Source organism: Falco peregrinus, chromosome 4 (genome assembly GCF_023634155.1).
Source record: "Falco peregrinus isolate bFalPer1 chromosome 4, bFalPer1.pri, whole genome shotgun sequence".
In the NCBI taxonomy this organism is placed as follows: domain Eukaryota; kingdom Metazoa; phylum Chordata; class Aves; order Falconiformes; family Falconidae; genus Falco; species Falco peregrinus.
The window spans coordinates 27,889,689-27,956,899 of NC_073724.1; the positions used below are offsets into that span (position 1 = coordinate 27,889,689).

Here is a 67,211-nt window from a genome sequence, read left to right on the forward strand (position 1 = left end):
TCACAACCTGTAAGTAAAAATCAGTGCCTTTTCTCAGAAATAGATTAGAAGCTAGTACAGACTACATCTGCTGGTTTATGCTGCCATCCCAACCCTGAGTATCTAATCACCATTATCAGGCAGTACCACCCCAAGAGAGGAATCCAGCCTATGCGTAAACTATGTATCATCATAAAAAAAAAAGCTGTGCGTTTCCAAAGTTCTGGCTGTTTATTTGTTCGTTATTGTAGATTCTCCTTGGTCTGATGGTGCTGCCACATTTTCACATGTCAAATTCCAGACTGGTGCAAGCAGCAAACTGTTATGACTGAGTAATGGTCATGGTGGGACTTCTGCTGTTGGCCTTCCTGAAGAAACCTTCAGATGCTGTGATTGCTCCAGCAAATGATATCTTAAGGGTGTCTTCTTAACTCTCTGCCAACTTGTTACCACTTTGATTGCTGCATCATATTTACACCCAGAACAGCTGGTAGACTGGCAGTACATACTCTCTAAATATGAGTTTTCAAAACTGAGTTTGTACTGCATAATTCATCAGTGATTTAATTTTGTTTTTTGTTGAGGCTTGTTAGAAGAGACAAGGAGGACTGCGCGTTCTCATTCCCTGCACAAATCCTCCTCAGCCAGAAGTACAGGTTAATATAGTCCTTAAAAAGAAAGCAACAAAAAGAAAAAATTGTGAGAAACTAGGAAAACCGAAATTTTCTGATCAGTGACCTCTTCAGTGAATTAGTTGTTCAAGAAATTTAGTGTAACATTCCAACACGGACCTGAGTCACAAAATCATACTCAGCTATTTAGTTCCTGTCATAGAACAGGGCTCAGAGGTTGAAGTTTGTCAGGAATGCCCCCAAAACATAGGAACCAACCTATTCACTTCTAAATCAAGAGCTGCATCCTAGGCAAATAAAACACAGAGAGTTATGAAATAGAAAAAAATAATGCAATACATGCACAGCACAAAAGAGCACAGGTTTTGCTGTGAGATGGCTGGGATTTCTCCACTTTATATTTCCTGTCATTCTTTCTCACATGAGGCTCTTTTATCAATTAGCAGCACACCTGTGAAATAAATGTTCAATTAAATGAAAAGAATCAGTACAAATACGCACATTAAACCCCAGACAAACACCAGCATTTATTCAGTATTATAACACCTCCTGCAGAAACCAGTGAACACTCTGTGATGCAAAGCCATGCAGTTCTGTTTCTAGAGATTTTCTCCAGAGACCACTCTTGTTCAAGACAGGAGATCTAATTTAACTCTCTTAAACAGATTTCCAAGGAGAAGCAGGGTACTGCACATTGGTTTCTGATTCCAAGAGATGGAAGCACAAAGTTGCCTCTCTGCACATTATTAACTGCTCCGACTTACGTTGTAAACAGCATTAATTTCAAGAACAGAAAACCCTACCTCCTACATACAGGTCAGTGACAAAGCCCACTTCCAACAATGAACCAAAACATTTCTCACACTCAAGCTTTTACTTATTCCTTCCTTCTTCTGAGCAAGATGCCAGCCCTACCCTGGGTACTCAGAAATTCTGGATCACAACACAACTTTTTCCCTTTATTCCTCCTCTCCATGCATCCTCCTGGTTGCATAGTCCACAGAGTCTGCACAGCTTCCCTTGTCACCAGAGCCCACTATTACCCCACCAATGCACTGGATGCCTCCCGTAGGCCAGACTCTCCTTTTTAACAAACTGCATATCATGTGATTTATATTTAAATTGAACAAACATGCCTGTTTTACAGATCATGGTATTGGAAATGGAGGGGTGCTGCAAAATGTTAGACAGCTTCCTGCTGGCCTCAGAATCATATGGACACAGAAGGATTCGCTAGCTGCTAGTGCAGTTCCCAACCATGGAATTTTAGTTTCTGCTTCTTCTAGCAAGAAGATACCCAATTTCTTCAATGTGCTGATTGAAATTAATGATAAAGAAATTAAATCCCAAATTACTGAGAAAGCTAGATGATTGATACAGCTTTCTGGAAAGGAGCAGTTTTCCTTTTCTATCACCTATCAGAACATTTTTGTCAAGATATGATCAATGGACAACGAACCACCTCCCCTTTTTGGGATTTTTTCCAGAAAATGGTGATTATGTGAAAAAGTAAAATCCAGCAAGAAAAGACAGACAGAGCTGGCCTTGAAAAAGGCAAGTATCTTTCAAAAGGATAAGACTCAAACAGTAACTAGTTCTCCACCTGTGCTTTGCTACAGCACTGCTTCTTACTGTAGTGTCATTCCAAAAGCATGAAGAGCTAGCTCTAAAGACCTTGACGTGAATGAAGCCTTTGAAAAGATCTCTTGCATTTCTGCTTTAGAAAAACAAATAATGCTGTTCATACAGAAAACTAAAGTACTTTTCCTGTAGTGATCCAGTTTTGGTAATTAATGTACAACACCAAGCTGCTAACAGAAGGGGAGGGTGTGTGAATTAAGGGAACCACTGAAATTGCAGGTGTAATCTATGAAATTTGGATCAGGCTTTCATGCAGCAGTTTCCAGCTGGAGACTTGGGTAGTACTGGTGAGGTGCTAGTGAAGCACACTATAGATGGCACACAATAAGACGGTCAAACTAACAGGCTTTGCTCTCCTGTTTGGGTTCCTTAGTGCACCACAAGGTGCAGAAGACTCACTCCTCTCAGGTGGAGTTAAAGGTGTAGAAATGTTGGGAACCACTGTCATGAAGGACTGAATTACCTAGAAATGCCATATAAACATATTTCAGATTTCCCCTTCACATATTCACAGGACCTTAGTGGGAAAGGAGAATTCATGCTGTAAGAAGCACAGAGAAAGCAGAGGTCAATAAACATTGCCAATCCTCAGTTTCATCTTGAAAGCTTCTAAAATCTGTGCACTTCATCTGCTTAGAAACTGCATTATCAGCATGCAGGAGGTAGCATTAGAAAACTCTTGTTACAGTGAGACTCATCTTGCACTAGGATTTTAGCTGCATTGGATCCAAGATGTTTGTATGCATCTGTTCACTGCAGAACATCCCAGTGTCCAGTCCCACATGGTAGTCACTTCCAGGAGAACTGTGATTACACAGTACAGGGCAATATGACAGCCAAATGCAATTACAGAGTAGCGACAAAAAGTCTGCAAATTCCACCCAACCCGAAATGGATTTTTCTTTAACAGGGCAGGATTAGCCATTACTCATTCTTACAAACCATCTGAAGTTACTATGCATGGTCAAGAATGATGATATTCAAAACACATGGTGCCCAGTAACATCACAATGGGGCAACTGTAACTCCTGATATAAGGGCTATGATTCTGGTTTTGTCACTGGCACTGTTGATCTCTGCAGATTGCTTCATACAGATTGCTCCTATATCTGGCATTCATTCAGCCTGAATGTATACTTATCCACCTCCACCTGTCTGCTTAGACGAATCAGCAATGGAAAAAACAAACAAAAAAAAGCCAGACAGCAAGTAAATCCATCTGCACTGAATTACAAAAAAAATAATATTAAACACTGTGCAATGAAGAAGTACTTTGGATTTCAAAATGGAACAACTGCCATTTAGAGAAGCAGGGAATCCAGTCCACAGCAGGAAGATAAAAACTGAGCACTCTTACATGTTTAAGCATAGCAGATACTAGTGGGTTATAACACTAAAAAAAAAAACCCAGCAGGTATACAGCTGTCTACTCAATCCTACCATCACTTAGTATTGTCTCCAACTGTTAGTCTACAATGCTTATTTTCAAGTCTTTGTTATGAGGTCACTGCTTCCTCAAACACAATGGCATCAAAATACCACAGTTTATTGCAAGGGGATATAAATAAGGCCACAGAGGAAGGACCTAGTCAGTTGAAAAACTATTTTTTTTCACAGAATAAGAATTGTGAAGCAGGCCAGTGCTGAAAATGTAAAAAAATATAAATAAATTAAATCATTCTACTCAAGGGATAATGATATCATTCTTTCTCTCCTCAAAAGAAAGTTACTCCTCAGGCTGGAGGTTAAAAGCTTTCCCAGTCTTAGCATTATCACACATGACCTGGTAGTATTTGAATGGGACAGAGAGATGGCCTGTCCCTGTCAAATACTGCATTCACACTAGTACTCTTTTTTTTGTATGTGGCTGCTAGTAAGGACAGGTATGGGTTTGGGTTGTATTCTGCTTTCCTATAAGCTTTAGAGTATGCAGCTTCTGACTTGCGGTGTTTGCCATAATATCTTATCATAATGAACCACATACAGCTCTTGTCTTTCTGTGGTATGGGGAGAGCGCTAGTTTATTCACAGTGCCTAAGTCACACGGCGCTTATTACAAGTTTTTCCTAGAACTGTAACCAGGATGTAAAGACTTATAACAGAAGTATTGAGATTGGTAAGAATCAAATATGAATGGAAATGTGTGTGAGAGAAAGCACGTGAAGAAACAGCAGAACAAGGGTTAAAAAAATTATATAATGAAGAAGGTGCTTCCCAGTCAATCACACTGAGGAATGTGTCAACCCCAGACAACACGCAGTGTGATAAGACCATAGCAGAAATAACTCATTAATGGAAGATGCTCTGAGAACAGGAGAATGAATGTCAGCAAGGCTGAAGAATATCACATACACCATTCCCTCCTGTTATAACAACAGGAGGATAATAGCAAAACACTATTCCTAAATGCACATGAAATATTTGTCCAAAAACTAGTTCATTACTGCCAATCATGAAGAACCCCAGAGCAGTGACAAGGACTCAGTAGCCAGCGTCCCTGGTCCTTTGTGTCACACACAGTGCCAGACCAGTTTGACACACTTGGTCCTTGCAAGTAAGTGGAAGTAAGAGGGTAAATGAAGACAGTGAGAGAATGAGTGTAAGTAAAACCATCTTACTCGGAGCTTTTGCAAGTAACTTTCACCTTTCTCTTCCTTTTAGACCTGATCCGTTTTGCTACATCACTTATCATCAAGTTTCTCTGTATAACGTCTATGCTAACACTGTACAGTCCCTGTCCTATAGAGATTTAAAAGTGTTCAGAAGCCTTTATACCAGATAATAAAGTCATCTAGAAATTAATATTCATCACTACAATGTTATTAACTTCATTTTCCGTTAAGGACTTTCTCTTATAACATGCATTCCTCAGCATTTCTTGGACAATGGGAAAGAGCAGAGGTTTTCCATCTTTCTGAACCCAGACCACAAGTAACTGCAGGTGAAATGAAACACCTACCAAGCAGGCTGAAACACTGATTGCTTTCAAGCTTTCATCAGCTGGGTGGGTTATTTTAGAACCATGCTATGCATTCATGGGGACAAACTCCTTGTTGGTGGTATGTACAAGGAGGTTCTGAAATATTGCATAAGTTTTAAAACAACAGCTATTATTCAAATAGCAGTCATTTTCCAGTTACTGTGGTAAGCACATCACCCAGTGTGACTTGAAGACTGAAGAGTGTAAGAATGGGATATTTCAGGACATTGAGCTTCCACACAAGCAACCAAGCATCATGGAAGAGATGTCAAAAGCCTTCTTGAGAGTTTATGGTGAGAAAATAACAAAGCTCTTAAAGAAAAATGCTGGGAGATGTTCTTTCTCTGAAAGTTGCCATGCAAAGGTTAAACATGGAAACTTCTTAATGAGCACTGTGATTATTTTCTGTTCGACACAGAGTAATAGAAAGAAGATGTTTCTGAACAGGCATCTTCAAGGAAAGGAGAGCAGGGATGGATGAGGGAGAAAGGCAGTTGGACAGAAACACTATGGCTTCAGAGTACAAAAATTATTTACAACATGTACACAGCTGAGAATTTAAAAAAAAAAAAAAAAGCAGCAAAAATGTTTTCCAGGAGGGACCTAAGCCATACATTTAGCTTTACATTGTTCATATTATCAACAGATAGATGTTAAACAGATGTTTGTTGTAAAAATACTCATAATAATACACCTCCACATATAAACTTAAGAAATAGCTGGCTCACATGCAAAATTTAAAGAAGAATACATGCTGGAGGAAAAAGTTCCAAGATGGGGTGGTTAAGACCAAACAGATAGATGTGTACTCAGCAATGCAAATACAGCAATAAGATTAAGTGCCAGTCTGGAAGAGAGAGTGACAGGGTACAAAAGTGCTGAGTGGTGAAAGATGTATCTACTACCTAAGGAAATTAATAGTTTTGAACTCCAAGAGCCTGCAAAGATTTCTAGCCCTAGGAACAAGATAGCAGATCAACTTCAAGAGGACAGTCCTGATTCTGCATGAAACACAACTCAGAGATCTTCTACCTGGATCTCAGACTGGGACCAAAGCCAATGATAAGTTTCAAAAGCACTGATACAACGAAGAATGAACTGTGTGTACTTATAAATATGAAACTGTATCAACTGAATGATTATGTGAACAGTCATTACTGAAATACAAAGTTTTATAAAATTGCATATTTAGACAGGTTTTCATTTGGCTTAATTCTTCATTGCTTCTATTTCTATTGGATCTTCTCTGGATTCTGTTAAGATTTGTATGAGGGCATATGTGTGTCCGTCCCCCCCATTTATGAGAAAAGGAGGTAAAGGATACTGATCAAATGTTGAGGGAATTCAGAAAGTTCAGCTGAAGAGTAAGAACATCTCCCTCAAAACTCTCATTTGACGTTTCAGTATCTTACTCAACTGGACTCCAGACTCCTGAGTGATTCCTGCATGGCTGTTACGCAGTGAGTAGAGCATTAAAGCAATAAAATCTCTGTGAGGCTCTTGCTTTCCAAGTACAATTTTAATCAGAGAGTGTTTGCATGCCTTTTGTCTTTTTCTCTCTCATAATTTATAGATGGTGCATGAATGTTTGGTGAGTTTATAGCCAGCTTTATAAGTATCGGAAGATGCCACGAGAAGGATTATAAAGTATGTTGTACTAGAAAGTCATTGCATACTCGGGGGCTGAGACATATTTTTGCAGGAGTTCCTAGGAGCCCAGAAACTTAGGAGATACAATTTCTTTTGCCTTGTTTTGCCCCTCCCCCCCCCCACTCTTTTTTAATTTAAATTCTGAGCCAAACCAGAAGGAGAAAGCATGCAAAATATTAATCAATGGTTTCTGTTCTGCTCACAATACATATGAATAAAGAGTTGGGCACCTATCAGAGTAATGCTCCAGAACCATCTCACAGACAGACACTTCTTGTTCTGGCCTGATGTTTGAGATGACCCCAGTAATATCAGCAAAAAGTAAGGAACAAATTACAAGAGTCTGACTACAGAAGTGAAAGATTAATATCACAAGTGAAGTTTCTAGAGGTGTATCAGGGGGTCTGAAGAACAGAGAGACAGTGGGTGAAACTGGTGTAGGAGGGTGGCTTCAAAGAAACCAGAAATCCTGGAAGGAAAAAAAAAACCAGAATGAAACATCCTATTCTAGACAAGGCTATAGACATATAAAATGATCAGAAATATAAAGGATACACACTGATGGAGATGCCAGTTTCCACTAAGAACAGATTGATCACTAACAATAAAAGCCATATCAAGATTATTTCAGCCAACAAGAAAAGCAACCAAAGCAAGAACTCATTTGTCATACAGAGAAAGGCACTGTGTACATTCTGTTTTGTGGCAAAGAGTGAAAACAGACCAAAATGTTCACCTACAGAATATCGAGAAGTAAAAAAAACTTTCTACCCATGTATGTGACAAGATGGTTCTGTTAGGAGCAGAGATCAGGAAGGGGACTACTTTCAGAAAAATTATATAGCTGCATTTTAAAGCAACGAAAATTAAGGTCTAGTGAAGAGGAAAGAGCTTATGAAAGAAGTCACATAAAGATAAGAGTAGACAGCGAGATCAAAAAATTGAGGGTCTGAAGGAGTCCCTTTAGAAATTTTTTCAAAAAACCAAGTATTTCTTTATTATAGTACCAGTACGGTCCATAATGCAGACACAGATGGTGTGTCAACACCTGCATTTTAGTTCAAAGCAGAATTGCACTTTTAAAGTAAATCTTGTGATTGACTCTGTTTAACACACTTAGGTTCACACAGACCTTGTGAAATGGACTTCATGGATTTTAGCTGAAACCTTAAGATGCGCTCCAACAGCATACCTGGTGCAACTGAACCAGTAATGAACATTCATGCCACAGAACCAGCAAAGAAAACCTTAACTAGACATTTCCATGCATACTTTTATCCACAATCCCCTCATATTTTTCCTTAGTTCCATATTTTCTTTCATTTAATGACCTTTTTCTTAGCTGACAAACTAAACTTCATCAGCTTTCACTGAGTTCTTCTTTGTGTTCTCCTGAACAAGTCATCACATACGCATTTCTATCCTGCAGCTCAGTCACTGGTACTAAATAACTTTACAACCCAACCTGGAAATCCAGACTGTGGAATATAAACCTAACATGTAAATCATCTTACTTATATGTTTAGAAAAGAGAACTACTGCCGGATAGTATAATTTTAACAGGGTCTTGTTAATATTGTGGTAGGCCACCCACCATCTTGAATTCATTATTTTTAATTATTTAAATATAATAAAATACAAAGCAAAGCATTTCCTAAACCCTGAGCTTTTATGCTTGCCATTATTTTGGCCAGAAATAAGGATTCCCTCATAGAAACCAGAATTTGGTTAGATGTACTGATCCCTTCTTAGGAGTGTCTGGGATCCATGGTGATGATGTCAATGGATTCATACCCTCTGCTGCACAGAAGACAGCAGGCACTGCCCCATGGACTACAGGGGTGAGTTTAACTGTGGTAGCAATCTGAAAAATATTATCAAATATTGAAGGATACAAACAATGCACTTTGGAGGGTACTTCATAATTTCAGCTAGAAAAGAAGGCTGAGGTTCCAACTAAATTTTCCTAGTGGCAGAGATTTGTTAATACTGCTGCATTTACCTTTAGCAATCTAGTCTGCCAACTTTTCCTCATGTGCATAGTCTCAGTGAAGCAATATTAGCAGGTCTCATAAATCTCTGGATATTTGATAGTATTCCTAAAGCCTCAGATCATAGTTAAATAGCTGCAAGAATTTCAACTTGGAATTTAATTTTGTTTCTTAAGATAGCCTGAAGCAATACTAAATGAATGATTTCTGAGACTCAACCAGCCAAAACAAAAAATAAGCACAATTCTTTTTATAATCATGATTCTAACCCAGTTCAGAAGTTCCATTCATGAATTTTCAGTGTTTTGACGTCGTCTATTAAAGATGATAGGATGATTCATGGGAATAGGAAATGAATGGTTTGCTTTTATTCCTCTGTTTATTCTGCTGCAAGAAAACTCTATAACTTGACCTGAAACTATTTGGCAATACAAACGGAAACTTCAGTTACCTAAAAAAAGGGACATAGTCAGGATTGCTATTATAGCAATATTTCAGTCCTTAATGCTCTGAGCTGTTTTTCAATCTATCCAAAGCTTAATGTAAATGACTTAGCTAAAAGTATTTCTAATTTCAACTTCTTCAGTCCTTTGTGCCTCCTAATTAGAGATTAGATAATTGATGTTTCCAGCGTCAGAAACATCAGATTCTTAAACCGACACCTACTCCCAGTAATAAGACACAGAGAGAACCTGCAACTCAAATGATAATAGAAGTGTAGACTTGGCAGTCAGCATTGTAACTACAACAGTCTGTCAACTGAAAATACAGGACCAAATGCCTTTGTGATGTGAAACCATGAAGATCTTCAAAAACAACAATACACCTTTGCATGGGGAAATCAGTCTCTGGCCACTGTCAAACTGGACTTACCCTGCTATAGAGAAAGCTTTCTGTCCAAAGCTATTTAAATGGCCATACAAATAGCAGATGCCCTTCATGCATAACTTAATTATCTCAATGGACTAAAGAGATTTCACTGTTTTGACAGATATAAAACTTCATTCAGGCTACAAGTAACTTCAGCTGCAATATGAGAAAATATCTGTTCTAGGAACTGAGTACTTTAACATGCAGAGGGAGCCTGATGAATTCAGCAAAGCAGCTCTGCATCCTGGCTCACACAAATACAACTGCTCTCAAGATAAACACGGTCATTTAGAAAAACACAGGCAGAGAAGAGTCTTTAGACCCTTGGCTTCTTCTTTTAAATGCAGAGACCAGCTGCCCAATTCTTTTCACTCCTGTCATCCTGGGTGCCTCATGACCACTGACAGTTTCTCTAAAATGTCAGGTGATTATGAAAAGATGTAGCTGTAATTTTTAAAAGATTTTTCCGTACCTCTTATCTGAAGAGAAGATTTCATTCTAAAAACCCTAAGAGAAAAAGAAAAGATTCATTACTTATTTTAAGCCTGTCTTGTAGTTTAGATTTTTAAATTGGTATGATTAGGGTAAAGAGTACTTTCTATGGTAGAGTTTATAAAACATCTTACAGATGGCTGTGGGTTTTAAGCAGTACTGCAACGCATGTTAAATGATAACAACCATTAGAGTAACAGTAATAACAATCCTAACAGGGTTTATAAAACATCTTACAGATGGCTGTGGGTTTTAAGCAGTACTGCAACGCATGTTAAATGATAACAACCATTAGAGTAACAGTAATAACAATCCTAACAGGGTTGTGTCACTATAGTCTTTCAAGAATATCTCTACAACTGTTTAATTTAATTTGAAAGTGCTTGGAGTTTTTAAAAATCAGATAAAATGTCACACCTATGAATTTCAGATTGCTACAGTCTCCTTCCTCTATCAGTTCTAAAAAGTCACAACTATTAGATGGGGGAGGGTCTGTGCTGCCCCACTAAGCTAAGATTTTTGCATTGTTACTGAGCAGGCAGTACTGAGATGCTCAAGGGGAACAAACGAGGATGCATCCTGAGAATCCAAGGTAACAGAAATGTGCTTCCATTCTCTATACAGTAATCTCAAAAGGCAGCAGCAAATCAGCAAAAGCTGAAAAGCAGCAGCTATGGACCCATGGTAAGTTCTGTCTGGCCCTATTTGGTTTAATCCTGACTTTTTTTCCATTCTTTTGCCAGATGCTGAACTGTTACATTTTGGTGATGCAAATAAAAAGGACAAACTGTTAGTTTAAAGTTCCAGAGCACTGAGTTACAGTACAGTCAATTAACATTTAACTCCTATTAAATGACAAAATAAAGGTATACCTTACATGACCTTTTCAAATTTTTAATGTAGTATTACTGAGTAAACCTTAAAATCACTGGGGTTTTTCTGTCAGAAAAAAACTACTAAGACAGAGGTACTATGTTATTGGACTACCATATGGAAAGAGTTATGTGTAAGAGAATCAACAGTGACTGAATTGTTTTTGTTACCGGCTAATGTAGTCAAGCAGCAAAAGATTTGTGCTTTAGTATGTAAAGAAATAATACAAGAAAAAAAAAGTCTAAATCTTTTTGGAAGGAGACCTGAAACTAAAGCAAATCATGTCAAAACCCAGAAAGTTATAAAATTCCTTTGTAAAAATCAAATAGTGATCTCTTATTGAATTCACTCATAAAGCTGTTGGAAATGGCAATCCCTGATACATACATGGATTGTGTAGGTATCAATTAAAATAGGCCAGGTAGGAAACAAGGACTTACATGGGAGGCATTATGTATTAGAAACTTGGTGTTGGGTTCTTCACACAGGACTTGCAGCACTTTTCAGAATTCAACATTTAGTTTGAAACTAGAACTCCTTCCTTTCTGTTGGAAGGGATACTTGAAGCATGGGAAAGAAAGGAGCAAACCTAGCTCAGCTTTTCCATAGCCTCAGTAAGCCATCTTCCATCCCTTTGAGTATAAGCACTACTGCCTCAGAGGAAAAAGCATAGTAAATCACGGTATAGCCAGTCACACCAGTGCCTGTACTTCTTGTGCCTTCTGCATGCTGTGGAGACCTCATCTCCTCCCCTGCATGGGAGACGGGCCTACAGAGCAGTTCCGTGGTAACTTTCAGAGGGGAAGTAGCAAGTAGGAAAAGCAGGGAAAACCTAAGCAAATACAAATTTGGTGGATTTCCCAGCACTTTGCAAAATACACCATGAGGAGTCTTTAAGGTCTTAATTGCATGAATATGTCAAGCTGAAGAAATAACTTTTCCACCCACAATCTGGATTCAAAGATTATAGAGAAGGAATCAGTCATGTGAGAGACACAGGCTTTCTCATAATTACCATAACTACTTTATAGCATAGCTAACTTTTAAAACCTGGTGAAAAAAAAAAAAAGCAGGAATACTGACAATCATGAAAGGCTTTAAAAAATAATTTAACTTGTTAAAAACTAACAGCTTACATTTTAATTGTGTTTTCCCTTTTTATGTTTTCTTTCTGTTTGTTTGTTGTCATTACTGTTCACCTGGAGCCATGAAACACATTTAACATGAAATCCAAGAGGGCAAGATCTGCAAAAAAAGTGGTTCTTTGTCCACTAAAAACCTGACCAGTTTCGAGCAAGAGTGGTCAGTAAGGGCCTTTGCAAACCTCCACCAAAGCAACTGAGTTGCCACCGTAAGCAGGAAACAGACATTCCCCCCTAGATTTTAGTAAAAGGAAAGCATCTGTGTTTCACTTGTGCCTTTAAAAATCACTTAACGGGCATTTTCAAAAAGTATGGTTGAAATTTGTATCCTAGGAAATCTTGAGTTCTTGAATCCCAGGCATACCTTTCTGTAGATTCTGAAAATGCTTCTCTATACCAGCTCAGTCCCAGTTTAGCAGGGGTAGCCACTGATATTGATGATGATAGCTAATGATGATGAACTATAAAAGAACTATGACTTTCTCTAGTAGCTAATCTGATCTATACATCAGGGCTCAAACTTACTCAACCTTACTTGTAACAACTGTGTGAATGACCTAAAATTGAAGCTCATTGATTACTGAGAGCAACATCAGTAACACTTAAACTCACAGCCATAAACGTTGTGCCTATTTTACTGTATTATTTCAGATTAAGATAAAATGGCATCTTTAAGGTCCTTTCCAATCTAAACCATTCTATGATTCTATGATTATTTAGCTTAGCATTTTTACTGTAAATAATTGCCATCTTTTTGAACAGTAAACCAAATGAAAGCAAGTTTTTCCATTATGTTATTATTGACCAGGTAATTTTACTGACAGCATTTTGTGCGTATCATAGAATCATAGAATACCAGGTTGGAAGGGACTTTTCTTGGCAAAAGACCCAAGACCTGAGAATTTCTCACTTTGGGAATCTTACAGCAAAACTCCATGACAGGGGATCTCAGGAAAGGTTGGTATCTTGCAGGTTAGAAGGTCAAAGAATGCAAATATTAATATCCTAGCAAAAATAACCATGCTCTACGAAATCCATTGCTCTTGTTTCTCTACTTACTGTTCTAAATGAAGGGCAGAGTTTCAGGTAATCATTTTATTATCTATCTACAAGTCATTCTTCAGAAAAAAGAAAGATTCTTAAGGAAATAATTATAACGGATAACAGACTACATACACTACAGTTCAGAACCAAATTCTCTTCTCACCATTAAAACTTGTTTTGAACACTAATCAATATTTTAATGGCAAGTCCAGCATTAAATGATACATTCATATCTATTTGTTAGAATAAATGTCCATAATGAAAACCATGCATTTTTGAATACAGATTTAAGTAATTGGAATGCTTTCTACATGATGCTGGTTTAACTAAAATTGAAAGAGTACTCCTCCCGTACAGGAAGACAAGCCTAATGAAGAGAGCTGGAGAGTCTCGAGGTACTACTGCATTTCAGAAAGACAGCAGAACAGCTGCAAACCAAAAGCAATGATTTTTGTGTCCAGCAGTCAGGAAAAAACCACCCTCTCTTTACCGTCCTGTACAGCACATAATAAGCAAGTTTTCTGGTTTGGGGTTTGGTTGTTTTTTGTTTTTTTTTTAATTAGACAGCATTTGAATCCTCAGACTAAATTTGCTGCCTTTTGATAGCTCTGACTTCATACTGCTCCACTCTCCAAGGTGACTTAAGCCTATTTGGGGGGATATCTGTTTTTTCAGGAGCCTGAAGAAATCAGCAGCAGATGACAGCCTGGCACAGGCTCAAAACCAAGAGCAGACAGGCAACACAAGGAAAACATCTGATTGTTTTAGGACCATTGGAAAATTCACCTTATTCAAAATGTTTTGATACAAACATTGTAGAAACTCCTGGAAAACCCTTCTGCAGAGATTTCAGACTGACCCAGACAGGAACTGCTGCTTCAGATACCTCTCTTGAGTGTAGATGTTGCTATTGCTCAGCAGAGGATTAAGCTGGAGTGACTAACATGACTGCTATCCCAGGTTTCCTGGACATTCCCATTCCCACGGCAAAGATGACAGAAGAAAAAGCTGGCCAAAGGCTTGTGCTTAAAATGCTGAGTTCAGTATGCCTGCATACAAACGCTGTCCAGCAGCATTCCTGGCAGTCCCTGGGGGCTGCAGACAGCCAGCAGCACTGCCAGCCAGCCCAGCCCAACCTGCTGAGGCACGCTTGATGACACCTACCGAACCGCACGCACGGGGTGACCCATGGCAGGTGACTGCGGGAAGTTCTATTTGCTTTTCCTGCCTTTACCACAGACTTCCTGGGTGATCCCAGGTAAGTCACTTATTCCTCAGCTTTCTCTTCCGTCACAAAAGGAAAACTAGTCCCTTCAGGCTCCCTCCCAGCAACGTTCCAGGACTGACACCATGCTCACAAGGGTCTGTGAGATGACTGAGTGGGTGGCGTGAATCAAATACAAACAGTCAAGAGTGATAAAAGCTTTCCCTATTTAATTTTGTGTTAGATATCTTATCACTGCAATCAGAGCTATTGTAGGTATTTCTTAAGAAATTTACCCAGCAGACAATGTTGGTTGTTTTACTCCAGAATTATTGTTGTAGGTCAGAATTCTCTCAACTTGAATATCCAAATTTGTTTCAACACTACTTTTATAAATATTTCTGCTTTCTGAATCAACTCCTTGACTTTGAATATTACATTGAATGTATATTGTCAGCACTTGGGATTTTTAAGTATGAATTACTACTTCCTTGTGATTACTTGTAACCTTCCATCACGTCGGCCTTTGTAACAGCTGCTCTTTGCACTCCCTGGTCTAACTATGGATGTGTCCAGCTATCAATGGGCTTAGACTCCAGTGTTGAGATATTTTGATAAGAACACTAAATCTGAATAAATAGCCCCTGCTTTTTACAGGTGCTATGCTCTCTTTGCTGATTCTGGGTGCCTTCTCCATATACTCAATACAGCAGCATTCCAGAGCTTGGGACTGTGAAAATTGTTCATAGTAGGATCTGGAAATTGGGAACAGAGTTAGTGCTTTTTCACACGATATCCTTTATTGCCAAAAAATGTTTAGCAAGTAGGCTAGTATGAGCATTGGCATAAAAAAAAAAGAAGACATATCCTTCTCTCACTGGGTGCTTTTATCGTATGAGGAAGGCGAGGGATACAACAGAGGCTGAACATAGCTTAATAGTATTGCACTGCAAAGTTTTTCATTCGCTGGCAAACAACAGTCAAACCTTAATCAAATTTCTCCATCACTGCAAAAAGACAGCGTTCTTAATCTTGGAAAAAAACCCGCCAAAATCCTATACAAACCCCAGCACTCCCGAAGTGCAAGCACTATCCTAGGAGGACGCGCCAGGGGGTGAGGCAGCTCACAGACTGTGGCAGCAACAGCAGAGCCGAAGGCCTCGCCGGGAAGCGATAACGTTACCGAGGAGCATCAGCAGCTCAAAACCCTGGCACCCGGGCAGCAGCTTAAACAAACCGCGGCCACGGAAGGTCCTGCAGCTGAACGGCAAAACCTGAACATCTTCCAGTGCAGGCGTTATTTCCCCGTGATGGAACCCACCGCAGAGGTGCCACGGCGGGTGCGGGTGGGGGTGCGGGTGCTGGCGGAGGCAGAGCCCGCGGGGCGGCACCGGCAGATGCAGGGAATAAGCCGACAGCAGCGGCCGCGCCTGCTCTGGGGAGGGGCTGGGGGGCCGCACCGCTCGCCGGGATGGCTTTCGCCGGGGGGCACCGCCGAGGCTCCATGCCCGCATCCGCGGGGCGCCCCTTCCCCTCCGCCGCCCCGTCCCGCGAAGCCGCCTGCCCCGCCGGGGGTCGCTGCCCGCCCCGTCCCGTCCCCAGAGCGCGGGACACGCACAGCGCGCGCGGCTGGAGGCGGACCCGCCCCGCCCCGCCCCGCCCTGCCCCACCCCTCCCGGTTATACGGCCCCGTCCCGCCGCCCGCCCGCCCTACGCACCGCCCGCCCGCCGCCGCGGGCCCGCCAGCCGTCGCCTCACCGCCGCGGGGCCGGGCCGGGCCCCCCTCCCCGCGGCCGGGCGATGGTGCCGGCGTCCGGGGCCGCCCTCCTCGCCGCCCTCCTCGCCGCCGCGCTGGCCGCCGCGGGCAGGTGAGCGGGGACGGCGGGGCGGGGAGGGTGCCCGGGGACCGCAGCCCCGCTGCGGCGCGGGGTCCGGCCGGGGCCGGGGCTGGGTCCCGATCCTCGGCCGGCGGCTCCGCGGGTGGCCGGGCCGGGCGGCGGCGTGCGCTCCCCGCCGTGCCGGCGGCTGCCGTGCTCGCCCGCAGGTGCGGGTGTCGGCGAGTCCCTCCGCTGAGCTCGCCCCGGCGGCGGCGGCGGCGGGGCCCCGGTGCCGCTCGGCGCAGCGCCGTGTGAGGCGGCTGCGGGCGCCCGGCCCCGCCGTGCCGAGCGCCGCTCGCCGGGGGCTCGCCCGCCGCTTCCCCTCACGTAGGCACGCGGAAGCTGCGGGGCTGCCTTACTCGGGGAGCAGCGGTCCCCTCAGCGCAGCGGGGCCGATCCCGGCGGTGAGAACAGCCGCGCCGCGTACGGAACGGCGTGAGCTGCGCTGTCTCTGCCTTGTTTGTATAGACAGAGGCTTTGTCGTCAGCCCGCCGTGCCTGCGCGGTTCTGCAGAGACAGGTTCGCCCCAGAAACGGAACGAGATTTCGAGAGAGGGTAAATAAAGCCACTTGCTCCGGAGCAAGGCACCCCAGCCTTCCCCTTCCCAGTTCTCCAGAAGCAAAGAGAACGCCGCCAGCGCTGCGGCGAGGGAGTAGCTGGCAGGAGACTTTGCAGCAACTGGGGATGAAGCCTTCAAGGTGGCGTGTGGCTTATTTGTTTAGTAGCAGATTTGTGAACGGGAATGTTTGTATCCCCAGCAAGCGGCGGCGTGCTGTGCCCGTGCACGCGGGCTGGCCAGCGGACAGGTCCTCGGGAGGAGTTAATGGACTCCAGACCTGCTCCTGCAGAAAATACATCTGCTCTTAAAGCAGAGCTCTGCTTGAATGCTGATGTTAGTTTTCTTGATGTTGTGTATTTGCCCTTCAAAGACTTTGAAAGGTGTAAAGCCACAAAATAAGAGCGTTATCTCTCTCCAGAAGAAAGTACAGCCTGGAGTTAGCTGAAGCCGAGAGTGGCGTGTTCAGTAAAAATGACATTTCCCAGGAAGTCGGGAAAGCGATGGGAAACCTACAGCATACCTAAGTCTGATTGCTCTGCAGCCTAGCTTGTCCAAGGTGGTGTTGGATGATGGTGGTGGTATCCCTCTTTTCTACCAAGATCGTTACTCTGCCTTGTCCGTTGGGAGGATGGGGAAAGAAGAGATTTTCAAACATCGTGTTGGAAGTGTTAGATGGCAAGGGACTCAAAGAGGACAAAGAAAATACTATCTGCTCTAATTAGCCGGGGAGAAGGAACAGGAAATAGTAAGAATTGGAATCGGTTTTGAAAGACTGAATTAATTATGGTTAACTTTATCTCTTAGAAGTGTAGCTTTCATACCTAGACATGTAACCTTTCTGCTCTGAGCACTTCCTTTAAGGAGTCTGGTGGGCACATGAAGCCTTACAGAGGAACTTTTGCAAGTCCAAGCTAAATGTCATTTGGTGTTTTGGGAGGGTCTCTCAGTAAAGCAGGGCTGTTGTTACGTTGCCTGTTGCCTGAAACTGGCTGAAGGGATAGCTAAGGCAAAGTTATTAAAAGATAACAGGTGACACATTTCTGGTTTTATTTAATATGACTATAGGTGAACTTTCCTGTAGAAAGAAGTCACTCTTCAAATAAACTTCTGTAAAACCAAACAAAACCAAAAAAACCAACCACCACCACCAAAAAAAACCCTTGCTTTCGTTTGGCAAAGTGGTAAATGGATCCCTGCATGACACATTAAAAAAAAATTTTACTGTATTTCTTTCAAATTGCTAAGTTGTGAGAAACCAGCTTTTTGTCCTTCTGAATATACCAGTTGATCAAAATTTTAGGTTTGGTGCTAGCTGGTTTTTGCTAGTAGCAATGTCCAGAAAATTTTTAGAGGGAAATTAAAGATAATATCCTGCCTTTGAAGTTAACTGGAAGCTGCTAATAATATAACAGATCTTCCCCCCTCTGTCCCACCCCCAAGAGCAGGCAGCTATTGTATGTGCAAGAGCAGACCAAAAGTGTCCTGTAGAGATCTTGTGGAAACAGTGCACCAAATCTATTTAGCAGCTGTATCCTGAAGGAAAAAAAAAAAAGTAAAAGCTCATAAATGTTCCTTCCCAAAGAAAACCTTGGTAAAATACAGAATATTAATGGGATCTGAAAATAAACAGATGTATTAACTCAAACCATACCTGACTTTGTTATCTACCTGGTTAAATCAGGCTTTTGAAGACTTTCTTAGTCATCCTCTGCAGCTGCTGCTGTCACATAACTCAGTTCAAGCAGGGCTTATGCTGCTCATGCTCACTGATTAGAACATGACAAGTAACTTTTTTCACCTCTGGGATTTTTCCTTCTTTTATTTTAACCATTATTGGTAAAATGGCTGCTAGTGAGGATTACAGTCCAGCACAGCTATCAGCTCAGTTACTATATTCAAAATTTTTGACTGCCCATTGGTATACAGATATTTTTAGTAGTTGGATTTGGCCTATGTCATGAACTAATTTTGAGAAAATTATGCAATGTAAACCTGTTTTCTTATTTTATAGAATGAAACAACAAGAAGGAGGGGTAGGGGGTGGCAGGGAGATTCTCCTGGACAAGCAAGTTCCAACATTCAGGTGTGCTTTATTCCCCCTCTATCACCTGTTATACTATACTTGTAATATTTTCCTTTGCCGTTTTTTGTGTATTTAAGCTATTGGGGATATCAGTCCTACCCTATCAGTCAACCTCGCTTCGCTGAAGTCTACCTAGTCAGTTGGTCAGTGGAGCAGGTGAACTTTCTAAATGTTTTACTGTAAATACATGCTTTCTTTTAAGATATCAAACTGCAAGAAGTCAAAGGTACTGCATGTAGTAGTTCAAGTCTGTCCTCACATGACACTCCCAATTTATTTTGTCTGCTGCTTATGCCAGTGTAGGTACAGTCATATACGTACCTGGTCCTGGCCAGTATCTGAATGTTTTGCTGTGAAATGGTCCAACTTCTTTTGGGATAGAATTCATAATTCATGTTACTCCAGAGAGGAACAAGTTTTTTCAGCAGCAGGTGAATAAATGGGACATAACTTCATTAATGCCTATGTTTCTATCATTGCAGGAAACATTAGATCCTTCTCAACTTGCAAAAGAGACAGTGTATCTTAAAATTAGATAGGAGTTGTTCTTCTGGTTCTTCAATGCTCTTCAAGACCTCTTACTGCGTTCATACTCTCGTATCCCCCTCAGACTATTAATGGACAGTAAGTAGTGCAAGAGCAAATGGATATAAATTGGCCTTTCTTTTAACAAGTTCTTCTTTCTCTCTTTTGGAGTTGCCTGACGTGCAGTAGGAAGCAATCAGATCCCCTCTCAGCTTTTGGTTTGTTCAAGTGAAGCCAAGTTCTTCTCATCCTCTGCAAAACAGGTCATTCTTCATATGTTTTATCATCATAGATACAATACATATTTCATATTTCTTTGCCATGGACGTTAAGAACTGTACACAATACAGCCTGATAAAGCAGCAATACAGCTTTCCTGGAATTTTACCTGAAACACCCGGGAGTCCCACTTACTTTATAATGGTGTTAGTGGCTCACAGTGGTGTTGTGACAGCCAATACAGCCAGCTCTTTCATTCTGTTTCATCAAGTAAGGCAGCCTCAGCTTACTGTAGAAGTTCTTGTTCTTCGTCTTCATCAAAGAACGTCTTCAATGTTTTTTGCTAAATGCCATCCTGCTGGTGTTAGCAATGTCACAGCCACATGAAGTTGGTTATTTCTCTCCTGCCTGTGCACCCTGGATGGCTCAGTCTGCCACTTGGTGCCTTTGGCAGCAGTGCTGTAAGCTGCTGACCCTCAGAGGACAGAGTTCTTCACTAGAAATGTAGAGACCACTTTTGCCACTGACCTGCACAGTCTATCTTCTCTTGCCTTTCTTCTTCAGTCACATATTTAGGCTGCAGGTCCTTCAAGGCCAGGAATTTTTTGCACTCTGAGCAGACAGTCACAAGCACAGCAATCTCACTTAGGCCTCTAGGTACTTGCTGTGAAATCCTACATGAATATCATATAGGGAGAGATCAAAAGCATCCTGTGCCTCTGGTCTGCATTACTTCTCCCCCAGTGTCCAAGAGGGTCCTTGTGACATTCACCCAGAAAGAATCTGCCTGAAAGGATCTTTTTCTAAAGTTCTTTCTTTTGCACAAAATGCTGAACTCCTGACAGCAATAACTGAGCTGGTGGCTGGTGGTTCTTCATGGTTCGGAGGGACTAGCCTGGTAAAACTGGTTTTCCTCCCAGATTTTGGGATCAAGGAGGACTCTCAATGACCTAGTTGAGCTTTCCCACTGCCGAAGACGGACTTTCACTTGGTGCTTGTTGTGGAAGTCAGAACAATATCTAAAAAGTTCAGCTATGTTCATTTTATTTGCAGTTTTATGGAACATTTCAATAATGTTTTAAGATGTTTGTACTGAAATCTTGTGAGATATTATATAATTTGTAAAGACATTTTCATTTGATTTTGAAGTGAATTATTAAATAAAACATCACTGAATGAGTTTGTCTTCCTGTGAAATTGAGCACCTTCTGGAAAGTAATGAGATCCTGCTTCCTCCAAGCTTTAGGCATTTTAACCTTCAAGGGGAGTCATAGCACTATCCAGCTGTGTTCAAGGGGACTTTCTGGGATGTAAGCAGAATATACATTTACTATCAACGTGAATTCAAGGGCACTTCCTAGCATGCAAGCAGAACATGTTCTTTAATTTGTATACTTGCAGGTGATGGAAACCAAGAGCATTTGAATGAACAAAACAGAAAAAGGTTGTTTTACTGTGTATAAACCCAGAGGGAGGATGCTGATTTCTAATAGACGCACATACAGAAATCATAGCTGTTCAATACGCTTTTTCTGCTGCCTGAAGACAGGGTATTTGTACTTCTGTAAACTGCATCACTGGGTAAATGAGAAAGGCTGAGTGACTTCAGAAAAATTTATTTCAACGCTGAAGTCTTTTTTACTTGCCAGGTGACATAAGAACCATCTCTTCGTTCAGGGTATCTCAGATAGATGAGCTTATGTGTTCCTTGTGAACTCTCTTCTCTTTCCAATGGTTCTGCTACTGAAGAAAACTCTGAAGGACCATCTTGTATCTTTGAAGTGTATGCGCATACTTATTTTACTACTTTGCCTTAGTGATGTTTGCGGTATCTGTTCCAGTATGAGTGCAACCCTTACAGATAAGCATGGGAGCATATGTGTGAAGCACTGCTGTAAGGTGATAAAGCAATGCCTTTATTGTGCATCAGACTAAAAAATGTGAAAGTGCCTGGGCTGTTGACATTTTTTCCATTTTTTTTTTCCCGCCACCAGGGGGATGTTTGTTGTTGCTTATTGCCCTCCTCAATACCCCGAATCACTCACTACAGAGCTCTCACAGATAAGGTATTTTCTGTGTCAGAAACACCACTTTTGACTCTTTGAAGAAAGTGTATTTTAAATTATGGCCTGGAAAAGCAGTGAGGACAGAGGATTTTTGATAAAGAAGAGAATTTCATAAAGGGGACAGACATGTGGTAATGAAGATTTTAAGTAACAGCAAACAGAGGGAGAAGAGAACTAGAGTCACAGCACCCCTTGCAGCATAGAGTAGGTCTAGAAGACTTACACAGTTGTGGATTTCCATCATATTTATAGTTTTGGCAACTAACATTGCAGGTTTTCCAACTCTTGCAGCTACTGATCTGCACAGTGACTTTGAACCCCCTGGGCTTATTGGCAGACTTAATGTTAATTTGTATGGTCAGGGAGACCAGTACAACCAGAATGCGTAGGACTTGCAGGCTCATACATGCAAATTGATTGTGTAAGTCACTAGCTTTTATGGGGCTGACTGGTGTTCAGAAAGCTGCTTTTCTGTAGAATCGGTATTTCATCATCCAAAGCAGTACTTCTGTCAGGTATGGCATCATATATTCCATCCAGATTCTTCAAGTGACACAAGCTGGAGCAGCCCCATTGACTTAACTGATACTAAAAATGAGTCATTGTAGTAGGGGACTTGGCTGTATTTTTTGCCTTTGCCATGTTTCTCATTAGAAAGGATTTATGTTGCACAGTTAATTTATTGCAGCTGAAACTTTCCCATCTTCCCTGTTTCTCCAACCACATGCAACTTTGCATCCCTGTCTAGGAACACTTCCCTAGGTTCAGTGAAAGGAAAATGCCTGACGGTGGATAAAACATAAGGGAAATGTACAAAGGAGTATACGAAGCAAAGTGCGTTTGCCTGTTGGAGCTAGTATTTATCCTTCCTTACACAGCTCAAGAGCTCCTGGGCAGCTGGTGGCTGTGAGACAGCCTGGGGTGTGTCGCTATGGTTCTAGGTTGGATTGCTGTTATGGCTGGAAAAAGAACAACAAGGGCCACTGTGAAGGTAACATTAACACTTTATGCTTGTTTCCTCTCCATGGCGGTGTACTTGGTACTAATAAAGGGATTTCATATATGTCTGCCAGAAGTTACAGAAATAAACTTTCTGAGGAGTGAAATCTCTTAACTCTGTGAGAGAGTGACTAAAACATGTTTGAGAGACCATCTCCTCAAAAAAGCAGACCTTTGGGTAAATAACACCAAGCCATAAAAAACACATTCAAAAATTCTTAGGTCCAGAAGGGACCATCTGTTCTAACCTCCTGCACAGCCCTGGTCAGTGCCTGTATTGTTACAGCTGTCAAGTAAGTGCCAAAAATGCAGTGTTTTCTAATGCTACATACAGACCTCTAAAATGGTTTTCTATCAGTTGGTATCCTTTATCTTCAGAGTACACAGCCTCTGAGAACCAGGAGGTTTTAACTTTCTAAAAATATAAATAAAACTTAAGCAATAAGTGCTCCTGACTTGAGCTCAGGTAGCTGGCCAGCATTCTGGTCTGTGGATGGTTGGCTTAGTGAAAAGTCGATGCCTCTTAAGACACTTCGAATTTACAAAAGCTCTACAGATCCCAAGGAGAAGGTGATGTGGAATCTCTCTGTAGCTGTACTTGGGCAAAACACAACAAAATCATAAAATGGATGTTCTAGGAATCTTTTTCAGATGTTGCACCTGTTGTCCCAGAGAGTTTGGCATTGTATATCCAGTGAATTTGAGTAGAGGATTAGGGTTATTAATTGCTGAAAATCAACCTACTTGTATCTAAAAGGGAAAGATGCCAAAATGTCTCTGTTCTGTATATATAGCATATCAGTTTAAAAAAGGAAAAGTGATTAATGCCTTTATTAATATTTCCGCATTGCTTAATAGCACCTTATTTTTGATGCAAATGAGTGCCTGGAGGGACAACTGGTAAATGTAACTTTGATCAGCCAGTGGAATAGGTTGTCTTGTTTTAAAGCAATAGGTTGCTTTTGTACTAAAGTACAGTTTTCATTAACTTCTACGTTTCATCTTTAGCAGATTTTTTTAAGCCAACTATAATGTAATTCTGCACTGTAAATTCAGATGCAGTGGTGTTCCCTATTTCAGTGCTAATACTCAGCTGGTCTTGCAGTATGTCACGCTGCATTCAGGGATAGAGGTAGTGTTGAAAAATGCCTTAATCTGCAAAGCTGGTGAATCAGTTCATCTGAATCAATCTTTATATGTATGGAAGATACTTGAATTTAGAAGTATGAATTTTAATTTTGAATTTTACTATATAGTTACTAACACTGTGACACTCCTATTTCCTGTAGTTTGCATAGCAGCTTTAATTACACAAGGTAGCAAGATGCGCATCCTGGCGCATACTCTTTCACTGTTTTTCCACAGCTAGTCCTGGTCTAAATGCATGTTTGATCTGCTTTCCTGAATAACCCTCATGTTGACAATCACACTGACTTTAGGAGCTGTAAGCCTTATAAAAGTCAGCATTTAATTTCTGACTAATAATCCAGAGGGATGAGAGTTAGAAAATTTTTACTTTTTAATGTCTCCATGCTAAGTATAGCCCTCCCAAATCATTGTAAACCTAATGTAATTATACTAGTGGGATATGTGGGAAGGAAGGTTGCCTGATCATTTGACAGATGTGCTCTGAATGTTCCACCATGAGATGGACACATTCCTCAGCTGTAGCTGAGAAGATAAAGACTGGAAAACTATGGTAGTGTGTCTCCTTTGGCTGCAGGAGTGCTGTTGCCTCTTTCCTACTCCAGATGCCAAGCATAGCAAGTTAAGCTCTGGTTAGCTGCTTCTCACATAGGCTTCTTCAAAATAGGAAAAAGGCAAGAGTACGAAACTAAATGTAATCATAAGCATTGCAGAAAAACATGAGGAAGAGAGCTAAAAGGAGTCTCTTCTTTTTCAGGTCTTTACAAACCTGGAAAAGCACGCACTCGTGTAATCTGTGCTAGTGTCACATTTTTTAAGCAGAACTAAAGTGTTTAGCAGTAGGTACCGTTCCCAAACTAGAGGGAGAGGTACAGAGAATGTGGAACTTGTGCAACAAGTTTTTAGGCAAGTAAGCAGGACAAAAGTTCTCAATTATAGTATTTCTAACTTTTTTTCTTTTTCTCTCTGCTTTCTCTGCCTGACTCCGCCAGCAATCTGTGGACATGGCTGCAAGTATGGCGAGTGCGTGGGACCAAACAAATGCAAATGTTTCCCTGGATTTACAGGGAAAACCTGTAATCAAGGTTTGTGCACATGGGGATATTACTCCAGAAAGCAGACTGTTGATATTCTGTCTCCTTATCTTGTACTATGGATTGTGTCATCTTCCAAAATAGTAAAACAAAATATTTTCTCGTTTACATAGAAGAGGTTAGAGTTTAAGGCTTTTGGATCTCTAACATCCCCGGCAAGCTCGAAGCCTTCTTCAGCATACAGAAGTTTGAACGTATAACATGCATCTCCTGTGGGCTGATGACAAGGGCAAACTGACATGTTTATAATCAGAGGATTAAGGCATCGACAGATTATATAGGAAATTATTAGAAAAGAGGGAAGTCAAATCCAGAACCCATGTTATTTTCCTAACTAGCAACCCATGTTACTTTCTTAACTAACCTTCACATCAGAAGGACATGCAGTTACGTGCTAGATGTGTAATTTCTCAGTTGTCTGGGCCAATGCCATCTGTTTGCACATGCTGATTGGTAATTCTGGGAACCAGACATGGGAGTCTTTAGAACTGCATATTCAGAAACCTTGAATGCACCACTTTCCCTCCATAAACTGCAATTAGATATGAAAATATTTCAGCTAACACAGTGGTGACAACTCAGCTTTTTTTTTTTCCCCTGTTCCAATATACAAGACCCCTGTGTTGGATCAGATGAAAGGAGCAGTTCACAGTGTGTGGAGAGACCATCCTACTGCAGTGCAGATGAGTGAGCTGCAGGTGCTGTGAGGGAAGCATGACATAAAGGCCATGCAAATGGATGAGTCTATCCTTGCTACCTTCCTAAGCACCTGCAGCCTTTGCTTGAAAACATTGCATCGACATACTAAAGACACATTTTTCAGAGTCAAAACAATCCACTTGTTATACAATATCTTTCAGACTGTACTATAAATCTATAGTGTTATGTATTTTGGGACACTATCTTTCGCGCTTCTGATGTTGCTCACAGGGGAAGAAGTCAATTCCTCAGTATGACTAGACAGGAAAGTGAAACAGCAGCCGTGGTTGTGTGTAATAGATATGAAGGAATCACTTACAACTCCAGCCTTTAAACCTGGAAGTTTAAGCTCAAAAATTATTTGGCAGCTTAAAAGTTACCAAAAGGCAACAGAGAAGCCCCCAGCTTTTGGGTGTTTCCTTTGCAATAACTGCAGCTGCATTCAATATGCCTTCTGTAGGCAAGCAGATCAGTTCTGTGCACATGCAATAGATTCAGCATCTGAGGCTTGGGGGAAGCACCGGGCAAACCTACATATGCAAATTGCCTGTTAGGTCCCTGGGCTGTTCTACCTTCTGAAGCATGGCCAGGAATTTTTTAGCAAAGTGGTAGCTGGCACAGGCCACAAATGTCCCAGAGCTATTTCAATAGTATAGCCATATAGGTGGTCATGTTCCAGCAGCCAGGAATGCTCAGAGCCACTTTTAACTTACTGGCAGATATAGCCTTGGTTTGTCCTTACAGCAGAATGCCCTGCTGAGCAAGCTCAACCATGAGCTAACTAAAATAACAGAGATAAGGGGACTGTATTAGTCTGCCACCAAGTCTGAGCTAAATTAGCCTTATCTTCATAGGTTCTCTTTTAGAGCTGTGTATGCTATGTGTGCATTACTGTGCATTGTGTAAGATATGTGCAGCTAAGCACTTTTGAAAATGTATGGTCTAAGTGGAATAACTCTTGTTCCCTAGTTTGCTCTCTAGTTTCTTTGTTAAGAGAGTCTTGGTTATTTAGTGGAGCCACAGTAGCACAAAAATCCCGTGTGATTTGCAGCCTGATAGGTTGTCCTTTTTCAAACAGGCCCTAAGTTTAATAATAGAATGAAACCCTCTTTTTCTTCCCTGGGCTGAGCTGTAACAAGCACTTCTGCACATGTATAACCCCCCCAAAGGTTATGCTTTGAATGGTCTGGAATTTTTTCTGTGGTCCACAGGGCACATAGACATGAGAACAGATGCTTCTCCCATTAGAAGTGGAGCTGCACAAGCTCAGTGTTTGCTTGGAGAGTTGCATCTTTACTGAAACTATATTACTGGTCATATGTGCCTTTAAACACATGTTGAACAGGCTGCATATGCCTGTGTATTCTGTTAATGGGTTCTGTCTGCGTACTAATCAGATTTCAAATTACTAGAAGTAGAGGTGTCAGTTCACAGAAGTCACAAGCACAGATACTGTCCCCTTGTCATAGGACCAATACCATTGTCAACACTTCTCTGCCTATATCACACAAATAAAACTTTAGAATTCTAGTTTTCTTCCTGTGAAGGATATCTATTGGGAATTTGAAATTAATTTAGTTTCAGAAAAGCCTTTAAATCCTGGATTTTGAGAAGGATTTAGGATGCTTTTATTCTTGGGATTTTGAGATTTTTGAGATTTGTCCTTCTATTCTTGAAATCAAATAATTCGTGTCATATATCACATTTCATTTCCGCTACTGATAACCTTGGTGCCAATGTGTAGTTTAGAAAAAAAAAAATATCTGTTTTGCTTTATCTCAAGCTGATTTGCTGTTCTTAGTCTCATGCTTTTGCCTTTCTAATACAGAGGTCAACTGGAGGGCTAGAATCTCCAGCTAGAACCAGAGAAATCTGGAAAAATAACTCCCGGAAAAGACTATGCAATTTTCTCCCTACCCCTTCACCACTTCCTCACTAGCTGCCAGATGTGTCCAGAGCTTGCATTAGTTTTCCAGGTGTCAAGACTGTGTATGTTAGTTTTGCTAGCAGTCTTTTCAGGCAGATGGTCTGCTAAACTCCCATCTTGCAAGGGGCTGGCTCATTTTCAATCCAGGGGATTTTACTGTGGGGAATTCAAGGCATTAGGCAATGTTATCCACCTATATGTATGAATATATGTATACAAACCCAGCACTTACTTCATTCCAATGACTTCTGCAGATCTGAATGAATGTGGACTGAAACCACGTCCCTGTGAACACAGATGTATGAATACACATGGCAGCTACAAGTGCTATTGTCTCAACGGGTACATGCTTATGCCAGATGGCACATGTGCAAGTAAGTAATAGAGCTGATAGGACAGGCATACCAAAATCATCTAATCGCATTTCATCCCAGCAGATTTTTTTCTTGTGATGGGATTTAGCTTATTCAGGATAGGGTCTTTGCCTTAGCACGCTGGTACTGTCAGCAGCTGAAAGAGGCTTTCTGTTTGGCAGTACTTGGACAAAGTAAACTAGGTCATACTTGTGTTTTGGTGTTCAGAGGAATTTTTGTCCTCCTAGAAGTAAAAATCTTTGATAGCATTATTTCAGATGAAGGCTAGCTAGTATAACCTTGGTGCATAGTCCTGCCAGTTCATCTGTTGAATAAGGATTAATGAATCTATCCAAGCAAAGCACCAATATAGACTACTTTTTGCTGTGGTGAATTTCATGCCATTATTCCTTGCTTTACCTTTCTGTGCTCCTTGACTAATTTATTTTACGTTTCTCACAGTTGCTGCCAGCTTTTTGTAAACATTTGTTCATTGAACTAAAGCTTATCTAAACTATATTTCTACCTATTTTGTCTTTAAGTCAGCATGTAATGCAAAGCATTCTGCTTTCTTAGCCAACCTGATTTTTCAGACCTGAGGAAGCTTCTTATTTTCCAATGATACTTTTGTGTGCAGAAAATACTTTTTTTTCTTCACCTGAGTTGTTCCATATGGGTATTTTGGCTTGGAATTTCACAAAACCCTGTGTAGCATGGTGGCAGCCCTTTATGTAGTCCACTGGACTGGAGCAGATGCATCAGTTGGACAAGGAGGTTGGTCTGAGCAGTGGAACAATCTGCTTAGAGATCTATCCTAAACCAGTGGACCTAGCTCTGTGGTGTGCAGCACAATCTTTCCCATGGATATGACAGAAGACCATAAACCCTGAAAGGCTTTGATCTCCAAACCCTGAAGACAACCATTCACCAGGTAGAACACCCATGTGGCAAGTTTGCTGTTAGTCTTGGGATAATTGGAAAAACACCCAGGCTTGGCAAACACTTGCAGGAGTGTAGGATCTGCAGATGTGGGGCAAGTAGGAAGGCCAGAGCTTTTATTTTCTCTTATGGCAGGGAGACTGAAATTGCCACGAAAGGTGCCTGGGGCCAGAGCTTTTGGAGGGTTTCCCTTCCCTGCATCACAGCTCAGGGTTGTGCTTCTGTATTATTAAGCATGGTCTGTATCACCAGCAGACAACAGCTGCAGGGCTGTGAGATGCCTGAGAAATGGATAGATATTCCTTCCATTTCATCCATTACACAAGATAATTTGTGTATTTGCTGACATCATATGCTGAGCAGTTTTCAGTAAGGCCACTGTCTTACGGACAGCTGAAGTTGGCAGAAGGCAGGACTACAGTCAAAAGAAACAATCATTTGAGCCCAGCAGCAGATTTGTCCCATCCATCCCTCAGTCCTGCTCCCCTGAGCACAAATGCTTGCTGCAGCCACGCTTTTGAACCAAGTCAGAAAGCCAGATCCAGACTGTAACTTAAGATTTCTGCTGCATTACTTTTAAGCCGGTCTTAGTTCAGGATTTGTTTCCTGATTTAAGAAACTCTGCATTTGTACCAAATATGCAATTGCACTATCCTTTGCTTAAGCCAATACAAAATGCTGAATTTCTCAGTGGCAATGGTGGCCAATGTCAAGTATGTATGAAAAAATTGCCTGAGCCACTGTGAGCCCTGAAGCTCGTGTTTGACTTTGACAGGAAACATTATTTCTCAGCGGAACCCTGACAAACCCTGACACAGAATCAAACCGAATTTCAAGAGGAAAGCCAGGTTTCCCATAGAAGGGAAGTCTTCATTCTTCACAGCTCTAGTTAAGGAGGAAAAATAATGTTCATCCAGTTTGTGCCTCATTAACCCAACCCATCTACCACCTTCCAGTTCTGAAGGGCCTTGATTTTCTTAAGCAGAAACTACGATTATAAAATGAGGCAGTAAATTATTTGCTCGAATAGAAATTACTCTTGGTTAAGTTTAGTAGCCTCCCATTTCACTTGATGCTGCCGTAAAGCTTGTGCTCAGATAAAACTCTAGGTTGTTTAGCCAATTATATAATTCTCATCATTTTATTCAGACAAGCATTTTGAGCATATTATTGCTCCTTTGAATCAAATTCAGCATGATGTAAGCCTCCTTAGCAAGATGGATTCCTCCTAGTCTGAGCAGTCAGGCTTGTCTGCAGCCACACCAACGGACCATGGAGCTGGAAGAAGGGTATCAGAAGAAGAATGTGGCTTTGGGCCACAGAGAACCATTGCTTGAAATAGTAGGTTAGTAACTAACATAAAATCATCCAAACTCTGCAGGAATTATTCTACTAGATCTGATTAGTGGTTTGTCTAAGCCAATGTTATAGCTAACCAAAGCCAGGAATAGGAGCTTCAAACAAAAGAGAAAATAATCAATTAGGGAAGAATAATGTTTAGTAAATTTCTTTATTCCCACTTAGAAAATAGATAATGTGTCAAAGTATTATGATTTACAGTCTGTCTTCTTTTAACTCTTACCTCCTGTATGTTCTCATTCATAGAAAAGTAAAATGCTTTTTGGAAATACAGTAAATTCTTGGCATTGAATGTTCATCACTTAGCCACAGATTCTAAACAAACCAGCCTAAGAAAAATAATTTTACCACAGATTGAACAGATTCATTTTCATAACACACAGAACTAATACACATTATATTTTATATTAAAATCACAAATAGTGTGGCTGTAGCTATATATGCACCTGACCATATCATTGTATTTTCTATACACTCTGTTATTATCTACCATTCTGAAAGTGCTGGTACTTTTAAAATAAAATTCATATTTTTTTCCTGCCTAAGCAGTGAGACAGTTTAAAGTTCTTTCAGTTTCTTTGTGTGTCTAATAAATTGACAGCTGTTCCAGGTTTTCCACTTACAGAGAACCTATATACAATTCTGTTTCTCTGAACACAACCACAGTGAAGTAAATGGAAATACTTTCTTTGCACACACTGTTCCAGTAAACACTTCCAAATGCTACTTCTTTCTCTGGCATCATAGCACTAATGCTTCTGGGATTTTGTCGGGATTTTAGAAATAATCTCCCTGCATACTTAATACATTTTTCCTACTTTTCTAGTCTTGCATAGGTCTGTCAGACAGAATCTAGACCCCTACATTTCTATTTAGACACTAATCAAAATAATCTCCAATAATTCAGACTCCTAACCAACCTATGGCGACCAAGACTTGTGTTCTGGCTAGTGCCTTGTTAGATATCTGTTCCATAAAGGGTCAAAATAAAGGGTGGTTTCTAAGTCCATCAGGCTAAATAGTTTGTAAAATCAAATTCTATACTAGAAGCATATTTAATGGTAAGCAATAAAAACATTTCACTACTGAATACCAGTTTTCTTTAAGGTAAATCTTTTTCAATGGAAAATGTAAAAAACACCCTTTTTGTACTTTGAGCAGTTCTGTCTGAATCTAAAAGGTAATACTAAGAATCACAGAGCTGGAAGGAGGAATAAGGGCAGGTAAGAAAAGAACAAAGTGAAGGAGAGTGTCAGATCTATCTCACGGACACCTGAATTGTTAATGTGTTAATGTATAAACAGCTTGATTTATGATGAATGGAATTTTGTTGTTCTGATTAATTTTCTGCCTTCATCCAGATCAAACTTCATTTTAAGTGTGTGATCCCAGCCTAGAATTTTGCCCTTGTTATTTTAAATACTGTTTTCAGGTTCTAGGTCATGTGCCGTGGTGAATTGCCAGTATGGATGTGATGAAGTCAAAGGGGAGGTGCAGTGTCTTTGTCCATCAGGTGGCCTTCAATTGGGACCAGACGGAAGGACATGCATTGGTATGGTTAGAAAGCTCACTCTCAGCTGCTTTTCTATAGGATCCAAAAAAGATTCTGGGGAAAGGTTAAGAAGTCGTTAGCTCTCCTCACTGGCTTGAATAATGCTGCTTGTTACTCAGTGTGATGTAAAGTTTGCATGGGTTTTTTAACTGCTTTTGTAATACTGGCCGTGTAATTCTTTGGGCAAGTCCCATCCCCAATAAATAACTGAATATTTTGACATGATTTGGAGTCATTTACAGATTTAGTTTCTCCCTATTGCTTTGAGGCCATTAAATACAATGCTCTGCCTGCTGTCCTGCTGACATAATGCATTATAGGATTTGAGAGTTATGTTTGGATAGGGTTTTCTTTTACTGTGATGACCCATGGTGCAAACTTCTATATTTTTCTCCGGAAGCCTTGACATCAGTTTACCTGGGAGTTTCCTGGGATGAAGAAAGCATTGCTTATAATACTTGGCACTGTTCTGTGATACCATTTTACATTGTCATCTGACAAAGCAGTGCTACAGCATTGTAATCCAATGCTGAAATCATACCCATTTTAATAGTGAAGCTAAATGAGCTCCTTTCAAAACCCAACAGACATGAAACAAAGCTTCCAAAGCAGGGACTACTCCAACAACTAGAGAAGGAGGGACAGTGAAGTGCATGTCAGGGAGTAGCAGGAGCAGGGCAACTGTCTGTAGGTGTCCCTGCTTGAGCAGGGAGTTTGGACCAGATGACCTCGAGAGGCCCCTTCCAATCTCAACCATTCTGTGATTCTGTGAAAAAACTTTTTGCAATAAGTGCTGTCTACTAAAATGTTTTTAGTAACATACGTACAATACTGATGATTTCACATATTCTACATTCTTTCTGTCACAATGGTGCAAGTCCTTTGATCATAAAGGGCAGCTTGGACATGATACCTTACATGCAATGAATAACAGTAGCCAAGCCATTTCAGATGCTGCTGAACCAATACATACTAGTTGAATGATTTCTACAGCTTAGAGAATGTTTTAGATGTTGGGAAGTTTAACGTTCAAACATTAAAAAACTAATTTTAGCTTCAGTGGACAAAACAATATTATACTTAACATTTCAAACACAAGATTAAATAAATGCATTAACCAAGAGACACTGCTGTGTAGAAGGACAGTTACTATATGAATTGTTCTCTTTATCACACAACTGTACTATCGAGTCACATCTAAAGGTTGTATGGCCTGGGACTACTGTATCACCTTTAGAGGCTATGGAATAAATCCATGTGGATACTTGGTTCAACTTCCAAACTATAAAGACTCCAACATGAGAACAATACTTACTTCTTTCAAATGAAATTACTTCGTAATTGGAACTGTCTTGCTTTGAGTAATCAGCAAGGCTCTTGGACTACCGCTAGTCAGAGTTAAAATTTGTTTAAATTATTTAAGAGCTGTGTGAACATTGTAGACATACGTATTTAAATACAATAGATGAGTGGTTCTCTTAAATCTCTTACTGAATTATTCAGGCAACTGTTTTTATTCTTTTGGATTGAGTTTATTCTTATTTACCTTGCCTGCTCAAATGGATTTGGAAGAATGCTGATACATATGATAGAAGGTAAAATAGACAAAAAGGTACTTCAGAGGTTGGAAATAATCAGCTCCCTTCTTTCTGCATGACCTGTCATATATCATCAGTTCTCCATCTCTAAAATGAGATAGCATCTTCCTGCTGTATAGCATAAGTGCTTAATATATTGTAAGATACTCTAATACTCTGGTATTAGTTATAGAATCAGTAAAAACAGGTAAGCATTACCTGGCTATTAGTTTAATCCTCCTAAGAATAATGTTCTTAGGCTCCTCCCATACCAATCTTCCTCCTTCTCTCTGCAAGGTGTCTGACCCCATCACTACCTTGCCGGGCAGACCTCTCACAGCCTGGAAACTTCCTCTCCTCTACATCTTGATTTAGTCCAGCAAGGGAGAGGTGCAGAGATTCAGTAGAACCGTGGTTTCCTGTTTCTGCGGCTTTCTCTTAAAAGTATTCTCCAACACTTCCTTTCTCAGGGAAACCATGGAATTTGTGGAGTTCCTCCTGACCCTGCTCCATGACCTTAGGACATATCATTTTCCCCAGTGGGGAGAATCCCCACTGCTGTCTACCCTAGCTTTTACCATGCCAGGACTCAAAATCTTCCATAAAGTTCACAATTTGCTGCTTCATTTATATAAGCACATGCAAAAGTCACCCCCAGTGGGAAATTATAGGACTTATTTATTAAACACCTTGTGATAACCAAGACCAAACCATTCCCATGCAAATCCAAACTAGTTTTTGCTTTCCCATTTTACTTTCTCGTGGATCTGACCAGCATCCCTTCTCCTGCTCTAGACATTGATGAATGCTCCACTGGTAAAGTTGCCTGCCCTTACAACCGCAGATGTGTCAACACATTTGGAAGCTACTACTGCAAATGCCAGCTTGGTTATGAACTGAAATACGTCACTGGCCGTTATGACTGTGTAGGTAAGATTTAGCCCATGAATTTTCCTTCTTCATTCTTTTTCATTCCCACACTGTGCATCTTTCCTGTCATTGCCTGAAGCATGTTGACCTAGCCTTGGGATACTGCCTCAGAAATGGATAAAAGATGTCACGCTAAGAATATTCTTGATAGCACTTTGAATTTTTCTATGGGTTTTCCCTGTGACCTTATGAAAAACCTGATCACTGGCACTTGCAAATTAAATTGCCTCGTACCAAGACAAGATGTGCAAGGGCTTGTAGTAAATTAGCAACAGCTGACTACAAAGAAGTGCTACTTTGGGTTTAGTTAAAGAGCCATGTTTAGTCCTCTTGGCTTTCAACCTGTAATGAACAAGTAGTCCCACAATTATTTTTTTTGGGGTGGGGGGGGGTTGTGTCATTAATGAGGAATGCCAATCAAGTGCCTTCATGAATGTAAAAATAGTTGTTTGGCCGGACAGTACAGAACAAAAAAGTATGAAAATAATAGGTTTTAATTACTTTTCAGACCTCTCTTGCATGCCTAAGTTTCTCACAAACAAAAATAAATACAGGCAGAAAGTTATCTTGGCATGCCCAGGTGCTAAAACAAATGTCAAAACACCTTTAGTCCTGTTTCAATCCATTAGCTGAATGGTGGAAATACAGAAAAGTGTAAGTTACTGCAAGCACTGCAGCAGTATTATTCAAGCAGTTGACTACGTGAGGGCCTGGAAGGATTGGAACTACTACAAGAAGTGCATGCAAAACAGAATTTATGGGATTTGTTTATATTTGCTTGGTCTTGGGAGTTAGGGGTGGGAGGGAGAGTATAAGGCAGGTATTGGAAACTCAAGTTTGCATTTCCTGTTGTATGCAAATCCTGAGAGTCTTAAAGTGGAAAAAATAATTTTTCATACAATATGTGGGTAAAGACTGGGGAGGTCTCAGTAGTCAGAATTTTATCTTCAAACCTGAATCTCAGTCTCAGACACCCTATTTTCGAGTCAGTCTTCCTGCTACTTGTCTCCTAGCTGACTTACATCATGAGAGGACCTGTCAGCTGCTAAAAAAGAAGCAATCTGGGTAAAATGCAAGTGGTGCAATAATTTGTGCACCAGCTTGGCTCCCTCATGTGGGAGAAATCAGAAACATCTTTGTGATGTGGCAAAACGTGGGGAAAGGAAAACAAAATCAGCTAGTCTTGATGCTTGTTCATTTTGCTGTCAGTTGAACATAGTATTTTGTACCAAATTTTTCCTGATTATACTTTTTTCGTACAGTATCATGTGTATGCTGGAATGTTAAATAGAAAATCTCAATATCTTGGCATGCTCAGGGTCACTTTCCATTGCATTTGTTGTAGAACAAAGAAAAGAATGAGAAAGATGTAGTGCATATTTTTTTTTAATTGACGTCACACACTCTTTTGGTGCCTTTTGCGTTTTGTTAATAGAAAAGTGTGTACAGCCTACAGTTTGAATCCTGTTGTTAGTCACAAAATCACTGTGTTCACTTTACCTTTACTGGGATGCTCTACATTTTCCATGGATGCATATGCCAGTAGTTGTGCAGTTGGAGCTGATGTTAAACATTCTCTGTTAGTGTGAATTCTTCTGCCTCCGATGGACTCTGGACCGTCTTGGTCTAACACTAGTGCTTACAATACCTGGAAACAGATGGCTGGCACAAACAGGCTGTCATGTAACTTGAGTTTCAACACAGTTTTCACTGAAGCATTTATATTTTTCTCTAGATGTAAATGAATGTGTGACAAATACACACAGGTGTAACCTCCATGCACAATGTCTCAACACGGAAGGATCATTCAAGTGCAAATGTAAGCAGGGCTACCGAGGAAGTGGATTTGATTGTGCTGGTGAGTATCACTGGATGACAGGAATAGTGCTATGTTCTTTTTCTCTCATAATTGGTGCTTATAAGGCATTTTCTAGGAAATGTTACGCTGAACAGTACTGCAATACCAACCAAGCAAGACCTGTCCACAAAGTAATGTATTCCTTGTACGAGTCATTGTATAGTTAATACAGGTATTATTTGTTCAAATTCATTTTGCCTATGAGTCCCTAAGTCTCATAGTAGCACTAGGTATCGCAAGCAGAAAAGAGAAGAGAATTTGTCCTGAAGAAACAGAGAAAATAGCTTTAAAAAGTCGACTTTTCCTTGAACTCCTACAGCTAGCCTCTTGGAGGGCTGTGCAGTCCCTGTCAGAAGAGTGTCAAGATAACAGCAAAAAGTGAGAGGTGGGAGGAAAGCCATGACTTCTGTGCTAAAATATTTTCATTTACATTTTGCCATCGTTTGTCTATTGAATACTGAAGACCTCCTATAAAGATATCATTGCCTGGCTCTAACTGAATGTGACCCTCCTAGAAGAAAGAAAGAAAGGCAGTTCTTGTCTTTATGTTTGAAATTAACCTTTTTATTTAATACATTTATTAAACCTAGCAGAGGTTTCTCCTGCAACGTCATTAGAAATGTTTTCCTCAGGAGGACATCTGAGCTCCTGCTCAAAGTTTTTGAGTAAAAGACGTTGTGAAAACATTTTAAAAGTCCTTGTCTATAGCAGATGAAGTCTACATAATATATAAGCCTTTTTTTCCTGGGTCTTTTTCAAGTATCCCTTGATCAGATATGTATTATGATTATACCTCGTGGTCACAGATGTTCCAAGTCTTCATGTTTCTACTCCCATTATAATAGTAATTGAAACCTCCAATATCACACTGGTAAGTTAAAACCCTCATTAAGTTTATACTTACAGTAAAAAATGTTGACTTTTGACAATAAAAGCTAAACACACAAAAACCTGACTGGTACTGAAAGGTTTGATTTGGACACAGACTGCCATGGCAGAGATGTTTAGAAAGTTCTTCATGCTCAGATTCAATATTATGAACCAGTTTCCTTGCTAGGCCACATCCCTGGTGATACGTCACTGCAGCTTACTGCACTAGAAGGGTGTGGTGGGGTTTGAGACCTGACTGAATATCAAAGCAAACTGACATGGCACATCTTGATATGGTTCTGTTAAAACAACACGTACCACAGCTGAAATGTTAAACAAATACATCTCTAAACAAAAAGATCTGGGTTTTTTGTTGTTGTTTTTTTATTTGTAATGAGAAGCTGAAAATTTCAAAGGACAATCTTTTGACCAAATGTGTGTATAAAATGTTGTTTCTTCAAGCAGAAACAATTCAACAGGAATGTTTGTTTGAATATGAACAGAGGAAATATTTTAGGTTGTGGAGAGACTATGACACATTTTTAATGCCTAGTCCTGTAAAAAACTCATTGCTGAAGACTGGTGATTTCCATCTTCTCACTGGTGTTTCTATTGAATTTTTTGCTCTCTTTATGCATATTTCCTCGTGTCATGTTTCCAATTACCAAAGTCCACTATTTGTTTAGAAGAGGAAGGACCTGTGCATGCGTAAACTTAATAGAACACACTAAATTAAAGAGATTTAATACAACAGAGGGTAGAGGAATAACACACAGTAATGAGAGAAATCAGAGCCATAGGCAGGTCAAAAGGCAAGGGTCTAGCTAGAAAGGTGTATACAGCAAGGGGAGGGGGGCGTGGGGGGAACCAAGTAGGTGGTAGGTAAAACTTGAAAAGTGCTGGTGCTAAAAAGAGACTGGTTTCTCTGGTGGTAATTCCCACACATACATCTTTTTTTTAAAGGGAACAGATGGAGGTTCTTTCAACCTTGAATGTTTCAATAGTTGATTTTTACTGCAGTCCTCAAAAAAGTCTGACCAATGTAACTGATGTGGGCAGGACATGCATTTTGCTATTGGGGCAAATGTTTTTTCAGACAGCAACACAAACACTGATTACATATACAAACCTAAACTGAAACGCTAAGTATTCTCTGTGTCATATGGAAATTGTGGAAAAACTTTGGCTTTACTGAAGCCAAAGGAAGTTTTGCTATTGGGTGTAATATGATGGGAACGCTATCCTGGGAATTTGGGTGCTGGAGGCTGTGCCAAAGGAAGTTTTGCTATTGGGTTTAATATGATGGGAACACTATCCTGGGGATTTGGGTGCTGGAGGCTGTGGCTACACATTTCTTTTGGCGGCAGCAGCTGCAGCTCCTACAGCCCATCTCAGCTCCCAGCAGATGGGCCTGGGGTTAGGCTGCAGCTAAACTAAATGCTTCTTAAGTATGTTCTCAGTACTCCAGATAATTATTCCCATAGGGTGGGAATTCCATTTTCACAGGGAAGCATTATTTCTTTATAGCAATTGTCTCTAGTACATAACAAACTGGCTACCATGGCAGCAGTATTAGCTTTTTATAATAAATGGAAAACGTTGTAATAGATAGCTTTGGTTTCAGAGTATGAAATGCAAGTAACTAAGCACATTGTTTACGATGAAGCTTCTATGGCTACATCTCCTCATGCTGCCAAATAACCTAATAAGTGAAATAATGTAAAATTCACCTTTGCACAGAAGGTGGGGGAAATACTTTAATTTAATTTGTATGTCAATATACTAATTTAGGAGAAAGCTGCTGGAGCATCAGGCTGCAAACAGTGCTGCTTGTATGCGTATGACCTGTGATTGTTCAGCCTTTGGCCATTTAACACTCCTATATGCATGAAACTACAGGGCTGTCAGCCTGACCTCGATGCCAGGGAAGGTTACAGAGCAGCTCATCCTCAGTGCCATCACATGGCACGTGCAGGACAACTGGGGGATTAGGCCCAGCCAGCAGGGGATTATGAAAGGCAGGTCCTGCTCGACAAACCTAATCTCCTTCTACAACAAGATGACCTAGTGGATGAGGGAAAGTCTTTGGATGTTGTCTACCTAGACCTTAGTAAAGCCTTTAACACCATCTCCTACAGCATTCCCCTGGAGAAACTGGCTGCTCATGGCTTGGACAGGTGTACTCTTTGCTGTGTTAAAAGCTGGCTGGAGAGCTGAGCCCAAAGAGTGGTGGCAAATGGAGTACATCCAGCAGGCAACTGGCCACAAGTGGTGTTCCCCAGGGCTCAATACTGGGGCCAGTTCTGTTTAATGTCTTTATCAACGATCTGGATGAGGGGATCGAGTGCACCCTCAGAAGTTTGCAGATGACACAAAGTTGCAGGGGAGTGTTGATCTGCTTGAGGGTAGGAAATCTCTGCAGAGGGATCTGGACAGGATGGACTGAGGGGCATAGGCCAGTTGTGTGAGGTTCAACAAGGCTTAGTGCTGGGTCCTGCACTTGGGTCACACCAGCCCCACACAACGCTACAGGCCTGGGGCAGAGCGGCGGGGAAGTGCCTGGTGGGAAAGGCCCTGGGGGTGCTGGCTGGCGCCGGCTGAACATGAGCCAGCAGTGTGCCCAGGTGGCCAAGATGGCCAACAGCATCCTGGCTTGTACCACAAACAGTATGGCCAGCAGGACTAGGGAAGGTGTTGCCCTCCTGTACTTGGCACTGGTGAGGCCGCACCTCAAACACTGTGTTCAGTTTTGGGCCCCTCACTGCAAGAGGGATGTGGAGGTTGCTGGAGCGTGTCCAGTGAAGAGCAACAAACCTGGTGGAGGGTCTAGAGAACAAGTCCTGTGAGGAGCAGCTGAGGGAACTGGGGTTGTTTAGTCTGGAGAAGAGGAGGTTCAGGGGGGATCTCACTCTCTACAACTACCTGAGAGGAGGTTTCAGGCAGGTGGGAGTAGGTCTCTTCTCCCAGATAATTAGCGACAGGACAAGAGGAAATGGCTTTAGGCTATACCAGGGGAGGTTTAGATTGAATGTTAGGGAAATGTTTTTCACTGAGAGGATGGTGAAGCATTGGAACAGGCTTCCCAGGGAAGTGATTGAGTCACCATCCCTGGAGGTATTTAAAAAAGTCACCATGTGCTTGGCGACATAGTTTGGTGGTGGACTTGGCAGTCCTGGGTTAACGGTTGGACTTGATGATCTCAAAGATCTTTTCCAACCTAAATGATTCTATGAAACATTGGAGGCTGTTCCTAAACTGTCTCTAGCACACATTTCATTTGAGAATTCATAGAGATGTAATCTTTCAAATGCTCCCTAAAAGGGTCCTAGCCATTTCCACATCTGGCCTCTGTCTTGCTGCAATCTGTTGCTGTTCTCAGGTTCATGTGTTTCCTGATTTCCTATTGTGCATTGAAAAACCACATTTCCCTCACCACATGTTTCTTATGCATATTTCAGCTTTTATTTAAGAATAGAGTCTCACAAGGTTCCATAAGCAATTAAGATTCCTGTGGGGAAAATTAACCTATTTTTGATTCACTTTTTTGTTAGGAAACTACAAAATATCAGGAAAAATCAGTACTAACTTAAAGCCTACAACCTTCAGGTGTCACTAAGGAACTCAACAATGACACTTTTGTTATTGCCTGGCTGGAGGCAGAGGTTACAATTCTTCTTTATGCTTTGCTGAATATCGAAATGGCAATGCAAAGTCATGCCAACTCTCTCTGTGCCTCTTGTATTATTCATGTTCCTTTTTTGCTCAAAGAGGAACCCCTAAGACGCATATATAATTTTGCTTTCTTTTTAACTTGCCAGTCCTGAGAAAAGTTGGGTTTGACATAATAAAATTTCAAAGCTTAAGAAGTGATTCTGGTCATATCACTGGTGAGATTCTTACAATTCAAATCAGTATGGAGCCAAATACTGTTGTCATCCTTTAACGAACAGCACTTAGGCTTTGGTCAGCTCACATTTCCTACTGGAAGCATTGCTGGCTGGTGTAGTCATGTATTAAGCACAGTCTGGCATAATGAACTTGCACAGATTTCTCAAAACATCCTTCCCTGTGTAAGATGGTAAGAATTTTAGAAATGAAACAGGCTGGGACATCTACCAAACATCATTGGTAGGTGATATTCAGTGGTGCTTAGAAGAGAATAATAGTGTAGAACCTGTGTTTTAACCTATCTATGAAAGCTTTCAGACTCTCTTAAGACTATCTAAAAGAGGTTGATAACTTACAGAATGATTTTTTTAAACTATTTCCTGCTTATCTATTTTTTACTCACATCTGCAGACTCCCCCTAAATGTGATAAATGGTTGTCTGTATCCCTCATCTCCTCCCCAGCTTTTATAGACAGAAGGTACAAAGAGCTACAAAAGGATTTTAAAGCCAATCTCCTAGGCTTGTCTCTCACCAGGTTTTTAAATGTATTGCTAGGTGTGAAGGTGGAAGCAGCGCAGTGCCTGCTGGAGTGCAGAGCAAGCTATCTCCTACTGCAACCCACTTATGTTCAGAGCCCCAGCCGGCACTGGCTGCAGTCCAGGATGTGTGGGAGGAGAACGGATCACTGTCTGTCCCTGTCCTGTATCATCCCCTGAGTATTTGCCTTTACACAATGCAGCACAAGACAGGGGGTTGGCATCTGCACTCTCTGTTTTTTCGAACTCAACTTTCACAGTTTGGTCATTAGACATCCTACACCAAGTTGTTTCTGTGATCTTACAATCTTGTACAGCAACTGATGACAGAAAAGACTTACTTCTAGCCCTCACCTGCCTTTGTTTTTCCAACTCATGCTTTAATTCTCTCTAATTCAAAGCAAAGTTATTTTCATAATAGGGCAATAAACACAAGCTGTAGAAGAGCAGGAGGAATTAATCTGTTTTCTGATGGAAGGTATGTAAAGAAGAGCTGGGATGAAATGCACTACATTTCACTTTCCAAAATTCTCTATGTAGTCGCGTGGACAGATAAATGCACAAATGTTTGTGAGCAACACCTGTGCATTTATATGCATGTCTTGGGGCAAAGGGTCCTGAAAAATCACTGCCTCAGCTGTAGCACCCCATGTTGCCAGAGAAGGGGAGCTGTTCATTCAGGCAAGTCCACAGGCAGTGGATTCAACAGAACAGAGTTTAAGGTGGTCTGTCCTTATGCTGGTTTATTCCTCCTGCAATTTATGGGTAGACATAAAAAGCCTCAAATGTACACCTCCAGCTATTCTAAAGCTGAATGCAGATTAGAAGGATACTAGTGGTATATTCTAAAATACGCTTGGTGTCTAGTCCCTCTGTGAACCCATGAGCATGCAGATTTTCATATTGCAGCAGCAAACTGGAGTCTGCAAGCACTTGAGGATTTATACACTTTCACCCCCCTATTTTTTGTCACTTCTGTCAGTTGATTTTCAGCTTACCTCTGCACGTACAAGGAGATTGGTATTTTAACACCACAGAGGTTATTATGTTGAGCTCTAAGAATTTTTCATTTCACTAGGAAGACTTCAAAGCAGAAACTACAAGCAGATGTTCAGGTTTGCTGAGCAGTCAGTCCTGGCTTGAAAATCTCCACAGCCTCTTTATTAGCAGCCTGAAGTTTCTTGTTACTGATTGTCAAGAGGGAAATTGGAATGACACTTTCCTGTTAAATTTTATTGCTGCATTCTGAGTTTAGACACAGAGAACCTTACATCTTTCATGGTATCACCCTCCAGAGGAAAGGCTCACTTAGGGGACTATTAATGAAGAGTTTACTTGCAAGTATCTGACAAGCAAGGCTTGTTTTATGCAAAGGAAAAGAAAATCAGTATCTTCAATTTTGATTTAATTTTTTAATTGGCATCTGTTTACTTTACTATTCCAACTGCAGCCTCAAAAACCCTGAATGCTCCAGTGAGCACACCAAGACAGTCTGATTCTGCTCCTGGGATACTAAGTAGCATGTAGTTGCATTTGCCATAAATAAAATGTGACAGATTGACAGTGACAAGATCGTATTTTCCAGGAGTGAATATAAATTCAGGGAAATTTCCCCTTTTCCTACTAGGCTATGGTTCTGTTTTATTAACCAATGTTTTTTCTTCTGCTATATTACTAATTACATAATATATATATTATATATATTATGTTTCTGAAAAGAAACACACAGAAAGAAGCACTACAAGGTTACAAGTCCAGTCCATCTGTCCCAAAGTACTACTATAAAATTTATATTATTGCAAAGTGAGGAGCAAAATAGGAACATATTCTTGCCCTGATAATGCAATCACTAGACAGAAAACAGAGGGAAATAAAAATTGCTGATTTCACCATTTGCAGTCTAAAAAGTCTGTAGGCACTGTGGCATCAATACTGATCAAGACTCAAAAATAGGAAGCAATATACAAGGCTATTCTGACCCACTGGTGGAAATAGTCTCCATCTACAGAAGAGCTTTTGTACAGCACACTGGAACTGCTCAGCCCTCGTTATTTCCTAGGTATGTCGCTGTCGGCAGCTTATAACATGGTTGTGCTATCCTACCTGCCAGTCCTTCTTCCCCACCCACAAAGATTCAGGCTGTGGCCAGCACGAGAGGACTGAGTACATAATTGTATACTGACCAGTCACATCATAACAGTCATGAAATCCTGAGTTGATTCAAAAGCCTCATTGCCTCAAGCCTCAAAGTCCATTGCCATGGATTTTAAACCCCAAAGACGCTCCTTTCCTCAGTAGCTCTGGTACTATGACAGGTAGGGACTTGGAGAATTCTAGTGGAATCCTTATGGTGGGATCTGATCACCTCATAAACTAGAACTCCTCAGATTTATGTCTTCCCTAAAACATGCGTATTTGTTACACAAACCCTTCCAGACCTAGTTTTGGCACAGTGGTTTTCCTTGACTGACGTTCAGCAGCAACTCGTGTTGCTGATAAAAAGCAACACCAGCAGTATTGCTGTAATTTCTCCTTTGAATTTGCTTTGTACACATACCTTGAGCAAACTGATCCCAAGTAGTCCTGGCTTTGACCCTCAGTTATGATTTGGCCATCAGCACAAAGAACCATCAGTCTTTGTCAGATGACAGAAGAGTACATCTGGAAGGGACTAAAAAAGATCAGTTAGCCTGGTTTTTTAATCTGAGGCAGATCATATCCAGTATATTAATGACAGATTGTAGCCTAACTATTTTTTAAAACTTCTAGTGATATAATCTAATAATCAAATAATCTAAGTGGCTTGCTCCTGTGTTTTACTACCCTATAGCAAGAGTAGTAAGTTTTTCATAATATGTAACTAAAATCTCTCCTCATTTCATGTAAACTGATAATTTTCCCATCTTAAGAGAACATGGAGAACACCTGGCCAACATACTGTCTCAAAGGAGCACTTTGTGCTGCTACTGGGTCCCGCCACTGGTGGACAACCAATCCTGCCTCCCCACATCCCTAGAAATGCATCTTCAAATGGTTTCCTGTGACAAATGTCCCTCGTTCAAGCATCCAAACACAATCTGATGATTGTAGAGAGAGAAAAACTGAGTTTTAAAAGAAATAAAAAGCTTGTGTCTTGGAACTTAATACACTGACAAGGAAAACATGACTTGAAAATCCAGGTTGATATGTAAATGTAAAAATGTCCTCTTACCAATGAACGTTTTGAAGTTTTTGCCTGGCTGTAGAGGGTATTTGACTTCATTATACCTCATAGAAGGGAAACCCCCAAATTTAGGGTTTTTTTCTTTTGTTTTACAGATTTGAACAATCTCAATTGATTTTTACCCCACTATTAAGTTTTTATCTTCTGGCAGCCTTTGTGTTTCTGAGCAGAATCCAAAGTTGCAAGATCCTACAAAACTGGTTATCTTTTTAGTATTTTGTATCCAAGAGGAATAATAAAATAGTAAAAATCTAATCATTTGGCATTCTCGGATGCCTCTGAATTTGTGCGGTTTACACCTTAGAATTGAATATCCCTTAGAGCTAAATGAAATATGACGGAGCAGCTTGATGTATCTTCTCTCAAAATACACTCCATTTCAGTGGCTTTCAGCCTGTCATGCAAGGAAAGTTAGACCAGAGAAGTTACACAGGAATCCAAATGAGGTTATGACGGAGGGTCGCTTTGGTCTTTTCACTGTAACTCAAACAGGGGGGTGGCTATACAACAGAGCTAAACATGTGCATGCGTATTCGGTTCTGTGCGGACTGAACTTAACGGTAGAGCATTTGGCTCCCATTTATAAATGTCATTGCTGAATGATTCCTTAGATGAATATTTAATACTTTCTTCTTGGTTCTAGTTATCCCTGAAAAGTCAGTGAAGGAAATTGCAAGAATCCCTGGGACAACTAAGGACACAATTAAGAAACTTCTCACACATAAAAACAGCGTGAAAAAGCATGAAACAATTAAGAATGCGATCCCAGAAGCAGCTGTGACACCATCTTCTAAGACCCACTTGCAGTTACTGGACTATGAAGGTGGTATTGATCTTGGTAAGAGCTACAGGGAGGAAGAGAAAGAAGGTGAAGCTACTGCAGAAGAGGAGGCAGAAGAGTCAGATGAAGAAGAGAAGGAAGATTTTGAGAATCAAATTGACCATGAGCAAAGCCTTAGAGGAGATGTCTTTTGTAAGTTTCTTAATTTTTAAAAAATCTGGATTCAATGTAAAATATATAAGCGTATATATAAAAATATATATAAACACTAACAAAATAATCACAAAACATTATAGCCATTTTAATCAGAATTGATTTACATTATTTATTTATTTATTTATAGAAGATTAACCTAATATACTGACTGGTGAGACTAAAGGCATGGAATGTCCCTGTTAGGGGAATCTGTCTGTTGTCAATATGAGCAGAGAGGGAGTGCATCATCCTGACGGGCGCTCTGCAGGCTGTGCTTTCAGAGCAGCTTAGGCATAGCACATAGTTTATCCCCATTTTCTTCACACAAGCCCTAGCAAAACAGGATACTGTGCTGCTTCATTACAAGTAAGAATAATTAGCTTTGACTTGTGGCAGGGATACTGGTCATCGTAAGTAGTGTGCATGGTTCAGAGGAAAAACATAGACTGTGGTGTCCTTGTGTTTCAAATCATATCAACCATATAATAGGCACCACTGTTGTTCATGTCGTTCCCAACAGAAAAATAACTACATGAATCACAGAGTGTTTGGGTTTTTTTAAATGTGAGAGTTTATCTGAATGGACACACTCAAATTTAAAGTATTTGATGGTATTTGAGCTGGAGTCTTGCTTAATATCTGACATTAGTCGTTTATCAGGAAGAATGACATAGTCTGCTTTCAGGTGTTTCCTTCCAACTATTATCTTGTATGCCATGCAATTCCTTGCTGTGCTTTTTAAAGTTTTCAGATGCACTTTAATTGGTTTTTAGTACAGCTGGCTCAAACCCTCTTCAAGGTAGAGGCAAAACCACGTAATATGAAAAATACACCCTGATTTATTATACTCATTCATTATACTTTCTCTTTTCCAATGTATAGAAAAATAATGAAAACAGTAACTGCAATTCTGCACCATATTTCATAATGATAAAAATGAACACAAAATAAGTTAGAATTCAAATCGTTTCTATTTGATTTGAAGACACATAATTTTTTAAAAGGAAAGATAGTTTTAAAGTCATCTGGAAAAAATTATCTGTAATATTACTACTGTAAGAAAGCCAAGAAAAAATGTGATTATTCACCTAAATACATTTGAGAATACAAGCTTCTTTGCCAAAGGTATGCTTATCCTAAAAGTATTTTTTTTTTTCAGTTTTCAGTGGTAATTGGCCTGTTTCAGTTCAGGCTAAGGATGTATATTAACATTGCTTCCCCAAATTATGCTAGCAAGCTGATAAACAGAGTGAAGTCAGGTCTTTGTTCACCAGCCTCCTCTTTCCCTGCAAATATTAACAGTGAGTGCTTATGGCATATTTCGAGTTTGCTGACAATACCAAACTAGGGAGAGCGACCCATAGGCTGAAGGGCAGCGCTGCTATTAGGAGGGACCTGGCCAGGCTGTGGAAACGAGCTGACAGGAACGTTATCCAGTTCAACAAAACCAAATGCAAAGGGAGAGAAAAGCCTTGTACAACATTACAGACATGGGATGACTGCTTAGGAAGAAGCTTTGTGGAAAAAGGGAAGTGATCCTTCCCCTCCATTTGGCACTTGTGAGACCACATCTGAGGTGCCGTGTCCATTTTGGGGCTCTCCATTACAAGACAGATGAGGACATACTGGCATGAGTCTAGCAGTGCTCCACCAAGGTCAGGGGCCTGGAGAACACAGTGTATGAGGAGAGGCTGAGAGTAAAACTTTTATTTAGCCTTAAGAGAAGCTAAGGGGAGATTTTATAGCTGTCTTCAGCTATCTAATGGAAGGTTATAGGGAGACACAGATTCTTCTTGAAAATATACAGTAATAGGACAAGAAGTAATGAATATAAGTTGGAACCAAAAAAATTGATTAGATATTGTGAAAATAATATTTTAACATGAAAGTGGACAAAAATTTGTACAGGTATGCGGAGAGGTTGTGAAATATCCATCTTTGGAGATATTCATAATATGACCGAGCTGGGCTTTGAGCAACCTCTTGATCATACTAATGACCTACAGATGTCCCTTCCAACCCACATGATTCTGTGATTCATTCTACAATTTCAGCTGAGCATTTCAAAGCAGTTTAGAAAGTGGTGGTATCCAGTGTGTGTAGACCTGCATCCTGGAAGACACTTAGATGCCTCTTTGGTACCATAAGCATGTAAGCTCACAATTCAGGAATCGGTGACATTTCCAAAATGTCAAAACAGCTGCCACCTAGCCACATGCAAAAATATACTTCTGCAGGTCAGCTTTTAACTGGACCAAGTGGTGAAAAGTTTCTGGCTAACGGTGCCATGCCTCCAAAGTTGAGGATCCTGTGCTCAGGATGCTACTCTCCCTCTGGCCAGCCACACTGAATTCATTACCTCAGCCTATCTCTTTACTCAGCCTTTCACTCCTGACAAGCTTATGACACTTCCTGCCATCTTCTAAGGATCCTTTCATATATCTCTTACCTAAAAGAAGTAGCAGGTGCAAAAGCTGAAGCCAAATTAGGGTTGAAGTTTTCACTGGATGGCAAGCTACCCTTGCAGTTCAGCATTACCATGCTGGTACGGCCAAATGCATTTGAGAGTCTCAGACCAAAGCATTAAGTGACTTGCCACAGTTCTCTCACAAGAAGCAATAAAATCCAGGTCTTCTGATGGCCAGGCTCATACTTTAACGATTAGAGAATTCTGTTTCACACACATTTCTATTCTTGTCTTTACAAAATTTCCACTGCAACTGACAGCAGTGACAATTAATATTATTGCTTGAAAATACTAAAGCACTGTGTTTTATCTATATTTTTGCCTGCACTGTCATTGTTCCAGTCACATTTGTCTGAATTTTCCATTATTGGTATAAGGGATTTATATGATGAACATGCTAGAGAGATTTTATTTTGCCAGGGGATACTGGCAGAAGGTTGGTGTGCTTCGTGATACAGGGATACCAGTATGCCCCAGATGTACTTTCATTAAGTATGTGAATTCTGTATTATTTATGGCGTTCTTGTTTGATACCAACTATGTAGAGGACTTAAGGCATTGTGTCATTCACATTTTTCTTTCAGGATAGGTTGCATATATTAATTGTGTTTCCTTTCCTTTAAAATTTTCATATGCTATACTTGATCCTTGTTATTATAAAAATTCAGTCACGATTGAGGCACTTAATTGCTTGAACATTTGGCTTTAAAAACACTTTTAATGATACTGAGTGATCTTTTGGAGTACATCTTTAACTCAGACGTACAGCTTGTAAATTTACACATTGGCTTTTTGCCCCCTCTGCTGACGTCTATTCAGCAGTGATTCCGTTACTAACCCATTAAGTTCCTCCATATAATCCTCTCAGTTCACATAGTATCTGTGTTTTGTTATTAATATTGATATTGTTTTTCTTCCAGGGAGAGTACTTAATTAGGAAAATGGGTAGATCACACTTTTTAGAGATGTTAATTAGTATTTTTAAATTCATGTATTATTTTATCATTGTAGTTTTACTACATAATAAATACATAAGGAGCCACAGAAAAATACTGTAGAGAAAAAGGGAATTATTATATGGAAAGGGAATTTATTAAAATAGACCAACTATCAAAATAAAGGACCTTTGTGAAAACTATTACTCACAGGGTTTTTTAAAAACAGAATATTAAAGACAGTGAAGCCCCCAGCATTTAAGAAATGTCAAAAATTAATCTGTGAAAACATATTTTTCTTCTTACATTGTTATACCTTATGATACTGCCTGTAATGACTTTAAATGACTGTTTTCCATGGGATCCCTACCTTGTTCAGTGTGAAGGAAGGACCTGTCCTGCTGTGAAAGGTGCAGTTTAAAAAGTAGGACTCTGTGTCCTATTGATGGCAAAAATTGCAGATGTATAGAAAATAAGAGTAAACCAAAGTATTGGAAAGCTGCTTACTGTGTGAGAAATGTCCTTTCTATACAGGGAAGGAGACACAGAGAGGTGGAACAAAGTGCTTGGTTATATAGGCAGTGACTGTACAGATGTCTCCAGACTCAAGCTAGAGGTGAACCCTGTCATTTTCTAACATTTCAGTGCTTTTCATGTACCATTTGTAATCCAGAATGGTATTGCTAACTGGAACTAAATTCCATATTCTGTACTCTTATCAGTTTATGAAACTCATATCGTGCTTAAAACACTCCTATAGTATCATGTAGCCAGCTGTGTTCATTACAGAGCCTCTTCCTTTGATAGCACCAAGAATGAGAAAAAGGTTTTGGATTATTATTTGGCAGTAGTAAAAGTGGACTGTTTCCCTTACAGGTTCTAGGCTCTTAATTCTGAACAAGAGCACTCTCTCAGATAATGAGGATATTTGCTCTTAATCTTATTCTTTTCTGATAATTAGACCACTGTGTGAGTAAATAATGTTCAGACAGCTCAGTCCACAGCTATAGATAAAAGTCTCAAAAGATGTCAGACATCTGGCAAATGTAATTCTTTCAGAGGAGGATGTGGTAGCACAGATGTGGCATATTCCTTTGAGTCTGACATAGTGATACACTGCATATATGAGAAGCTAGTCTTCATTTTACTACCTCTTATATTCTGCTTGATTTTTTTACAGTGCCCACTCTGGTTTTCTGGGTTTTTTTTATGGGCTTTGAACATCAGAGAGCAGTGTTAGAAAGACAGTGAGTACCATTTTTGTGAGAGTCCCCACATGCTGCAGTTTCAGGCACTTCAGAAATTCTGTTGCCCACAACTAACACACTTAAATACATACGTGCTTGTATTCTGCTATATAACTGTTCCTCCAATATAGCTGCCTCAGCAAGAGCTCAATGTGATGCCATAGATGATTTATTAGAAACACAGTCCCACTAACAGGGAAAAAAAAGGAATTAAAGCTTTAAGGATAGCACATGCATTACTGCAGATAAATAGAAGGTTACTTCCAAGCTATAAACCAAGCCATGTTTTTCAGACAAAAATGTCATTTCCAAATGCAGTATAAATAATTTTACATACAGCTGTTGGGAAAGCAGAGAGGTGAAACCAAGTGCATACAAAGGAGAATTTATCAGTGTTTCAGTAAGCTCCATTAGCACCACAGCCACTTAGCAGTTGCTTACCAGTGCTTTTGTACTCTTTCTGAAGGGTGCCCATAAAACAGTGTTCCACAGACCTATTCTACTGAGCTTCTGCTTGTTAGGTTTGGGGGTTTAGCTGGGTTTTTTTGCTTTTTTTACTTTGAACCTTTTAATGTTGCAGTTTAGTCCAAACAGCACTTTTCCAGATGTGCTCCTGAAGCTTCCTATTGCTTTCACGAGCTCATTGGCCCTTATTTTGACTTACAGACCAAGTTGAGGGTCTGTCTGCCTGGTACTTTTCAGGCGGACCTAAGCTTGCTCCAGTTGTGCTCCAAGCAAGCCAGGTGCAAGCCAGCTCCAAACAAGAAGTTACATAGTCAAGAGTTGGTGCAACTGGCAGACCAGTGCTAACAAACCTGTTTGGCAGGCAGAGTGAACTGGTGTCTGCCTGCATTTCTAGGAGGACACTGCTGTGCACTGTATGAAAGGATATGCTTGAACCTAACTAACTGTTTTGCTATATCTTGTAGTAGCAGTCCACTGTCCTCCTTTACTTCGCTATCTAAAGGTCCCCAGACAAGGGGCTCTCAAATCTCATCTATGTCATTATGCGCAGCACTCCTTGTAAGCCTGGTGTTTTTAAAGTGGAATTCTAGTTTCATGTATAAATTTGTTTCTAGATCCCCTTCGTGGCACTTTATTTAGGCACATTTATACTAGAACAGTGTCTCAATGCTTCTTTTCAGCACTACTTTCTCATTTTCTGAGGTTATTGTTAAGAAGCATTTCCACGATTGCATACATCCCCAGTAGTTTCAGAGTTGCTTTATGAGTCCTGTTATTTTTTAGGGAAGTACTTCCAGCCAGATAGAGCTGGCTGGGGCTGTTCTGTTTTGCAGAAGGTCTCTTTCCTTGCGGCAGTTCTTGATAATATAATACAACTGACAAACCACATCTAACATGTCTCAGAGGTTCTTACTCCTCAGAACAGGGGAAATACTTAGATACATGTTGCAGGTAGCAACACTGAATTTCTTGCAGATGTAAGAACCTGTGTCAGCAGTAAGGTGGCTGTTCTCAGGACCAGAACATCACCAATTTATTTATGGCCAGCTCATCGCAGACATTCATAGACACAACTCGTATGGAAATCGGTGGTAGTTAGTTACCTCTGAAGGTAACTCTGAAGACCAGGGCATTAGTTCTCTCTGCCACTAATTCCTGCTCTTAATATCAACCCATCTTACCATATAAGAGTATCATGGTGACATCAACAGTTAAAAATGTATGGCACCATGATATGAAGAGTTTTATATGCAGAGATTATATAGTAGATAGTGCTGCAGATAAGTACATGGGTGGGCACCAGCAGTCCAGGAGGAAGGATAGACTCAGCTGTGCCTAAAGTAGGATGTTATGTGAGCTTTTGTTTTTCTTCGAGTATGTTCTTAGGGAATGTAAGACAAGGCCTGCCTTTCTGCAAGTACCACTTGACAGCAGAAGAGCTGAAAAGAGAAATCCTGCCTCCTGCCTAGTACTTAGGAGGGGGTAGACTCTGGATCCTGGCTATGTCCAGTGATGGTCTGATGTAAAAGGCAGGCACATTCCAAGAAGTAAGGTTTCTTGGAAACCTTTCTGTAAGCTGTAGCTTACAGTTTCTTATAATACACAGCTGGTATCTTCCAGTAAGTGGAGAACCTGAGTGTAATGCCTAACACTGAAAACAAAAATAGATTTGGATACAAAATTTGGCTCTTTTTATGTGCATGACAGTTCTTCACTTGAAGCATCTGCAGCACTCAGCTACACCTGCATGTATATCCCTCAAAAGAATTCAAGTGTAATTCAATAACTCAATAAATAAATCATTCTGGCAGCTGCTGTGTTCTGTTAAATCACTCCACTCTTTCCAGAACTGATCATATTTTAATAGCTCTCTTCGTTTTGGCAAGAGTTTTCACAGCCTCAGCCTCTTTCACTAAGCGTGAGGCCAAGTTTATGGCATGACAGTAAACTTAACACCTAATCTCTATGTGCCTGTTCCTAAATGTGTGTATGTAGACATATATTAATTTGGAGAAAGATACATCAGTCCTTGCCTTAAGTAAGAATATTATCCAGGTGATCTAAGCAATGGTCTGGGTGAGCGGAAGGCTGCAAGGGCAACAAGAGGGGACACGCTCCTGGCAATTCATCAGAAAGCTCGTAAGATTGCATGAGTCTCCTTTCTCAGCTTAATTCAGCACCTCAGGAAGTGCCTCCAGGGCCTCTTCATTAGTATGTTTTCTCTGGTGTACACACAGCAATTTTTGACAGTTTTGAAGAAGAGGAAAGGTTAAGTAGATGGCATAGTTTTTATAGTGCTAGGAGGCTCTGGATTGTAATGGGTTTTAAGTATATTCTTAAAATTGAGTATGTGTTTATGACTGCGAATATGCTGGAGCATTTCAGTGGAAAGCCCTAGCTCAGTGGAACTCATGGGAGCAAACTCCCCTCTGAACAAATAAATGTGCGTGCACGTGAAAGTAATGACTTTAAAATATTTGGCATTTGTGACTTTCTGATAGCATGTATGTTGATACAGTGCGGAGTAGGGAAAAGTAATTTCTGTTTCCATAGCTGGCACTATTCCAATCATCTGGCAGTGCTGAGGAAGCCTGAGCTTTCCTTAGCACTGCTGCCCACGTGATGTGGCTGAAAAGTGAACTTCAGTCTGCCAGGCCTTCCACTAACACCTTTTGTAAGCAGTAATCCAAAGGATCCTCCCTCACTCCTCCTGTAAAATGGCACATTTAAGCTGTTTTCATAGGTTTGTATGCATATATCATAGGTATCATCTGCATATGTGTTTGCAAAGGATAGAATCCTCTGCCAGTGAAAGCAGCCTTTCCCTTTATCTCATGTGGGATTAGTTACCTACACAGGCTCTGCACAAAGAAGTCGAGATTATCGAGTGCACTTCTCTATTAATCACTTAAAATAGTACAAAAGAAGCTCAGTCATAGAATTTTTAAAATACTTAGAGTATTTTAGAGTAAGTAAGAGTTTGCAAGCTTCTGTATCTTCGTAGCTTATCAGACAAGGGAGGTTTTGCCTTGGTCTCTTGCATCTGCTGCTGAAAAATAGTGCTTCTTGAGTAACTCCTTTAGGTCAGTATCGTAGAGAATGCACATTGACTGTACTGCTATACTGACTCTTCCAGTTTGGCACAAGACACATCAACCAGTTTTTTACAAAGGAACTTATTCAGGGGTTTCCACCAGGACTGGTTATCAAAACATCAGGCTGTGCTTGCCAGCTGTTGCAGGGAGGGTGAGGAAGAGGTAGAGCAGTCACTGTGCCCTTCCTTCCCAACAGGCATCAGAGTTTACCAGGTTTGCAGGACAGCATGTACCCCAGCAGAGTACAGCTTCAGAAAAATAATTTCCTGGGAATTCTGTTACAGTAGCACCAGGTATCACTCACCTGAATACAGAGCTGCAGGCCTTTGATCCCCCAATGTTTATGACATTTACAAAGTCTCTGACATTACCCAATTTTTGAGGCTGCTGTTGGCAAAGTGCTGCCAAGCCACTGAGTTGTTGACTTCACTGTCTGGTAGAGTTCAAGTACTTTGATCATTAGTTGAAGTTTTGTAGCAAGAAAGTAGATCACCACGCCAAAGAAAGATCATGTTCCACATTTTATGACCTTGTGAATCTTGTAACTCCATTGCCCACAGCTTAGAAGGCACAGTGCTGTGCAAAACAGCAGTTTAAATAAAGTTTTAAAATTCAGAGTTAGTATCTAACTGGGGTTAGGAATGCGAATTTGGTGGTGGGGTGGAAAACACATACGTTGAGTTATTTAAATAAACGATGGCAAATTATGATACTTCCTTGGTATAAAGGGATAAAGTTCCATTTTCTGTTCCTGTGATGACTCAGCAACTTGACAAGTTGTTTTCCCTAGTTCCCAAGGTGAAAGAAGCAGCTGCTTTCAGCCCTCGTTTGGCACAGAGGAAGGTTCCAGTGTCAAGACCAGAGCAAGAAGGTAGATTATTTTTATTCCACAGTATTCATTTTCCTGTGTATTATGTGTTTTCATGACAACCTATATTAGCTAAGGCAGAACCAGTTTAAAAGCCTTTAACATAAAACAAAGGTTTGATGAGCGTGTTAGAGACAGTATCTGGCCAAACCATTCTGCCAGTTCCAATGTAAGAAGCCAGTCTTATGTCCTATTCAGAACATACATTCAAAACATTAAAAAAAATCAATTAAAATTTAATTAATTTAATTAAAAATTAAATACAAGTTTATAACAATGTATAGAAAGTTCCACCACATTGAAAATTGACTTGCAATTGAATTTCACTTGATTTATTTCACAGTCATGAAAAAATAATTTCTGTTGTCTATAAAATGAAACCATGATTAGAAGAGTGTTGCATAGTATGTAACAATATGCCAATGTCCTTCAGCGATATTCTCTTGGTTTTTCTCCTGGTCCTCTGTCAGAAGTCAATAGGAATCTCCCCTGAACAAGACTGAAGTATTTACCCTGAATCTTAAATAGCCTGGCTGTGAATTTATTATGGTTCCCAATTCATACCAGTAAGTCCTGTGGATATCAGAGTAAGATAAATCTGCTCTTTCTCATGTTAAAGAATTGTTACAAAATCAGTCAGGAGAGCGTATAAGGTCCAAGACTTGTCCATTTATGTACACAACTTAAGCTTCTGCCGTGCCTTAGGAAACTGCTTCACACACTTTCAAACAGAAAACTTCCCTGCCTGTTTGGAACTGTAACAGGCTGTAGGGTGGCTCTCATCAAAGCAGAATATAAAGGCAGGTCAAAGAGCACTCCCTCTCTCCTGGTGAGAAACAGTTTGCCTGTGATGGGCAGAATCATGAAGCTGACTATAAGGACCTGCTTATGAGAACCACAGAAAAAAGCAGAAATCAAAAGGAGGGGACTGAGGGATCATACTGAGCTGATGCATTTACAGGGCAGCAGCATCCTCCTGGGGAGTTACCAGCCAAGTAGGCAAGGGCTGAAATGCTGGGATTGTCTGTAGCTGAGATTATTTTTAGAACAAGGTAGGTTTCACCCAAAACCAATCCACAAATGCTTCCAAAACTTAAAGAAAACAGAATAGACAGATGTGCTGTCTGATGTTAAGGATAAGATACTGGAGTTTTTCCAATTCAGGAAGCAGTAGTCTCGGAAACAATGGATTTATACAGTAAAGCTCTCTAAATGCCATGTACTGCACTTCTCTGTCTCATGATATAATACATGAAAATATTAAGGATGCTTCTTTCTGCAGAAATTCAGATGGCTGATGTATTATTCTTAATCTGATCTGTAATGCTTGCATTGCACAGTGTTTTTTTCTTTGTGTACATAATGCTTTTAATCTGCACAGTCAGGAAGGCTGTGGTGTGCTCTGGGTGACACCCTTTTTCATGTGCTCTAAATGTCAACTGGTTTGGGCTATTATGAGTATCAACTACTGATGCAAAGGAGTCCTGTCATGGAAGGCCATCTTCTCAGTTTCAATGGATAGAGCTGGAGCTTGCGCATCTCAGCTGATTACAACTACAGCAGTGTAACAAATGGAGAGAGGAAAGCTCTAAAGCTGGCAGATCTCAAATGATTTATGATGGTAGAGTTCAAAACTAATGCCTCCAACTATACCTGGCAGTCAGCACATGCTCACTATACAGAAGTCACAGCATATAAACTCACGTGCAGATAGGAGATTAGCAGTAAAAAGACACAACAGATTTTTCTGTGAGTTAAAAGGAAGAATTGCTACATAAATTCTGATGTTTTCGTTTTTTGCAATTTAATCTAGGTCAATACTATCTGAACTTAGATTGTAGGTAATTTTAGAATGGCCTATACATTAATAACTGGGTGAATAAAGAGCAAATTATTTTTATCAGTACTTATAATACAGTGCTCCTTTTATCTCTGAGTCTCCATTGCCAGTTTTTTTTTCCAGTTGATTGCAGCTTCAGTCGAGGGGTTTGCGACTGGAAACAAGACACTGATGATGACTTTGACTGGAATCCTGCTGATCGAGATAGAGGTATTTAAATATCTGTCCTCTGCTATGCTTTGATTTGATGGCTCACCCCCTGCAAAAAAAAGAGGGATGGAGGGAAAACCAGAATCAAGATAGCTTTCCTATTAGTCGGTTATCTTTATAAAAGAAAAAAGGAGGTAAAGAATGCTGGGAGTGGAAATTGTTTCTTTGAAATACCCAGTGGCAACTGGTAATCAAGAACGTATTTCAACACACACAAATCAAAAGATGAGAAAAATTATTAGAATATAACTGTTCAGAACTGCAAGGTACAAAGCAATGGAAGCTTTATTAGTTACACATTGTGTCTCTGCAAGACTGCTGGAGCATTTAACCACACATCTGCCATTTAGATGGATGTGGCAGTGCAGTCACTGAAAATGGCTTAGACAGCGCTGTCATAACTGGTCAGAAATCTCAAGCTCTGCAACACCAAACTAGTGACAGCATTCCTCAGAATGAGCCAAAGGCAGGGGCTATTCAAGGACAACCAATACCTGACCTGGTACCAATAGCAGGCCTCCTAAAACACGAGAAAGAGCTCCACAACTGCAATGTGCAGCCTCTGTGCAGGTGTACATAAAAAAGTGTTGCTGAAGAAACTTGTTTGACACGGTATCTCTTCCCTGTGAGACAGGAAATGTTGCAGAAGTTGCTGCAGTAGGGACCAGTGGATCCTGCGGATCCTACAGGCCACTTGCACCAATTCCTACACACACATTCTCTCCCTCTTCCCTCACAGTCTTTCCATCTCAGTCTTTCTTCACTAATCCTTCCTCTCCTGCTCCAAATCCCCAAGTCCCTTCTCTGTGCTGTCACTTCCAGGAAGAACCTACCCTGACTTTACCCCATCTCCCCAAACTTACACCTGCTGATTATGACTTGATTTATAGGCCCAGATGTTTTATCCCTTTATCACTTTGTCTGTCTATGTCATTTCATTGGCTCTTCAGGATTTGGGGAATAAGCTATCAGTTCCTTTATGAGTTTGTCACCACTGCAGAGGACATTGGAGAGAGTATTGAGTTAGCTCAAGTACTGGAAATGGTCTGATCACAGAGGCACAGCAGCATGTTTCAGGCTGTTGCATTTGAAAAACCAAGATGGTTTTGCCTTTGAAAGACAGTGCAAGGAAGAATGACTGTGATTGCTAGTGAAATATGAACTCCTGTCCTCTGTAAACTGATCTGACTTCCAACAGTACAAGCTTTTTCCTTGCAAAGTACACTCCCTGCTGCTTTTCTCCAGTCTTTTAAATTTCTCAAGTAACACAGCTTCCATGTATTTTCTTTGCAAATATGTATTCAGTTTGCTAATATATACCACACGTCGATTACAAATGCATTTTCCTTTTTTTTTTGTTACGAGGTGATGGGTACTACATGGCAGTTCCAGCTTTTGTGGGGCACAAGAAGGATACGGGGCGTCTAAAACTTCTCCTCACTGACCTCAAGCCAAAGAGCAGCTACTGCTTGATTTTCAGTTATCGGCTTGCTGGTGAGAGAGTGGGGAAACTCCGAGTGTTTCTGACAGGCAAAAAGCATGCTCCTGTCTGGGAGCAGAACAAAGGAAAAGATGAAAGGTGGAGAACTGGAAAAATAGAGATATTTCAGGGGGCTGAAACAACCAACAGTGTAAGTATAATTCAATTTATAAGCCAACTACCATAACCATCACAACAGCTTAATTTCCTAATCCTTAAGTGTTCCACCAGCTGTTTTAGAGGCATCACTTACTGGCAACTGAAAGGCATATCTGAAATGGGCAACAGGAACACACGCTTTAGGAGGCAGAAAAGTTATTATCTAGCTGTAATTTCAGAACTGAGTTGTCCCAGTTGGTTAGGACACTGATGACAGTAATCTTGTCATTATGTAAAAAACTGCATCAGATCATAAATCAACACAAGCAGTCAAAATCTCTCCTTAATAAATATCTCATGCAACAGAAGCATATATACATGCCTGGAAAAATGGAAATTTTCTGTTTCATAGAAGAGCATGCTCTCAAACCACACTAAACCAGACCATGAGAGCAAAAGGAAATGTCATGTATAATCAACCGTGGGCAATCACCTTAGGAGCAGGACATACTAGCCAACAGGGAACACTACACTGATGTATGCCTGGAAACTGCCCCAATCAGGACTTCATCAAGTTTCCCCATGAAATTCTGACTTACATTTATGTGACTGAACATTTTCAGTGCTATGTAAAGGCTTCTGCTGAACGCTCTCAGTATAGATGAAATGCAAGCCCTTTTCAAGGTTCTTTGCACTGCTGGAATGATGTAGAAAAGCCCTTACGTAAGTGAGAATCAGATTATAAAAAGCCAGGCATCCTATTCATAAAAATGAACCTACTCTCTCTATATAGTATACATACTATACTGTATATATACATACTATATAAAACAGAGAGTAAATAGATACATATTATATCCACCCAAAACCTAAGGATCCAAATAGATTGAACAGAAGTGCACTAACATCACATACTGTGATGAAACTACATTCTTGTAATAGGATTTCACTCAATTTGCATTTTTTTTGTACAATGAAAATAAGTAATCTTATTAAAGGAATCCATTTGGTATTTTAAATCTGTGCAGAGGATTATAAGTTTATTTCAAATAATACACAGAAACTCTAAAAATCACAAGGATTTAAGTCATTAAATCCTGTATTGTGATAAAACATTCTTCACATATAGCATTATAACTAATTAAGGGTTGCTAAATGGTTGGATAAACTACATCTTCACTGTTAATACATCTCTTTTCTTATGCCAGGTCACTTTCGAATCGGAACGTGGGAAAGGCAAAACTGGAGAAATTGGAGTGGACAATGTTATACTAATTTCTGGTCTGTGTCCAGAAGATACCTGATAATGGATATTTGAGTATACTAGATTTAATCCTGGTTTTAATATTTGCCTTACTAGTAGTGTATTTTTATATGATTTTCTTTATAAAAAGAACAAAACCATAAAAACTGTGCCTTGAAATTAATGCAGCAATGCAAACAGAAAAACTGACATGCAAGATGCAGAGTACACTTTTTAATGAGTTATTCTAATTCTAATACATGCTTTGAGTGTAGCACTACTGTATTTTATAATTCAAGGTCAGGGTTTCTAAAGTATTATTTGTCTAGCTTTTTTACAATTTCTACATGCTTTTATTCCTTGAAGTTATTTTCACAGCTGTTCTTAAGTCTTCTATTTCCTATCTTGTACTCCACAAGAGCATAAAGCAGTATTCAAGAGAATGTTACTACTTCTGGTGACGTCATTTTAGCTTCTTACTTAGTGTGTAGATATTCAATCTGTTCAACAAGTAAGAAGAAAGAGGAGCTTTATTTCCTTCTTGACGAAGCTAAGCAAATTGTAAGTGAAGTCATGTGTTTGAGGGATATTTTCATTACTAATAAAGTATGTGAAATACCTTGTTTGTCATCAGTATCTTTGAGTTACACAAATCACTGTTTAGAAATGATCCCTTTATAGCTTTATAAGCATTTAATGTTCACCATTAACTGGCACTGAAAAAAAGAACAAAAAGAATGCCCCATTATTAGTACTTAAGAAGCTTCACATTATGTAGTGACTTCCAGGAACAAATTGGTTCCTGCTGGATTGCAGGCCTACCTTACCCCACAGGGGTGTGAAAGAATGGTTTTCATTTTCCAGTAGACAGTACAACCTAGTGACCACACAATAAGGCTTCTTCTTACACAACTGGAAAAACATCTTTGTCATAAGTTCCTTCATCTCCCTTCAAACTTCAGCAAAAGAGATGGAGACTCCACCATCCACAGGGGCAGGAAGTGATCAGAACCTTCTCCCACAAACTAGGAGCTGCCATCCCCACCACACTTGCCCATGCACACACACACATATATGTACACACGCACAGACATGTTTAAGGAGGGTCTAGAATCCAGGTTCCACCTTTTCTGAAAAGAAGTTGAATGACAGTGCTGTGGAGGACAAGACCATCTTCTCGCATCTTGTGATCTCTTCTAAAAGTACCTAATGGTCTGAATCCCAAGAGGACAGCGATGCCCATGGAGAAGGCCTGGTTCAGGCAATGCTCAGTTAAACTTGCATGCATACATTTTCTTCTTGGTTAGCTCTATGTACCCCCTGCTAGGCTGACTGCTCACTGTTTATTATTAATGACACTTTATTTCTTGTATGAAGAAGGAGACATCCAATTGAATACAGTTTTATAAAGAAACCTGAAGAATTTTTAATAAAAAACATCTACAAAAATTCAAACTATTTGAACTGCACCTGTGAAGCAAGTCAGGGATGCTTGAGATGTTTCTAGTTGAAACACAGTATTTTTGTACTTTGCACTCAGCTGAGGAAAGGGTAAGCAAGATTGGAAATGCCTGTAAAGTTTAAAATAACTATGTAATCAGGAAATGCTTGTTCTTTATTAAAACTGAGTTGTGTTACAAAACAAGTGCTCCAAGAACTGTACATGGACTTCAGCTTTGACATACGGATTTGTTTCCTGGTGTTTTTGGAGGTGCTAAGGAAATTACAGAATAAAGACTTGAGGAAACCAAACTATCTTTAATCTCAGGGCAAAGACTCTGGGAGTTTTGAAGTGAGAGGAAAGTTCCCTCAGCAGTGGATCAGACGCTGACTGTGATCTCAGGATGCCTGAAGAACCTGGTCACAATAAGGCAGAAAAGGGAAACAAGTATTTTTCTGGACTCACTCCTCCTTGTCTGACTCTCTGAAGTTGAACTACCCTTACTGAAGATCAAGAAAATGAAAGATCAAATTTATTGAAATATTTTTTTTGTGTCAAACAGCAATTATTTACACATGCACAATACCCCTAAAGCTTAAGAATCATTACAGTCTTGAGCATTACAGTGCAAATGATATATTTGAATATGTATGTGGAACAAATCAAGTCCGTCTAAAAAAGTTCAGCTAGACATTTCTTGCATGTGCAGTTATTTGGCATGGAAAGATAAATACTGCCTATGGAAGGCATAATATCTAAAGGTTATACATATAATATTGTGTATTGTGCTCAATACACAAACAATAGAGAGTAAACACAATGAACAGTCTGATATGGAGCCAGATATACTGATATTTATTCATTGTTGGCTGAATCACAGCCCACCATGAATCATGACTGTGACAGTTACTTTAGTAGTAGCATTCCATCCAAAAGACAAGATGGAAAGATTTTCCTTTTCATGGAACAAGTAAGAAAATTATTTGCGTAGATCAGTACAAACTGCAGTAGCTGCCATAAAGCTTTCTGTAGTAGATGCAGAAGTTGTTTCTCCTTTGTTTGCAATAGATTGTCAGACACAAGATATCTTGCATCACAGCAGATCATAAAAATAATTCTAGCATAAGATCTGAAGAGCAAAACTGAAACCCTTTTTGTTGTGAATAAATTCAAAGATAGCTTCTGCAGAGGCAACAAAATAAATCCGTTATGTATAGATATTCATATACACCACATCAGTGCATCAGCAAATTAACTGGCATTGTTTGCAACATTCATTCAAAAGATGCAACTGCTCAGAGCAAAAGCTACATGTTTCTACATCAAATGAAAACAGTTAAAGGGCATATTATACCCATAGTCATCAATGCCTCCGAATGTTCCTGACAGTTTTCCACTACTGTGAAATGTGAAATCGTTATCTGCTTGATTATTTTAGACAGCAAGGAAACTGCACTGGTAGTATTTGAAAATGTCACAAGTATGCTATAATCAAGTGGCTTGAACTTTGATATAATTTGCAACCCTTAAGTCTGATAATAAACTTTGGAGACAGTACTCTGCCTGCACGTTAATGTAAAAAATGAGCTTCTAGCTAATTACCCAAATCTATATGACGTCCTTCAAAAAATACTCAACAGATGTGATCACTTAATCTTGAAGGCTGAATAACAAAGGTTTCAATCACTTCTTCAACTGCCAAAAGAATTAAAGGAGACATTTAATTTTGTCAGCCATGAATACATGGAAATGCAGAGGCATGTTCCCACAAGATCATTATCTTGTAACCTGCAATTGAAAGGAACTTAAAACATTTTCCAGTTATTAGATGTTATTTTTAAACATTATATAAGGATTCCCCACTGCAGTTTTTAAGGATCATAAAGATGAAGGTAATGAAGCGATGCTTTCAATGACTGATTGCCACTCATATTTACTTCATAACTGATATTTTTTAGGACAGTCATACACCTGCATGTACTGGAGGTATTGAAATTCATGACAATATATTAATGAAAAGGTAAATAACAAGAAAGTGCAGGTAATAATTTATTTGGACATAATGTGAACTGTTAAAGCTCATCACAGCAAAAGATTTTTGATGGAAAAGAATTTCTAATTTTAATAGCTATTAACTTCTCAAATACCTGACTGTAAGGTTTGATTTCAACAACATTAGACATTCAGTCTCTCAGACCCTTCCCAATCCAAACCCCAGCTCTTCAGGAAGTGCACATTGTAGAACTATTGAGAGAACACTCACTGATAATCTTAAGTTTTTATTTGGGGAATATTCAGTCTTCATTGATTCAGTAAGCATGAAAGCATGACTGAATGCTTTAGAAGGTTCTTCCACCGCCACCCCCCCCCACCCTCTTTTTTTTTTTAAGGAAATAGCATAATACTCTGTCTGAAAATCTCTCAATTTCTTAATATTTCTGTAATGCATTACATCAATTTCTATTTCAAATACACCCCTGAGAAGAATATTCTCCTTAGATAGACTTGATAAATCATCTTAATAGTGATCCTTTTAGGTCCTCAGATTAAAGCTAACTTTAATCCCACATTTAAAGTGTTTTATTAAGCCATTTTAAAATTAAAGTATTTCAAAGCTAAATATTATCTAGGAAAATACAATTTATGACAAACAATTTATGTATTTGACGCCAAAAGAAATAAGATCTGAATTAAAGGAAACAGCATTTCCCTAGACTTGCTTTAAAATAGCATTTCATTCTTTTTTCTTCATATACTTCTTTTTACTTCCATGCAAAGATTGTGCTTCTCCAGCAAGCTGGATGGTGTGCAGGAGCACTGAGTAATTCCACAGAAATGCTTTGCCAAGGCCCAGTTCCAAGCATTCCCTCAAATGATTCCCAGGCAGAGCTTGGGAGTCAAAGTGCTCCAGGAACCACTCCCAGGAAGCAGTCTGCATGCGGCAGCCCCATTTTTTGTAGCATAGAGGAGGAGGTGGCCTGTTCAGATTCTTCCTGTTTGTTCTGTACACAGACAATAGCAAAGTTAGCAGCTCATTCAGGACTTTAAATCTTCCAGAGCTGACTGCCCTGCTCCATTGCTTTCTGCTGGCTGTATAGGGGACATCGTGCTTAACTCTGATGCCCCAAATCTGTTGACTCAACTGGACACCTCTGCCAGGCAGTCAGTAAATCCGACTTAGGCAGATAAAGCAAGCAATTCAAATTTTGGCCTTTGATTTCAGGCTGATATCAGTTAAACATTAAATCTCTGTGTTTTGACTCACTGCAGTATTATAGTTTTCTTGCTATGGTTGATAGCTTAATATACACGATGGCATCAGGTTTCTCACCTGAAAACATGGCTCAATTTAGAACTACTTAATACCATAAAACCCCCAGAAGTCACAATGATAAAAAAACTTTGAGAAATACATGCTATAAAGTAATCAGAAACAATATATTTCAAAAACACCCCAAAACCCATTCTTCCCTCAAGCACTAATTTTATTCTAAATTAAGTACTGTTCACAGCAGACTTAAAAAGTGCTAGAGCAGATCCTGTACTCAAGAAAGCCACAGGTTCACTTACAGTGAATTACTCATTAGCATGACCTTCCTGTCCGGGATGTAAACACATGGCAGTCCTAATTTTCTTTGTCTTCTTTGAAACTGCCAGAATTTTAAAATAGTCACCTCTTCTAGAGGCAAGGGGGCACTTGTAGAATGGCCCAACTATTTGTGCTATTGAAAATGTTCAGTGGAAGTGTGAATAGCAAGGTGACAAAGTTTGCCTTCATGGTTCAAGTCAAACTAAAAGCTGTCTGCAAACATTCTTGTGATACTGAGTGACTGTGCAAGAAAATGGGATGGGCAAATTAATTGGGGGTGACTGCAACGTAATGGACTAGGAATAAATAATCTTCTTTGTATCTGTATAGTCAGTGGCTCCAAATAGCTACTACCTCTAAGGCAAAATCATCTGAGAATGGCTGCATTTTCCTTTGAAATGCTCACTTGCACTGAAAAAAAATCCCCAAAAAAGCACACCAAGCATTTAAATGCCCCATGTTCCATAGTTCCCATATACTTTTCCCATATTTCCTGTACTGACATTGCTGTCCACCAGTTACTATTTCAAGAACACTGTATGTGTGTAAAAAACCACAGGGCTCACACAACAAATTTGTATTTGACTAACCAGCATCAGACTGGTTCACTGTGGATGTATATAACAGAAAAGGAGAGACAGAGATAACTGTTTATCTCAATTTATCTCAAGTTAAGTACTCTGTGCAGTACTTAACTGGGCAAGTTACTAGATGGCTTCATAACACTCTGCTGACTCTAGCAGAATTTTGCCACGGATCCTCCTGGTAATTCAATTTCATGTCTTCCTGGTCGTATGATACTCCCACCATGTATTGGTACTACTACGAGGAGGAAAAGCCAGGAAACAAATAGGAAATATCTCTCATTAATGCTTCCAAGTCAACATTATGTGCATCATCCTCATTCTCTAAGCTCAGTACCTTCTAGCATTACAGAAAATGTACAGGGATCTCAGGACTGCTTCCTACCAACTGGCCCTCAAACAGGAGGCAGCTCATCTAAGGTATGCTTGACTTTCATCACTAGCAGAAATGCACAGAAAAGATGACTACTACAACAGCCACCTGCATGCAGTGTGCCATGCCACAGGATAGGACAGAAGCTTTGGCTTTGCAGTGAACAAAGATATGAAGGCATTATCCTCACTGTCATGGACTAGCTGATGGGTGACAGTCATATCTGCGTCCCACCCAGTGCCCAGGAACAAGCTGGAGTGAGTTTAACGTACAGTGGCCGGGGCACATGGAAATAAAACAGCATGAGCAGCCACAACAGGAGAGGTGAGCAGCATTACTGCCAACCAAGCTCATCCACCACCTGGTCCTGAAGGTTTTAGCTGATCACACAAAAGCAGCAGCAGTTCAAAGCTGGCCTAAGGAAATCCAGGCCTGATCCATCTCCCTCTCAAAACTGGATCAGAGCCTAAAAACATGAAAGTGACTGTTGAAATGAACAGCCACCCAAGAAGTCTTTCTATGTGTGAATGAACACACTCCAAATGCTGTGAGGGGAAGTACTCTCACAAAATGAAATCTGTCAGTCCCGAAGTACAGCCCAATTATTGGATTTTCAGTCTATGAACATGAGATTTGTGCAGGATTCTCTTCCACATATCATTACAGATGGAGGAAAATGTGATTGTTTAAAACACTTTGGTCCCCATTTCATTTCATTATAAAGATTTGCTTAATAGTGCTTGCATTATGTCATTTTTTCCCTGACTTGTTAGCAGAATGGTAGGGAGCCTGTTCATGAGCTGAATCTTATGTGTAGATCATAGACATATTTTAGGTTTTTTTCTGGGAATTCTAAAAACAATATAAATTCAAGATTTATTGACAAGATAACCTTCAAACTGAAGAAACCTTAAAATGAAAAAAGCTCTCCAGAAAGAACTACAGCACTGGACCACGAAATGAATGACATAGGGAGGGTCTCTCTTTCTGTGGGCCCTTTTTTATTTCTTTCAAAATTTGCTAGATCTGAGCACCTCTCTTAAGAGAGCAGAAATATTGTTATAGTATCCTGCCACTGAAGCAAACTGGCCACTACATAACTAAACACTAGAGGAAGCTGACATTAGGCAACCCAAGAACAGGAAAGGGAACTAAGGAGAAGGGTCACAACTGGAGTACAGGAGAAATATGAAAACGAGCCTTGAATGCAGGTACACAGTGAGAGATATTTCCTTGTGTCGGGTTCTTACTGCTCCCTGACCACATTCATGTTCCCTCTTACTGCAAGATTTGGTATCTTGACCAATCAATTCTATTATTACATGAACAAACTACTTTGAAAGTATGTGTACTTCTGTTTTTCCTGCTATTCCACCTGCCTTCCCACACAAAACGGAAATGATGTTGAGGGCTTTATACTAGAATAGATATAATTGTACACTTCCACTCAAATTGCATGCTAAGTTAAAGTCGTCTTTTTGATTTACATTCACCTGTCAGGAGACAGATGCCTCTTCTGGA

At 40.1% G+C, this 67,211-nt stretch overlaps 1 protein-coding gene across 1 annotated transcript; it reads left to right on the top strand.

Moving 5' to 3' along the window:
• The first annotated feature begins 16,239 nt into the window (after nucleotides 1-16,239).
• On the top strand, nucleotides 16,240-60,341 carry EGFL6 (EGF like domain multiple 6). Its single transcript, XM_055803334.1, has 12 exons — nucleotides 16,240-16,366; nucleotides 22,706-22,818; nucleotides 24,965-25,057; nucleotides 27,947-28,066; nucleotides 31,776-31,895; nucleotides 34,268-34,402; nucleotides 36,138-36,260; nucleotides 45,422-45,751; nucleotides 54,754-54,834; nucleotides 56,795-56,881; nucleotides 58,247-58,512; nucleotides 59,669-60,341. The coding sequence occupies exons 1-12, from the start codon at nucleotides 16,299-16,301 to the stop codon at nucleotides 59,762-59,764; spliced, it is 1,632 nt and encodes a 543-aa protein (XP_055659309.1). The 5' UTR covers nucleotides 16,240-16,298; the 3' UTR covers nucleotides 59,765-60,341.
• Nucleotides 60,342-67,211: the final 6,870 nt, after the last annotated feature.

Excerpts from the sequence above, each read along its gene's own strand:
- EGFL6 (XM_055803334.1), top strand. The coding sequence starts at position 16,299 with ATGGTGCCGGCGTCCGGGGCCGCCCTCCTCGCCGCCCTCCTCGCCGCC. Across the intron at positions 34,403-36,137 it reads TGGCCGTTATGACTGTGTAG|ATGTAAATGAATGTGTGACA; the intron begins GTAAGATTTAGC and ends ATTTTTCTCTAG. Across the intron at positions 45,752-54,753 it reads CCTTAGAGGAGATGTCTTTT|TTCCCAAGGTGAAAGAAGCA; the intron begins GTAAGTTTCTTA and ends TGTTTTCCCTAG.